At 43.0% G+C, this 72,089-nt stretch overlaps 1 protein-coding gene across 1 annotated transcript; it reads right to left on the bottom strand.

The window, feature by feature from the left end:
- Window positions 1-36,360: 36,360 nt before the first annotated feature.
- On the bottom strand, window positions 36,361-60,606 carry Lpl (lipoprotein lipase). The gene is made up of 10 exons (XM_045131704.1): window positions 60,279-60,606; window positions 52,135-52,295; window positions 50,009-50,188; window positions 48,658-48,769; window positions 47,490-47,723; window positions 45,595-45,837; window positions 44,315-44,435; window positions 42,064-42,246; window positions 40,807-40,908; window positions 36,361-37,746 (listed from the first exon to the last, which is right to left on the bottom strand). Coding segments are annotated over exons 1-10 (1,404 nt in total). The 5' UTR covers window positions 60,346-60,606; the 3' UTR covers window positions 36,361-37,745.
- Between the last annotated feature and the right edge of the window lie 11,483 nt (window positions 60,607-72,089).

Here is a 72,089-nt window from a genome sequence, read left to right as displayed (position 1 = left end):
CGGGGACTGAATATTCACAACACATACACCTGAGTCAAACCATCACACAGTTTCAGGTAATGCAGTCCATGATGTTGGGGATGGCTTGACAGAAGGAGCTGGATCTAGTTGTTCACACTGAATCCACAGTCAGGAGTCACAGTGATGAATGCTGCTGTTCAACTAGATCTTTCCTTTGTTTTTTTTTTTTTTTTCATTCAGTGATCTCAGACCATACAACGCTGTTGTCCATAGTCATAGTGGGTCCTCCCATCTCAATTAACCTAACCTTGAAACTTCCTAAGAGGCATGACCAGAGATTTCTTTCCATGGTGTTTCAAAATCTCATCAAGTTGACAATCAAGGTTCACTAACCCTGTAGTGTAGCTTTTTCAATTTTTAGGTAACTTATTTGAAAAAGTTATAGGTATAATATTTAGCTTCACTTACTTTAAACTGCTTTAATGCTTTAAAGAAATTTTCTGAAATTTAAAATAGCAAATTTTACATGGTATATGTAGATAAAATACACCAGTCCATAATCACCCCCTTCCCTGATGGAAGTAACAAAATCAATATGTGGTCTACATCTTTCCTAGCATTTTAAACAAGTAAGATCTAATATTCCAAGTACTCAATGTGCTGTTGACATTTGATAAATGTCAAAGAGACTATGAACATTTATCACTGAAAATATGATTTGGATTTCAACCTTTTTATAGGGTTGTTTTCTTCTCAAGATATAATCACAAAAATTAAGATATTTTTTAAAGCTGTATGAGAAAAAAGAGATTGCTTTACAAAAATAGAGGCAAACAAGCCTGAACTATCTGTAAAGTATTGGTTAGTGTAGGCAGAGAAACGCTGAAGTGTGTCTCAGTAAGAGTTCTCAGTTTTAAGAACCTTTCAATCTAGCAGAGGGAGAGAGAAGATATAGGAAGGAAAGCCCTTGCTTTAACATATAATTTGTCAAAGTGCAGGTCCAAACACAAAGGGGTTAGTAATAGGAGTGCAGTAAAAAGCGAAATCTCAAGTGAGATTCAAGTGAGAAAAATAAGTCCTAAATGAACAAACAGCCTTATATCTATACCTAGATCATCTATCTGGTATCTGTATCTACAATTAAAAAAATATATTTATTTATTTAAGAGACAGAGGCAGATACAGAGACAATGAGTGCTCCAGGGCTTCCAGCCACTGCAACTGAACTCTAGATGCACGTGCCTCCTTGTGCATTGGGCTTACGTGGGTACTGGGAAACCTAACCTGGGTCCTTAGGCTTTGTAGGCAAGCACCTCAACCACTAAGCCATCTCTCCAGCCCTATATCTACAGTTTTAATAACACATATGCTGTTGTGATTCAGATGTGAACTGTCTTTCATAGGCTCATGTGTTTAAGCACTTGGTCCCCAGTTGGTGGCACTGTTTTGGAAGGTTGCGGAGCCTTGGTGGAGGAAGCGTATCACTCACTGTAGGCAGGCCTTGAGGTTTCATAGCCCAGTTCCACTTCCGTTTCTCCGTCTCTTGTGTCTTGACTATAGATGCAGGGTGAGCAGCCAGCCTTCCCCTCCAACTTCCATGCACAATGATGCCTGTGCTGTGGCGGCATTGTCCTTCCATAAATCACTCCCTGTTTCCAATACTCGATGCACATTAGACCTTCCTAAGAATCGGGGCTTTGGTTTTGAAGTTTTTTCCACTTTTCAAGTAAATATTTTTTACTTTAAAAATTTTTTTTATTTACTATTTCTTTGCAAGTGAGCTGGGCCGAGGGGAGAAATGGGCCACTGCAAATGCACTCTGTGCATCTGGGCTTATGTGGGTCCTGAGGAACTGAATCCAGGCTGTCAGATCTTGAGATCAAGTGTCTTTCACCACTTAGCCATCTCCCGCAGCCCTTTTACACTTTTTTTTTTTTGTATATGTAGTATGGGTGGGGTGTGTGTGTGCTTGTGTGCACGCATGCGTGTGTGGTGCATGCACATGATGGGTAAATGCACTCCCAGACACACGGAGGTCAGAGGACAGTAAGTCAGGTGTCCTTCTTTGATCACTAACGTACAGACTTCCTTGAGGTCGGATCTTTCTCTGAATGCAAACTGCAGTTTTCCCAAGCCCCAGTGATTCTCCAATCTTGGCTCCACACGGGGCTGGTGTCACATATGCACAGGGCCACCCTTGGCTGTCTCCATGGATCCTGGGGAATTGTGCTCAGATGCTCTCAGGCCCTTCTGCTTCAGCAAGGGCTCTTAACCACGGCACCGCCTCTGCAGCTCAACACACACGTACGGATGAGTATACATTATTCTGATTTAATTCGCTAGTTATTGTAAGGGGATTAATTGGTGGCATTAAGGCATATCTATTACTAAAACACAGCTGCCAAGTGATCTTCTCCTTTGCTAATGTTTGTTAAAACTAGAAAGATATTTGTGATCAACTCTGCCCTCCCAGGATAGCATAGCTGGTAGCTCTTCCCACCCACCAAATACAGTCTTTTTCTTCTCTAGGGAGCTGGCAAAAAACAAAAAACTGTGCTTTCCTTTGATTTCTTTTGTTTTAAAAAAATATTTATTTATTTGCAAGTAGACAGATACAGACAGAGGCAGACAAAGTGAAAGTGTATGGGTGTACCAGGGCTTCCAGTTACTACAGATGAACTCCAGATGCATGCACCACTTTGAACATCTGGATTTTTGTGGGTACTGGGGAATCAAACCCTGGGTCATTAGGCTTTGCAGCCAAGTGCCTTAACTGCTGAGCCCTCTCTCCAGACCCGCCTTTAATTTTTTTTTTTTTTGGTGATAAAATAACTAAAGGAGAGAATGATGTAGAGGTGTGAGTTTAGAATCATTTTTCTTCATAGAAAAACACAGCAAACATGCTTTTGCACAGTAGGTTGCAGAAGGCACCAGATCTTTCTCTCCAGGTTGGCATCAGTTCTGAACTATCTGTTTTCCCATTGCTGTCTTTTGTTGGTAAGGTATAAACGTATGATTATGTCTGTGGAGCTTTACTCGGGATTCCTCCTGCTTTTGCTTGTTTGTTTTTAAAGTTTTTATTTATGTACGTGTGAAGTTGGGGGTGGGGGCACGCCAGGGCCCGTGGCCACTGCAATGATCCCCACCCAGCTTTACATGGGTTTCTAGAATTGAACCTGGGCTGTGAAGCATTTGAAAGTGACTTTAACCACTGAGAAATTTCTCCAGCTCCCTCCCTTTCTTTTTGTCTACTGGTTAGTAATACTCTTTTTACCCCATTTTGCAAAAGTAAGAGTCTCTGATATAATCTGTTTATTCCAGTAATATAACTTCTTTATTTTGTCACTTGAAATTGGGCAATAGGGACAAGAGATCATTCCATTTCATCTGTATTTTATTTGCATGCCTCCAACTTGTGGTTTTGTTGAAATGAAAATAAATAAATGAAGCTGGACATGGTGGTGCCTGCCTTTAATCCCAACACTCGAGAGGCAGAGGTAGGAGGATCACTGTGAGTTCGAGGCCACCCTGAGACCACATAGTGAATTTCAGGCTAGCCTGGACTAGAGTGAGACCCTACCTTGAAAAACCAATAAGTAAATGAATAAATAAATTAAGTAGAGAGTGATTGAGGAAGACATCTGATGTTGTCCTGTAGCTTCCACATGCACACATGTGCTTGTGTACCTGGATGCACATGTACGTGCACACACACACACACACACACACACACACACATGAGAAAGTACATTTTTAAAAAGATATATGTGCAGGATGATCTCTAAGCTGATGTTCCAATATTTTCATGGGCTTGATGAATCTGAAGTAACTTTATGACATTTTTATTAATTAAGCAACTGATATTTCCTGATCATCTGTAATCCATCCTCAGGGGCTTTTCCAGAAAGCATCAGTTTTCCCTTTCCCTAAGCTTTAGTGTATAAGAAAGCAGGCATATGTGCAAATGATTTGGAAACAACTTAAGCAGAGCAATCCATATCGGTGCATAATAGGAGCGTGACATCTATCCGTGTTTAGGAAGAGCAGGAGCCTGCTGGGCCTGAAGCCTGGGCAAAGAGATAGGCCTTAGACCAGGCCTCCAGGCTCAGAGACGAGCTGCTTGCTGCAGAAGCCAGGAAAGCAGGGCGTTTAAGGTGAAAGGAGGACGAGAATCTGGAATGGACTCCCTGGCCAGAAAGAGGATTTCATGTTAGATAATAATGTTTAAGCTGTCCAAGTTACTGAGTGAAATTTGCACAATGCTGTTAACACAGAAGGAGATGAGGAAGGAGGAGGAGGAGGAGGAGCAAAATGGGGCAGGGGGGAGAGAGAAGAAGGAGGAGGCGGGAAGAAGGGAGGGAGAGAGGGGGAGCGCTGTGCTCAGGATGGGGATGTTCGATCAGTTGATCAGCTGTGTTCCCACCAACATCCATTCCTCCGTCCAGCAGCAGCAAGGCAGGCCATCACTTCTAGTTCTTCACCCTCTAAGTTCCTCTCAGGAGCTTCTGGAGGCCAGGTAGCATGAAAACCAGTATCTAGATCCACGGCGCCTGTACTCCACTCTGGTTCACCTGGAGGAAGGAAGAAGAGCTCCTGCGTTCGCTGCCGGTTGTTCCTCCTTTCTGCACAACTTGGCAGCTTCTCATTTCAGGAAGCAGAAGAAGGGAAAAGAGTGCATGCTTTTAACCTCTTTTTCTTCACTTTCCACTTGTTGCAACTAGCATGGCCCCTGCCAGGCCTGATGGGCTGCTTCCCAAGACTGGAGACAGAGCAAGAGGGCCGATGGCTTCCAAGAAAATCAAGCTCCGCTCCGAGCAGGCCAGGCCCATCTCCCCGGGGAAGCTCGAACACATTTGGCATGATCATGTATTTATCTTCAGGGAGCTTGAGTGAATAGCATGCTACTAGAGACCGTACACAAGTCAGGGGTTTCTACCAAGCACATGATCTCAATTAGGTGCGTCGCAGCTCTCTCCTCTTCTGTCCTCTGTCTTCCTGTTTCCAGTGATCTATCTATCCCTCCCTCCCTCCTTCCTTCTCTCTCTTCTTTCTGCCTTGCTATAGCCCAGGCTGGAGCTCAGGGCCAGGGTTGTGGGGGCGGGGAGGGAGGCCTAGCAAGGACTTGCATCCTGTTTGGACTTAATCCAAGGGTCAGTGGAGGCCACTAAGCTGTATTCACAGGCCCAACAGTGAGCGATCTTTTCCTACACCCAGTCTTGACGATTCATGAGAGGTGGGCATATTGATGCATGCCTATAATCTCAGCTATGGGAGAAGGATGAGGCAGAAGAATCATGAGTTCAAGGCCAACCTGTCCATTCTCTTCCCTTCATGGTGTTCCACTTTATTCTGCCAAAGCTCTATCTGTCTTCTGCACTGACCCCTGTGTGGCTTGTGTTTCCATAGAGATCACAAAGACCAGGTTGCCAAGGGAATTCCAGAGTAGGATCCCAGCGATGGTTCACATACGTAGAATGTTCTTTCCTTTCTCAATCCCACCTTTGGGCCAGTTACTCCTATCTCTCTCTCAACACTGCTCTTCCCTTGCGTGTCTGCATGGAGTGTGTGCGTTTGTGTACGTGTATGTGCAGCCGCTCATACCCGTGTGTGCACGTGCTTGTGGATACCCTGTCTCTGGCTGCTGGGGTTGCAGGCACCCCACACCCCACCCAGCCTCAGGTCTTCTTGCACAGCAAGTGCATTGCTTCCTGAGACATTCCCCCAGCCCTGCAAGTCTCCCTTTAAATGAACACTGTCACATGCAACTTTCAAGATCTCCAAAGGAGTTTAGCTTTCATTGAAGACCCCCAAAGTCACCTCTAATTCTTGGCACATTATTTAAGATCATAGTTAAGATCATGTTTGTCTCTCCATTATCTCATCGGTTTCCTAAAGAAAAGGATCATGTGTGATCACTCCAATAGTCCTAGTACCTCCCCAGAGCTTGGCAAATAGTGGACTTTCAAGTAACTGCTTGAATAACACTGAATGAGTGAAACCTAATGCTTTCCAAGCAAAAACACAAGTATCTATATTGGGCTAGCTAAACTCTCAATAGGTGCTAATAAAATGTTTTCTTAGCCACACTTTAAATTCCTTACCGCTTAAGAACAGTTTTCCAAAATCAAAACGAGACACAGTAAAGCTGTGTGTGTGTGTTTTTTTTTTTTTTTTTTGTAAAAAGCTGTTGTGACAATGAATTCACAGATTCATGATTTGATTTATTAGCTGTTGTGTGTGCACCTGGGACGTGAATGCTATAGGGTGGCTGTACATGTATAAACTAGAATTCCACGTGACTGGTCACAGTTGCACTGATTCAACTTCAGCATTGCAAAACTTTCCAAGTTCTTTCCCCGTAATTGATGTCTCCTGCTAGAACATTTTGAAATATGTGCTTTTGCAAGAAAAAAAAAAACAAACCAATATTCTTTTAAAAAAGTTTTTCAGATTAAAAAAACATATTGTCCTATATATTACCAGTTGGGTATGGTGGCATATGCCTGTAATCCCAGCACTCAGGCAGTAGAGGCAGGAGAATTGAGAGGTTTAGGCCAGTCTGGGCTAGATAGTAAGACTTCATCTGCAAAAAAACCCAGTCCTAAATGTGTTGCTCAGTGGCAGAGCATTTGTCTAGCACACACAAGACCCTGGGCTGGCTCAGCAGCACCACAAGTGAATGTTACAGTGAGTGATTTCCTCTGAGCCTGGCATAGCCATCTGTATCATGGAACAGATAGTCTTGGCAATAAATTGAATTATGCAAAGCAGTACAGTGTAAACTAAGTCTGTGGTCATAGTCATGGGGCTGGGCTAGCACAAGGTGAGGCAGAGGGTCCCTGGATCTTCACCTGGAACCAGCAGATTTTTCCTCCTGCTCTCTCACTGTGCAAAGTCTTGGTGGATTGCTAGATTCTTAAGGCAGGTATCTTTTTGTTGTTGGGACAAAACACCTGACCAAAAGCAGCTGATGTAATGAAGGAAAGGGTTTGTTTTCAGCTTACAGTCTTGAGAAGTTTCGTCATGACAGAGAAAGCATGGCAGAGAAGACGCTGGGCATCACATCTTGCCACAGCAGCTGTGAGATAGCAGCAAGAGAGCAGCAAGAGTGGGCAAGCTAGTGAACACCCAGTAGAGCTGGACCAATAACCCTCAAGATCCACCCCCGGTGACACACCTCCTCCAGTAAGACTCCACTTCTCAAGGCTCCACCAGCTGGAGAGTGAGCTTAGTTACAAACACATGAGGATGTGGGAGACATTTCACATTCAAACCACCTCAAGTACACAGGATGCGGAAGACTGACGGCATGTGGGACAGCTATCAGGAGGTTGTCACCCACACTGAGGCGGGACCATTCAGTGACGGAGCTGCTTGTGGGTCACTCGTGATCTTGATTATAACAACTCTAAACTGAAGCTTATGGAAGAAACTTACACCTAGTTGAAGAGCCTGAAAGACAGAATGACTGATTAGAACTTCATGATTTATAAAGAGCTGGGATGTTGTAAATCCAAAGCCAAATGATCTTGGTAATCTTTAGTACCTTTAACAAGGATTCATTGTGTCTGACCTATTGTCCTTCCGACTACCAGGTCAAACCTTTGGAATGTGTTCTTAGTACTTTTGTATGGTTTCTGGGCTTTGTTACACACAAAATATGTACACATTCCACACAGAGGACCGGACCTTGACTTTTTCATCTTTGTGTGTCTTAAGTTTGCATTTTAAGTTTTTCCAGCTGAAAAAAGAACCCACAAAAAAGTTTAGAAATTTGTCTAAATATTTAATCACCTCTTGAATTTACCACCCCTTAAATACAAGATATTAGTTATCTCTTTTCTTGGTAAGATCCAGTGACAGTCCTTTTGTAACGCTGAAGCCTGGTGGGGGAGGAGGTTTCTAAGGAAGGACCCATGTTGTCCTTCAGCTGCAACATAGACAGCTTTTACTTTTTTCATTTGCATTACTGACATGGTCAGCAGGAATGCAAAAGTCTGGAGCTTGAAACTGATTCCAGAGAGAAGATACTAAATTTATACTCTCCACATATCAGGGAAGGGTGTTATAAAAACAACAACAACAAAACCCTTTGTCCAGGAATGCAGGGATGGTTCAACATACAGAAATTGATAAATGTAATGTACCATATCAATAAACTTAAACACACGAGCTACATGATCATTTCAATAGATGCAGAGAAGGCCTTTGACAAAATACAACATTACTTCATAGGAATGGAAGGACCATATCTCAACATAATAACAGCTACACATGAAACATTTTAGAGGCTGGAGAGATGGCTTAGCAGTTAAGGTACTTGCTGGCAAAGTTAAAGGACCCAGGCTCAATTCCCCAGTACCCACGTAAAGCCAGATTCCTAAGATGGCAATGCATGGAGTTTGTTTGCAGTAGCTAGAGGTCTTGGCATGCCCATTCTCTCTCTGTATGTCTCTATCTGGCTTTTCCTCTCTTAAATAAATAAATAAAAAATATTTTTCAATTTGTTTTTCAAGTGCTGGGATTAAAGGCGTGCGCCACAGCTGGGCATGATGGTGCACGCCTTTGATCCCAGAACTCAGGAGGCACAGGTAGGAGGATCGCCATGAGTTCGAGGCCACCCTGAGACTACATAGTTAATTCCAGGTCAGGCTGAGCCAGAGCCAGACCCTACCTTAAACAATCAAAAAGAAAAAAAGGAAAAAAGAAAAGAAAAAGTCACGTGCCACAATATCAGGCTATGATATTCTATCTTACTCATCAAAAAATCAAATGACAACAAATGTTGGTGAGGCTGTGGGGAAAGAGGAACTCCATTCACTGCTGGTGGGAAGGAAAGCTGGTAAAACCACTATAAAGAGCAGTGTGGAGTCTCGAAAAGATGAAGATTGATCCACCATCTGGCCCAGCATCTACCCTAAAGACTCCACTCTCCACTTCAGAGATATTTGCTCAACCATGTTTATCACCACTCTAGTCACAGCAGCTAGCAACTGGACTCAACACAGATGATCACACATACCACATCACACACACACACACACACACACACACACACACACACACACACACAAATAAAAGATCTCTGACCAGCATATATACCATGATTTTGTATGTCTTGCAGCTTTAATAAAGCCTCATTTAACAAAAGCATATATAAGAAGCATGTGAAAAGAAATCATAGCAATAAATCTTAAAAGGATTTTCAATATATATCACTTATAGGTATTTTGATTTTATTTTCAGAATTATGCACTAAGATATGTATATCTCAGCAAATGCATTTGTAGCAGACAGCTTAGGTTCACTGAGAGGAACTTCCAGACCAACATTGCTTGCTACAGTAAGTTTACTCTTTCTGCTCCCTCCCTGATGACATGGAGGTATAACACCTGGCTGTCTACTCCTGCCATGACTTCCCCACCTGAAAACTGTCAGAATCTTATCCTTCTGTAAACTGCTTCTGGAGGGTGTTTTTGTCCCAGCATTGAGAATATAACTACTAAAGTCATCTTATCTTTGCCTTTGTGCCCCAAATGATCCAAATGCTATTGTAAAATGGAGTCATTTCAAGGCAAGGAACAACTTAAAAAGCCACTGTTTTATACAATATGAAATATCTTAGAGCAGGGAACAGTCTGATCTGGATAGTTAACCACCAGTTTATCTCCTGGGTGACTGAGCCAACACTGCTATTGGCCAGTCGGGTCCATAAACCATGACCTGAATTTCAAAAAACTTTGCAAAATAGAAATTGGTAAAAAAAAAAAAAAAAACCCACCATGAATTTATTCATAATTTGGCCAAATTGGAAAGAGAGCCTAATTTTTTCTCTCTTCCATGACTGTAGAAGTCTTAAAATTTACAGAAAACTATGAGGCAAAGGTCAGAAAACATAGCTATAGCTGTGAGACAGTGTCCAGGGGTGTAGGGAGTCACTGGACCTCAGGTTACACCCACTGTCTTCATTCTCAGGAGGTTGCCTCCACTCTCTGCACAATGGGACACAGTGACTATCTTTAGCTTTTAGAATATCTCTTGTTTTTCCAGAGCTCCAACCTATTCTCTCTCAGTATAGGATCATGACTACAATTTTTTTTTTTTTGGTGCAGGTACAGGAAAAAAAAATTGTAATAATGTCCTCTCCAAAACAATTCATTAGGAATCAAATATATGTGTATGTGCATATGTCAAGATGTCGCTAGAAACTTAAGAAATGATTATTAAGGTATATTCTCTACATAGTTGCTATAACTGGGTGTCATATAATGTTACCACTCTTCAAGGCTCTGCCAATTCTTTTTGTATTTTCTCCAAAATAAATCTCTTTCATTAATGTGTAGGACTAAACACACACACACACACACACACACACACACACACACACACACACACGTATTGTTAGCTAGTAAAGAAGTAGGTTACCGTATGGCTTATTCATAACATCTCAAATGTTGTTTAACTATCCTACTATCCCATCCTCTCCTCTGTCCACTCCCCTGACCCACTTAGACCATTTGATCCCCAGTATTCTGTCCCTCTACTTATATATCTACTACACCCTCCCTCTCCTTCCTCCCGCCCACCCTCCCTCCCTCCCTCAGTTTATGAGTTTCTTAGTACATATCCTTCATAATACATTAATGTCCTTTCATTTTCACATTTCTGTTTCAGCCTTTACAAGCTTTCCAAAGAGAGACAATCTGTCCTCTTTTATTTTGTGTTTCAGTCAGGTTTGCATTGCTGGTAGAAATCACTTGACCAAGAGCAGATTTGGGGCAAAGGGGGATTATTTTGGTTTACAGACTCAAGAGGAAGCTCCATGACAGCAGGGGGAAATGATGGCATGATCAGAGGATGGACATCACCCCCCTTGCCAACATAAGGTGGGCAATAGTAACAGGAGAGTGTTCCAAACCCTGGCAAGGGGATACTGGCTGTAACACCCATTAGCCTGCCCTCCAGGAGGTATTAATTTCCAAATCTCCATCAGCTGGGAACCTACCATTCAGAACAACTAAGTTTATGGGGGACACCTGAATCAAACCACCACCTTTTGTGTGTGTATGGATGTTCATTTGTGTGTGGGCTCCCATGGGTGTGCAAATGCATGTGCACATGTGTGGAGGCTGGAGATTGTTGTCAAGTATCTTCTTCAGTTGCCCTTCACCTTTTTGAGACTGGGTCTCTCACTGAACCCAGAGCTCACTGATTGGACTAGGCAAGCTACCATGAAGTCCCAGAGATTCTGTTGTTTGGGTTCTCCCGTGCTGATATAACAGACACTCACTGACACATCCACCATCTTACTTGGGTTCTGGGGATCTGAACTCAGGTCATCTTCCTTATACAGCAAGCACTTTACTCACTGAGCTACTTTCCCAGGCCCATTTTTTTTGTTTGTTTTGGTCTTTTTCACTTCTAGATATTATATAGCATTACATAAGGCATTTCATCCCAGGGTGAGAATTGAGAGGCTTTTAGACACCAAGGACACAAAGTATTCAAGGTGAAGTAGGCATCTTAAAAAAGCAGGGCAGGACAAGCTTGCACCCAAGACTCTGTTGGGTTGAGAAGCAGAGGAAGAGTGTAGAGGGCAAGGAGGAAATAGATATGCATCAGGGACACATTACACCCATACCTCAATCTGTACAACTGCCCTCCATGAAGGACAGTTATCCCGACTTTATAAAAATGCTAATTTGTCTATGGCCATGCAAGCACTAAGTGGAAGAGCCAGCATTTCTGTCCATCATTTGTTCCGATGATTGCACATTCAGATCTCTCTCCTTATGCCTGCTCATCTTAGGGCCTGGGTACTCTCAGGAAACTGACAGGAACTAAGAAAGACAGCAGAAATTTCAGAACACTGGCCAGGAGGGGGCATGCATAGCCTCATCCTTCCCCAAATGCCAGCAGCAGGTGCAAAGAGTTGAGAGGCATGCTTGGGATCAAGTGTCAGCACTTTCCTGTAGCAAGTTGGGTGAGGTCAGGCATGGGGTGGGGGGATGGCAAGGCCCATGATTCAAGTAGGCCTGTGCTCTCTGAACCAGATACATGCACTGCTATTCAACCTAGCATGGGCCTAGATGCCTGTGAGAAGTCAATAGATGCTTTTGAAATTAAACTGATTCAGCTCTGGAACTATGCTTCACGTTGTCTCATCCTGGCATCTGTAGATGAGACATTTGTGGCATAGGGAAGACATACTTGCAAGTTAGCTAAGGAGATACACATTTTTAAAAAACCACATGCAATCAAGCTATAATTTAACATAATTATTACATGCATAACGATACGTCAATTATCACCAACATAACCATAAGTAAGAATATATAATTCATTGAGTCTTAGAAAGCTAAACTAATAATGGTGGAGGGATAAGCAAAAGAAGGAAGTACTTCTTGAGTGGAAGTCCCTGTATTCTAGAATATTGTGGGCGATTATTTTTTCAAGTTCAATGTGCTTATCTTCTCTGTCCAGCCCTGCCAAGGTTGTAAAATGCACACCTAACATACATGGCTGCTTTTGATAAGAGATGAAGCTTTAGTGTCCTCGATGGAGGTGACATAAGCTTGTTAAGTTTCAGACATGCAGAGCCAGGGCTGTAAGGAGGCGCATCTGAGAACCATCCTGGGGAGGAGTGTGGAGGAAAAGCTTTCTAGAAAACTAACATGCTGAATCTTATAGCATTTCCTCAACTATGATGAGAGTTTGTGGATGCACCCCAAAGAGATGACTTTATTCTATTTTTGTCCAGTTGGCTGCTAGTTATTAAATCCAGAAAATTGTTACTCAAAAAAGAATTTTCCTGGCACTGCTAGAGGCCAAGTTGTTCTCTAGCATTCTATTATTACACCAGGTGGCTTCTTGTTATTAATCTAGGAATAATTATGACAAACATAATCTCTACCACTTCTTCAGCAAACAGGCCAGACTCTCTTGCAAGGGAATTTAACTGTATTACCTCAAATCCCTGTAACAATTGAATGAGGCAATTAGAGATAAATCTCTTTAAATATCTTAGCTCTTTGAGGTCGCTGGCAGTCTGACAGCAGTGTTCTCTTTATAGTTTTGGACTTGGCTGGTGGACATTCTATCAAGCTGCTCATGTTCACTGTAACCATAAACAGAATCAACACTTCGCTTGACATCATCCATCCTCGACGTACGTCCTGCCTAAAGAAGCCCCAAGGAGTATACTATCCAGGGGCTGGGCCAATTTAATTCAGTGTGTTTATTGAGCTTCTAAAGTGTGTAGATCTGTGTGGGCTAGGTGCTAAAGGGAGTGCAGTATAAATAATAACAAGGTTCTCAACACAGTAGAATTGAGATAGAAAACTTAGCACAACCTAAGTCAGATGGTGATAAATGGTAAGAAAAATCACTTAGATGCACTACATGATATGACTCCCAATATATCATGTCTAACCTGGTTAGAGATACCATATTTGCCAAGAATTTGATTGCTCTTTTTGTATCTTTGAAAATATTTTAAAAAGTATTTAAAATTAAGAGCGTCATAGTTAAACCACAGAAGTCACATCACCAAAATATTATTCCTAACTTACAGGCAAAATAATTTTAGCAGATTAAAAAAAAAAAAAAAACAGAGATGCCAAGGAGAAGCAAATTCTGCTTCTGTTAACTTTCTAACTTGTTGGGGAAAAGAAAGGCAGATCTAGAAAGCCAGAGTTCTTCAGAAGACTTGGGAACTATAGATAGAATCATTATCCTTAGCCTCGAGCCAGGCATAAGTTTGCAGGGCAACATCCGGTCTGTCTTGTTTTGTGAGTATTTTCCTTCTTGGCTTGGATTCCAGTCTACCCCAGCAGAGGCCACTGGCATTCCAGACGGTCTTCACACACAGCTTAGACCCTTCTACCTCCACCTATCCTGAATTCCAAGGAACTCAGCAAGACTAGCTCCATTTGCTTAAGTTTATAAATAGTCTTCTCTTGTTCCACATTTCAAGACAAATTCCCTAGAAGGTCAAGGACTTCTAGTGTGTTGGTCTCTGGGGTTCTCACCTACCCCGTATGACTAGGCCAGCTAGCCTCTGCCTTCCATTGGCAAATCTGATTGGCGTGAATGTGACATTTTCCCAAGATGTCTAGATCAGGCAGTCAGCAGGAGCATTCTTACTTGCTGAGATCTTGCAGACCTCCCTAACTTTGTAGACATCCATGCATTAACACTAGAGATCTCACAGAGAAAGGACCATGCTTAACACTATTCTGGACACTAACAATATGACTGAAGCCCTCATGTCTCAGCAGGACCCCATATTTGAAATATCTGTCACCGATAGATGCATGCGTTTTGGATACTTGGTCCCCAGATGGAGGCAATGTGGGAGAGTTGTAGAACCTTTGGGAGGTGTATTGTTGGGGGTGGGCTTTGGAGTGTTGTACCCCAGCCCTGCTGCTGACATATGAAGATGTGAGCTGATTGTCTGCGCTGACTTTTTTTTTTTTAATTTGAGAGCAACAGACACAGCGAGAAAGACAGATAGAGGGAGAGAGAGAGAATGGGCGCGCCAAGGCTTCCAGCCTCTGCAAACGAACTCCAGACGCGTGCGCCCCCTTGTGCATCTGGCTAACGTGGGACCTGGGGAACCGAGCCTCGAACCGGGGTCCTTAGGCTTCACAGGCAAGTGCTTAACCGCTAAGCCATCTCTCCAGCCCTGCGCTGACGTTTTTATCGCCTACCGTGATGAAACTTCACCTTGAAACTATGAGCCTGAACTGAGCCCTTTCCTCCCAGGAGCTGCTTCTGGTCAGGCACTTTATCCCAGTAATGAGAAGGTAACTACACCACCATGCTTAGGGTACACATTAGGGTATTATGTGTCGGGAGTCTTATTTGCTATAGCTTGCTGTAAGGTTCCGGAGTGATCAAGGCCATGCAAAAAGCACTCAAAGGCAAAGATGAAAGCTTTTATTCTGGAAAAACACGAGCTTCCAGGACTGGCTCAGGAGAGAGAAGCATAGCCAACCTGAGTTTCCAGATAGTGGGCTTCATAGGGCTTTTCAGTTGGGGGAAGGTGAGGAAGGGAAACGAACAAATAGCTAGGGTGTGAGACAAGAACAGTGAGCAGGAGATACGGGGCAGGAAACCATGACCTGGGGGCATTGTTAGGCAAGGAAGGACTAATGGCTGGGCAGTTTCTCGAGGAATGTGGATATGTCTCCGTCATCATCCTGCTGTCCTTGGTGACTCCATTTTGGGAGCCTGTCCTGACCTAACAATTACTACCCTCTTAGTAACCATTTTCTGTTGCTATGGAAAAGCACCTGAGTCTGAGCAATGTATAGGGAAAGAAGTTGCAGGTTTGTCAGCTGTCTTCTAGAATAAGTGCTCATAGTGCTTGCGAATGCCACCTTTCTGCTGTGCCATCCCACGATGCCACAGGTGTATGAGAGGAGCTGCACGTAGGTTAATGGCAAAGCAAACTTTATTGGTGTAATTAGGATTTTTAAATAAAGAGCTCATCCTAGATTACTCAGGGTGGTCCCATTTTAATTACACAAGGGTCTTTATAAGGGGAAGGAGGAAAGTCAGGAGACTCAGACAGTTGAAGAATTGATGCGAGAGAGGGACCTGAAGATCCCCTAACGACTCCACAAGGAATGAAGCCCTATAGACACTTTATTCAAGAATAAATTTAGTGGGTTCAGACTTCTGGCCTCAGAACCGTTCATCAATGGGTTTGTGTTGCTTTAAACCAGTAAATTGGTAGCACTTTGTTATAGCAGCCAGAGGGAAATAGCACACCTGCGGTAAACATTGAGTGTGTCTCTGTGGAGGGCGCAGCTCGGTGGTGGAGCGTTCCACTGTAGTGTCTCTGTTGGGAGCATAGCCAAGGTTTAGAGCAGGTGATTGCATGGTGTCTCTGTAGGCTTGTGTGCTTTCATTTCTCATGGATAAATAAATGTTGTAGTATCAGAAATCCAAGTCCTAGAAATGTGTTTTGTACCATTTTGCATTCCTACCAACACTGTATGAGAATTCTGGTTGCCTACAGTTTTGCCAGAATTTGATAAAAATTAGTCTTGCAGCGGGCTGTTAGGGATTCAGGAAAGTCCTTTAAACCCAAAAACCTAGGTTTGTTTCTACTTTTAGTGAAAAAAATTGAATGAACTTAGACTGAGAAGGATAATTATTAAATTCTTATATTTATTGAGGGAACTACAGATCAAGGAAAGGCACTCACAGTGGCCTGAGAGCCCGTGTGGAGGGCCTGGAAAACCATGGAGAAAAAGAAAGAAAATGAAGTGCAAAGAGCTCCTGCCAAGTGGGGAACTGGAGGGGATAAAGAGCCCCTGTGGAGAGCAAGGAAACTCACCAGCTGCTGGAAGTTCCCAAGTGGTCAGGCAGCTCAGAGAGTGTGCCCTCCCCTCGCAAATGTATTCATAGCCATGAAGTGGTGGTCCCTACCTTCTGAGGGACAGCTGGATGGTTAGGGTTAGGGGCTGTCTCAGGAAGAGGCTAGCCCTGACAGCAAGTTCTGGGGGCTGAACTTGACCAACCACAATGTTTAAATCCTAGGAAAGACCTCCCTCCTAGGAGGGGTCCAGGTTGTTTGTGGAAAATCAGGTCCAGGGACCCAGAGATCAGAAGTCAGATCATCCTTTGATCTCTACCAAGTGCAGACCATTCTGCCTTTTCACTTTCAGGTGTCACCCTAACTGCTTGAAAGAGTGACCTGACTGCCTCATAGTCTTTTTTAATAATATGAAGATATTTAGCATTTTTTACGTGCTTCTCAATGAGATTTTAGATGTGAGGTTTCTAAATATTTTGCTCAATTTTAGTTTCCCATCCGTCCACGTAATTAAGAGTCTACTTTCCGTTTCTATAGATTTTCCTATTCTGAACTCTCATGTGTATGTAAGTAAATGATATCAGTGAGTGTGTGTGTCAAACTTTTTGCATTTAGCCTAAGATTTCTAGTTTCATTGATGTAGCATTAGTGACAGGTTTCAGGGCATTATTGTAGTTATGGTGGAGAGCTACTATCCCATTGGGTGGGGATGCCATATTTTGCTATTCCACTTGTAGAATAAAGGGCATTTGAGTTTTTTCACCTTCTTTGTACCATGAGTAAGGATGTAGTGAATGTCTGCATACATGACTCTGTGGATATTTGTTTTCATTTACTCCATTATGCCCAGAACGGGGTCTCTGGATCAGATGGTAAGTCTATGCTAAATTGCTTGAACCACTAACTGCGTTGATGTCTTCAAAAGTGGCTGTAACATTTTATTTCCCCATCAGCACTGTGTGAGGATTTCACTATCATTATATGATTGTTCAGTCTCTGACTTTATGACCGTAGCCTCCAACTGAGAAGTGCTGCCTCCCATGCTTTTGTTTGCTTTTCCCTGATGACTAATGATGTCAAGTATTTTTATCACATGTATAATGGAAATTAGGAGATCTTCCTTCTAGAACTGTGCATCCATGTCCTTTGACCATTTTTTGTTTTTATTTATTTTATTTTGTTAAATTTTTATTGACAACTTCTGTACATATACAAAATATACTATGATCATAATTTCCTCCCACTGTCCTCCTTTCTCCCCCTCTGGAATTCCTTCTCCTTTCCAACTTGTCTGTCTTCTGTTTTGATGTCATCATTTTCCTCCCTCAGGTCTTGCGTAGGTAGCATCAGCCCCAGTGATGTCGTGAATACCACGGCCACTATGTGTCCAAAAGACAGAGTGGTAAGCACTCTCCCCCTTCCTTTGGCTCTTACATTCTTTCCGCCACCTCCTCCTCAGTGGTCCCTGAGCCTTGGAGCGTGTGATGGAGATGTCTCACTTAGAGCTGAACACTCCACGGTCACTTCTTCACAACGCTTTGGTGAGTTTTGAGTCTTCCCGGTGGTTATCACCACTGGAAGAGAAGCTTCTCTAACCAAAAGTGAGGGGGTGGCATTAATAAATGGGCATAAACGTAAGTATTTAGAGCTTTGCCCATTTTAAAATATGACTGTTAGTCTTTTATTACTATTGAGACACAATTCAATTATCAGATAAATAACTTGCATATATATCTCCTGTTCTTTGAGTTTTATTTCTACTATTCTGAAAGTCTCTAACACAGAAAAGGTTTTAATTTTAATGAAGTCCAGTTCACCTATTTTTTTTTGTTGCGCCTTTACTTTGCATCTGAGAATCTTTTGTTAAAACTAAACTCATGAAGATTTACCCCTATGTTGTTTTTTCCTTCTGAGAGTCTTATTTCAAGTTAGTTATTTTATGTGTGGTGTGGTATGTGCACATGTGGTGTATGTACATGTGCATGTGTAGATGTGGTGCCCTGTGGGCTAGCCTGAGGCAGCTGGAGGAGAGCATCAGGTGTCCATCTCCATCATTCACCCTCCTGTTTTTCCTCGCAGCTGACTCTCTTCCTGAGTCTGGAGTTTGCCATTTGTGACCCCGAGCGGTTCTCCACTCTCTGCTCTCCAGAGGGCTGGGATTACAGATGTGTAAGACCATGCCCAGCTGTTTATGTAGGTCCTGAGGATTGGAACTCCAGTAGGCTCAGGCTCCTTTAGGCCACTGTGCTTATGCATAAGTCCACTTAACTGCCGAGCCGTCTCTCCAGCCCTCAAGTTACTTTTTATATGGTGTAAGATGAGAGCTGTTCTTCATTCTTCTGCATGTGGCTATCCAGTCACTCTAACTTCAGCAGTTTAAACTATTAGTTGCTAGACAGGTATTGCTTAGGGACAACTGCCTCTGCCTATAAGGGAGCAGAGGAGCTATTGAAACTTTAAATGACTCTTCCTTCGAAGTTTTCACTAATTATTTATTTAGTTGTAAGCAGAGGAGACAGAAAGAGAGAAAATGGGCACACCAGGGTCTCTAGCTGCTGGAAACAAATTCCAGATGCCTGTGCCCCTTTGTGTATCTAGCTTTACATGGGTACTGGGGAATCAAACCCAGATCACTAGGCTTTGCAGGAAAGTAAATACCTTAACAGTTGAGCAATCTCTCCAGCCCACAAAGTTTTTTTGCAAGCAAAGGGTTTGCTTCGGCTTATAATCTTGACAGTAAGTTTCATCACGGCAGGGAAAGCACAGTAGAGAAGTGGCTGTGCCTCACATCTTGTCCCAGCAGCTGGAAGGGAGAAGGAAGAGTGAGCGAGGCAGTGAAATCCCACTTGCACTAGACTAATAAACTTCAAGGTCTGCCCACAGTGACAGCCCCTCTTCTGACAAGGTTCCCTGAGGATTGAATTCAAGCCTTAATCACACATGGGCTATGGGGGACATTTTACACTCTAACTATCACATATAATAAGGGTCCAAATTCATTCTTTTGCATGTGGCTGTCCAATCATTTCCTATATATGAGCTGAAAAGACTGTTTCTTTTTTAGTTAATAGATTTTTTTTAATGGATTCCTTAGCATTTTCTACGTAGAATATTGTGTCATGTATGGATATAGATAGATTTGCTTCTTCTACCCTTCCAGATGTCTTTCATATCTTCTTTCATTCTGGCTTTTTTTTGTTTGTTTGTTTGTTTTTCAAGGTAGGGTCTCACTCTAGTCCAGGCTGACCTGGAATTCATTATGTAGTCTCAGGCTGGCCTCAAACTCACAGCCATCCTCCTACCTTGGCCTCCCAAGTGCTGGGATAAAAGGTGTGCGCCACCATGTCCAGTTACATCTTCTTTCATTTAGAATGACTGCTCTCACTAGGACTTCTAATTAAATGTTGAATAGAAAAGGTAGAAATAGAAATCTTTCCCCAATTTTTAGGGGAAATATATAGGCTTGTTTTATCTTGTTGAGGACATATTCCTACTTTTTCTAATTATTTAAAAAAACTTAACATGAATGTACAATAATTTCTTCATCATTAATTTGTTGGTAGCTATGAAACAAAGGACATACGTGCAGTTCACAGATTTTTATTACAAACAGGACTGTAATGACTAACAGTAAGTTTCAATAAGCAAGAATACTAGAAAAAGTATGCATTTGTTATTTTTTAAACTCTTTTTATTTATTAGAAGCAGAGAGAGAGGGAGGAGGAGAGAGGAAGAGGATGGTTGTGCCAGGCTGCTGCAAACGAACTCCAGATGCATGTGCCACCTTGTGCATCTGACTTATGTGGGACCTGCAGAATCTGGGTCCTTAGGCTTCACCGGCAAGCGCCTTAACTACCCTGCATTTGTAATTTTGATAGATATTACCAATTGACTTTCATAGGGATTATACCAATACACATTCCTACCAGAAAAATGAGTGTTCTTATTTCTCTTTTGAGTTACTAACTGTTTAATGATGAGATTGTCCTCATATGAATTAGTAAAAATGACATTTAGGTGTATTGAATTCTACCTCATATTATAAGTGATAATGATTTTATATTATAAGGGGCATTTTATATTTGCTTTTCAGGTCCCACCTTTGTGTGTGTGTGCGTGTGTGTGTGTGTGTGTGTCTTTCTTATTAATTATTAGGAACTTGTTTTTCACATATAATCTTCGGATTAACACTGTTTTGATTTGTGTAAAGCTGTATTTCAGCTTATCCTTAATGGTCACATTCTTCCCATTAGGATTGTGTATGTGTTATGCATATGTATGTATCCATACTTTTGTGTATGTCGTTGGGGTGCGTGTGCATGTGGAGACTAGAGGTGGGTGTCAGACGTCTTCCTTAGTCTCTCTCCGTGTCATTTTTTTCATCGTATTTTTGAGATAGACTCTCTCACCGAGCTTGGCACTCACCTGTTAGACTGCACTAGCCAGTAAGAAGTCCTCAGGGATCAGTTCTTCTCTGTCTTCCCAGCGCTGCTATCACAGGTGTGTGGCACCACGCCCGGCTTTCACATGAGTGACAATGATTTGAACTCAGGTTCTTGTGTAGTGAGCACTTTACCTACAGAACCTCCCAAGCCTCTCATGAATATTTCCGATGGGATTCCTAAGAACACAACTCATGAGAAAATGCAGGAAACATTAGTTTGATCAGTACCTTTGACAACTCATATCGTGGAAAGATGTCCAAAAGTGGTGCACTTAATTAAGATACTCTGTTGGTTCCTGCCGATTTCTCTCACAGAAATCATACCACACAATTGGAATGTTTTCTCTTTTGCTGGTGTGGATAAAAGGTTCCATTCTCACTCTCTCACGTCATGTCCTGTAGTTTCAATGAAGCAGGAATGACAAGAACCAGGGGATTTCATTTGTTGTGTTTGGAATTAAAACTCACCCCTGGACTTGGGATCACCTTTAAATAATAGTAGTTCATGCATCTCAGCTAGAATTCTCTGTGCATTGGAGGCAACATCCACCACTGACATCTTAGCTATGTGACATGTGGTAGCTTAGGGTCCCGTGTTATAATCGAGATTCACCTCTATCCTGGAGACTTCTAAGAGCTTAATATGTAATTTTTAACTCTTATTTGGACATCAAAGTGCTGAATGCACAGAACTCCCCAGCACTTCACACAACTTTAACCACGACTCTCATTATCTCCACTGTATGACAGTGTCTCACATGATGTTGACACACAGTGGTAAAAGAAAGTTATTTCTCCTTTGAAATAAATATTAAGCTATTAAAATGATACGGCACCATGACATAAACATCTTCCTTCCTTCTTTCTAACTTCTGCTTTTCCATTGCTTTATGTTTTCTCTAACCCCAGTTCAGCTCACCCCACTCTTTCTTAGTGGCTTCTTTGAAAAGAGGGTCAACATCTCAGTTCCTTTTTTGTCACCTGTTCTTAGAACATACAGGAAAAAAAAAAACCTCTTCCTAATGCTAAGAATATTCATATTTGTTACAATCTTAAGCATTTCACACTAATGGATGGAGTAATATATTTTTAGAACATCCTACATGTCCTGTTGCCAAGAAGCAAGAGTACACAGGTCAATTCAATTACACCCACTACTTGCAGAAGCTGACAGAAGTAAGAAAGAGTGAAGTGCAAATTTCATTTATTTATACTATGAGTCAAAGATTTAAAACAATGCTTATCATGATGATCACCACTCATTTATTTATTTAACAAAGAAGCACATTTATTCTTCTACTCTGAGTTTTTTAAGAAGATGGAAATATAACCATTGTTGTCAAGGGAACTTGGTGCTCATCTGAAAAGGTGAGACAGTGACAGACAATTCTAGAAGATAATGGTGGTGGCAACACAGGGCTGAAATAATAGCAGCATTATTTTTCTAGGGGCATGAATCACCAAACAATGCCACACTGGGTAGATTAATTACCCAAAGGCATTTCTTACTGATTCCATAATGCATGGGAAGCTTCATGCTATGCCAGCTCCTATGTTTCCATATGTCTGTGGAAAATTTTCCAAGATCCTGGCACCTTACAAAATTGCCCGCCCATAGTAGCAGGTACCAGCAAACATTTGGCAATTTGAATTAATCCTATGCTTTTCTTCCTTTGTAACATCACTTATCAAAACCCACCACCAATGTGTTGCTTATAAACTAAAGACCCCAAGATTTGCTTACCTCCTCCCCAGTCCGTTGAACGCTCCTAATAGAAAGAAGTGTTAACATGTCTGAGGTGAGCCAGGCGTGGTGATGCACACCTTTAATCCCAGCACTCGGGAGGCAGAGGTAGGAGGATCACAGTGTGTTCCAGGCCACCTTGAGACTCCATAGTGAATTCCAGGTCAACCTGAGCTAGAGTGAGACCCTACCTTGAAAAAAAAAAAAAAAAAGTCTGAGGTAATATGCTAGTTGGTCTGATCTTACACATTACATAAATGTATTGAAATGTCACAGGGTTTCCTATACAAATGTTCAGTTACTACATGTTAATTAAAAAATAATCCTAAAAGTATGGTGTTATTCATTAGTTACCAGTGGTCAGTCGGTGGAGTGACAGTGACAGCTTGAGCAGACTGAGAACAGAGAGGGACAGTAGAATCAGTGTTTAGAGAGGACAGAGGCTATAAAGCAGCATACAGCAGTCAATTGGCAATTGGAAACAGCTATGGAACAAGGGGGGTTGTTGCATTTTTGAGGGAGTACTATAGCTGTTAGTTTGATGGTAGGATGATCCAGTAAGGAAGGCAAAACTCGAAGGGCAGGAGAGAATGGGGACAAACCTAACAGTGATGTCTTTGACTAGAAAAAGAAGAGACTCTGCCGCCCCTTCCATCTGTGTGAGAATTGGCCTTGTACAGGAATGGGGAAAGTTGCTCTGGAAGAGTGATAACGTCATACAGACTTAGAATCAGGGAGCCTGGGAGAGCGAAGAGTGACACACGCTGTCACTTCACTGCTATCTCTGTATTCTCCTCAGATAAGAAGCTAGGCCTTTACCTGGCTTTGAGAAGGGAGTCCTAGAGAATGCGGTGACTTGAATTCGTCAGTACTTGTCCCTGATAAGTTCTGCTCAGAGAGAAAGGATCAAAACCCTCTTTTGATAATGGAGTTTGGGCTTCGATATCCAAGCAGTATTAGGATGAAAGCGAGGCTATGGCAGGAAGGAAGATGACTACATCAGTGCAACAGAGGCCCCGGGGCAGCCGCGGGACTGCTGGGGTCGAAACACTCACTGACTGCAGCAGGAAACTGGAAAGTGGTAGTCAAAGAAAACAGAACTGGAAGTTGAGGTTAAGTGTAAGCAATGGCATGATGGAGGACATGACTGAAGTGTTTTGTGTAAAAGTAGACAAGGGGCTGTGGGGGGGTGACCTAGTGGTTAAGGCATTTGCCTGCAAAGCCAAAGGACCCAGGTTCAATTCCTCAGGACCTATGTTAGCCAGATGCACAAGCAGATGCATGCATCTGGAGTTCATTTGTAAGGGCTAGACGTCTTGATGTGCCCATTCTCACACACTCTCTCTCTCTGACTCTAATAAATAAATAAAAATACAATTATTAATTCTCTAAAAAAATTGTTATCCTGTTTATCTGGTGTTAACTTTGCTCTCCATCGGAGAATTTGCTTCTCTTTTTCAGATAGATGCAGATCCTAAGGAGAGAACCACCCCATCATACCTCAAAAGGGCTCCAACTGAAACTAAGAATAAGTGGGGAAACAAGCAAGAGTGCTGTTTTCGTGGTGAACCTGGTACCAGCACAGGGTGAAGGAGATCGACACAGAGAACACTCAACTCCTACCAAGCCAGAGATCCAGAGACCCAGAGGCTCCCAAGACCTCATCACTGAAGCAGACCTAAAATGAACCTAACGTGGCTCAGGGAAATTTGTGGAAGACGGGGCAGAAAGAATGTTAAAGCTACACATTGGGTCATGATACACAGAGACATTGCCTCCTACCCATAACTGATGGCTAAGCCCACAAGGCACGACCCACATTCCCCAACGAGGAGGGTCCCTGTGGAAGTATGTGTCGGTTAAGGAAGGACTCAAAATAGAGTGAGAGTAGAGAATATGCCTATTTAACAGACAACTTGGGACCTAGCTTCTCTGCTGAGAAGTACGGGATGCAAATGTGGTGCTCTCTCTCTAAGACAATTTATCCTGTGAAAGCTGCCACAGACCTGCAAGGTACTTTCTCAGGAACGAATAGAGCTTTTGAGATTCCTCTTCTGTGAAGAACACTTTGGGCTCCCCAAAATAGGGGCAACTCTGCAGGAAAGAAATGAATCTTTACCCATGCATAAATTTTATAAGGCTCTTTAAAATATTTCATTTATCTTATTTTATTTGCAAGCAGAGAAAGAAAGAGAGAGAGAGAATGAATGGAGCGCCAGGGCTCCTAGCCTTGGAAAACGAACTCCAGATGCACGTGCTGCTTTGTGCTTCTGTCTTAGATGGGTACTGGGGAGTCAAACCTAGGTTGTCAGGCTTTGCAGGCAAGCACCTTAACCACTGAGCAATCTCTCCAGCTCTCCTCTAAGGCTTTTTAAAATTCGGGTTTTTTTTTTTTTTATATAGCTTACTGAGGCATAACTAACACACAGGAAACTACAAAGTGTGGTTTGACTACAAAATGAGCCCCTAGACTCCTGTGTTTGAACACAGGTCTTAAACATGCGGTGCTATTTGGGAAGACTGTGGAACTTTTAGGAGATGAGCCTTGTTGGGAGTGGGCCTTAAGGTTTTGTGGTACAGCCCCACTTCCTGTTTGTTTTCTGCTTCCTGACTGGGAATACAATGTGACCAGCTTGGTTCCTGTTCCTATGGCTGTGTCTTCCCTGCCATGAAACTTTCCCTCAAAGCTTTAAGCTGAATTAAACCTTTTTCCTTCTGTAAGTTACTTCTGGTCAGGTATTTGTTCACAGCAATGATAAAGTAAGTAAATGATATATTATCTAACTTAGCAATTTAGCAAGTCATGTGATAGTGTCCATCAGCACAATCAACATTATGAACATATTCACAACACAGATATTTTCTTGAGCCCCTCAGTGTTCAGGCAATCATTGATCATCCTTCTGTCACTATAAATTAATTTGCAATTACTAGAATTTTAAATACATGCTGTAATATAGTATGGTTAGTCTGATTTACTTTATATAGAGTAAATATTTGAGGTTGGTCAACATTGTTGAGTATTACTAGTCCCTTAACTGCTAACTAGTACGATATGGCATCTGTTTACACACTCCCTTGTTGAGAGATATGTGTGTTATTTCTGGTTTATAACTATCACAAATAGAGCTGCTAGGAACATTCATGTATGACCTTATATGGCCTCTGTTCTTATTTCTCTTTGCTACATAGGACTGGGTATCTTGGATTGTGTGATATGTGTTATGTTTAACTTTTTAAAGAACTGCTGAATGTTTTCCAAAACGAGTGTCATTTTGCAACACTATCATCAGCATGTGAGAGTTCTAGTGACCCAGTGTTATTATTAAGGTATTTAATGACTCAAGCTTTTTTTGGGGGATGGTTTGTAATACAGTTAATATGGTTGATATGTCTGGATTTAAATATGGCATCTTGCTACTTGTTATCTATTTGACCCATCTGGTAATTATTCCCCTTTTCTGTGTCTTCTTGAATAAGCTATTTTTATTACTTCATTTTATCTTCCTTATTTTTGTTACTTTATCTGCTACTTTTGATAGATTTTTGGTTATCAAGTTGACCACATTTGTTGTGATGTAATATGTTGTCATTTATGGCCCAAGGAATCTGTAATTACAGCATCCTTCCATTTTTCTCTCCCGGCCTCTGCCTCACTGTGAACATCTGCTTTTTGAACTTCTACATAAGGCACATTCCAGCACCCCACTTTCTCCTTCCCTTCTCCTTTCCAACTTCAACTTATCATTTGCTGCACAGTCACTGGGAAGTGCTCAAAGTATAAAGTCTTCACAGTGTAAAGCTTTGGGCGGTAATGTAAAGCTTGGTCATTGCACTATTTTTCATGTGTGTGTTTGTGTGGTGTGGGCTCATGTATGCATGTTCATATGTACCTAGGCACACATATCTGTGGAAGACAAAGATCAACACAGGGTGTCTCCCTCAGTCACTTTCATCTTAAGTTCTAAGACAAGATTTCACATGGAATCTAAAGCTTACCAGATCTGCTCAACGAACTAGCCAGAGAGCTCCAGGGTCCCTCCTGTGGGGCCGCCACACATGGCTTTTACATGGATGCTGTCTAGAAATGTGACCAATCAAATCTTCCCCTCATAATCAAAAAATCAGAAATCTAATTGATTATTGTATGTTTTTATCCCCTATGTTTTATTGAATTCCTTTATTAGACCTTGCAGTTTTGGGTAGAGATTTTAAATCTAGAGCTTACTATTTGATAAGATTATGTTCTCTGTCAAACCAAGGCGATTTAAAGTCTATGCACACACATGACACACTATACGTACACAGAGCATACCACAAACCACACATCCTATGCATACACATGCCAACAAACAAAAGAAGTTATTAAAAATATTTGTATTAAACAATACATATTTAAAAAGTAGAAAATTATGGATGGAGAGATGGCTTAGCAGTTAAGGTGCTTGCCTGCAAAGCCTAAGGACCTAGTTCAATTCTCCAGTACCCTCATAAACAAGATGCACAAGGGGGTGCATGTATTTAGAATTTACAGTGGCTAGAGGCCCTAGCATGTCCATTCTCTCTTGCCCTCTCATGCCTCTTTCTATCTCTCTCTCTCATAAATAAAATATTGTTGAAAAGAAAAAAAGTAGAAATTTAAGCCATTAAAATTTGTTTTGCAATAAATATTTAACTGTAAGGCAAGCAATATTTGCTTACCTAACATACTTTTATTTCATTGTAGTTAAATCAAATATACTGTCTAGTAAATAAGGCTTCTGTTACATGCATACATTTCAATGCAATTTTGAATGTACTGTAGATAGTTCAAAGTATCAGAATTTGAATAGGTACAAATGTTCTCTCATACTTTATCTGTGAAAAAGCCTTTGAAAATCATTTAAAGGATTGGCAATCACTCCATAGCTGCATCCTGTGGGCCTCTCTGTAGAATCTTCTTGATGCTAATGATGCAAGGAAGCCTTCAACCCAGCGTTTGTGAGAAGCTGTTGCAGCCACAATGGCCTTATCACAGGAATGGGGATGGTAGGGCGGGAGTGACGAGGCTGTTTCTTTGTACAATGGTTAACCCATATACCTATTTCTGCTGCTACCCTTGGCTCACCTTGCCCAGATCCACACCCACAAGATGACCTGATTCTGAATGCTTGTACTTAAGCTCTGATAGCCATTTCCTGAAGGTCAAACTCGGTGTTAGCAAAACTCTCGGCAACAATGAGTCATGCGTCAGCAAATGCTTGGACTGCGAGTCGGGCCCCATTCTGTAAACTGGGATTATGTTTAGTCTGGGTTTCCACCACTTCTGTTGCCATCCTGATGCACCGGCACCATACCACACAGCCTCCTGGAAACACGGAGTCATCACGAGTAGCATTTCCAACAGAAGCACAATCATCAGGTTCTCCCTCAACCCGAGTGCCTGCCGCTTTCAGCCTTCGACCCATCTTCTGAGACTGTGGGCGGTCGCATTTCTCCATACCACAGAGCTGAATGTCTCTTTCACCAATGCATACTCGTGGATGAGTCCTGAACAGTGAGGACTTGGGTCATCACAAGACCTTCTTTGTGCTTCCCCCCTTAGCTCTGTGTGGAGGTGCTATGTGTTCTCATGCAAGAGTTGATTCCTGGGCTGAAGAGATGGCTTAATGGTTAAGCGCTTGCCTGTGAAGCCTAAGGACCCTGAGGTTCGATTCCCCAGGACCCACGTTAGCAAGATGCACAAGGGGGTGCACGCGTCTGGAGTGCGTTTGCAGTGGCTGGAGGCCCTGGTGCGCCCATTCTCTCTCTCTGTCTATCTGCCTCTTTCTCTCTCTGTCTGTCTCTCTCAAATAAATAAACAAAATTAACAAAAAAAAAAATTAAAAAGAAACTAGTTGAGTCACAACAGAACTTCTTTTTCAGTTCTACCATTTCAAATGATTTACTCATGCATGTACCCACACACGCATGCATGTGGAGGTCAGTGGCCAGACTAGAGGTATCTGGGATCATCTGGGATCTTCTTCCACTGTCTTGAAGACATGGCACCTTGCCATTGCAAGCAGATGACAGCAGAGCTTACTCGAGACCTTTGGAGGATAGTGGCTCAACTTTCTGTTGTGGTAGATGCATTGGAAGCACGCAGCCATGGGCCACTTTGCATCCAGCTTTACAAGCATGCTGTAGAGGACTGAACTCGGATCCCGAGGCTTGCAAGCAAGCACTTTTAACTGCTTAGCCATCTTTCCAGCCCTAGCTCTATGATTTCTTAACTGTACCTTCAATGGGGTTTTTTTTTCAAATATTACATTTCTCTCTGTCATAAAAAAGTTCATTTCTGTGTTTTCATCTTCTAATTACATATTATACATGAGTAGGCAAGCATCAGAAGACATTCTCTTTTTCTTTTTCTAAACAAGAATGTTCTTTACTGGTAGTATAAAATATTAAAATCTCAACAGTCTTCAGCCATTTACCAACACACTCTTCATTATATTCACTTGACTAGTTAGTAATGTCTAACTATATTACATTTCCTGTCAACCCCAAGTGCTCAATTCAGACAAAAAAAAAAAAAAGTGCTTGGAGCACTGAATGGGAAGAGAAGAAGGCAAAGAAAGGACTTTGTATACTTCAGAAGCCATGAAAGGGGTGGTTGGGCAGTGTTAGAGAACTAAATTCCTGAACACCATTAAAGCTCAGAGGAGTTTCACAATTATTACAAAAAAAAAAAAACAAAAACATTAAATTAGAACTAAGGAATCAGAGGAACAAGCATTCTGGTATATTCTGCAAGTAATCCGAGTCTCTAGACTTGCAGATAAAGTGAGTGAAGACAAAGTGAGATGGACGGAGAGAGAAGTGGGAATGAGAAATAGAGAGGACAGAAGAGAAAATACAAAGAAGTGTAGGGGGTGGGGGTGGGGGAGTTTGTGCCTAGATGGTGAACGTCTGGAACTCATGAATTCGTGAATGAAAACCCACAGGCACCAGCCTGGGAGACACATTACAAGGAGAGAAAGCCTGGGATTTTGCACCTTCCAGGAGACAATAAGCCCTAGCGCTGTGCAGTGAGGTGCACCCAATACTAATTCGTCTGTTAAGACACTGGCCCCCTTCTCAGCGACCGGTTCTCATCTACACTGAGGACTTTATGGGAGCCTGTGGGAGGGTGGCCCAGCCCGCCAGCCGGGTGACTGGCTACAAGCATCAAGCATCGAGGAGAGGCTGTGAGCCAAATGAGTCTAGAGAAAACAAAACGGCAGTCAAGGGAAGAGGTTTTCATTATTCTCCACAGATTTTTAGTGGGTTCCCAAACCTAAGCCCCTCTCTCCCTGATATACTGCTGTGGTTAAACACTGTGCAATCAAACAGGCTGGCCTTGATCAAAGTCCCAAGTTTTTCCCGAGCCTTTGCTGCCTGTCATCAGGAGCACAGAGGCAGCGTGAAGGTTTTGCTTCTGCGAAGGGGCCGGGAAGCACAGCCAGGCATCTTAGGAAACGAGACATCAAGTTGACTTACTTAAATAGCCACTCCGAATCCCTTGGGCTAAAACTCGTAACCTCCAGACTCATTAGGCAAAACAGGAGCCCGTTACTCACAGGTTCTGAGTCTGAGAAGAGCTGCTTTGATAATTCCGGTCAAGTTTTGATTTTGATCTCTAGCTCCTGTGCCTAAGACCACTCTGACCCCCAGGGTAAAGCTTCACACCATGGGAGACATTTCAGGGTGCTAAGTTCTAAGGTGTCGCAGTCCAGCCCCTAGGAGGCAGTTGTCAATTGAGAAGCCTCCTCATTCGGTTCTTCTTCCCGTCTTTCCTCATCTTCCCCGCTGCCTTCATCCCTGTTCCTGTCTTGCTCTTCTCAATCCGGTTTTCTTTTCTTTCTTTTTTTTGTCTTTGTCCTTCATCTTTTGCTCTGAGACTTCCTTCTTGCCCTTCCACTCCTGCCTGTATACTTCTAGAGCTTCTTTCAGAGGGGCAATGAACTGCTGGGACCCCCTCTCTCCTCTGTGGCAGTGAGTGTCTTGTGACAGGATGAAGAAGCCAGGTATGGTGGGAGATGACGCTCCAGGCCTCCTTGGAGAAGTTGACTCATTCCTGGAGCTCACTGCCTCCCTGATGATCCTGGTGGTGACAGCGTCAGGAAGATTTAGGTCCTCTGGCCTCTCGGCCATTGCCTTAGGTGGGCCCGAGGTTCCTCTGCCTGCCTGTTTCTTTTTGAAAAATATTTATTTATTTATTTATTTATTTATTTATTTATTTATTTATTTATTTGAGAGAGAGAGAGTATGGACTCACACCAGGACCTCTTACCACTTCAAACAAACTCCAGGTTGCATCTGCCACTTTGTGCCTCTGTCTATCTGGCTTTATGTGTGTGTTGGGTAAATCAAACCCAAGCCTGCAAGACTTTGCAAGCATGTGCCTTTAACCATGAAGCCATCTCCCCAGCCCGAGTTCTTTTTCTTGGGGTAAGTATGCCATTCTCCACAGTAGGATGCAGGCTCTCTGGCTGAGCCTGTATCACTCTTCATCTCCTTGGTCTTCATCTCCTTGGTCTCAACCATGAAGAAGCAGACAGTTTCATCTTTTATAAAGATCCAGATGGAGGGGCTGGAGAGATGGCTTAGCGGTTAAGCGCTTGCCTGTGAAGCCTAAGGACCCCGGTTCGAGGCTCGGTTCCCCAGGTCCCACGTTAGCCAGATGCACAAGAGGGCGCACGCATCTGGAGTTCGTTTGCAGAGGCTGGAAGCCCTGGTGCGCCCATTCTCTCTCTCTCTCTCTATCTGCCTCTTTGTCTCTCTGTCACTTTCAAATAAATGAAAAATAAACAAAAAAAATTAAAAAAAAAGATGCAGATGGAGTCCAGTGCAGCTATGAGGATGTTGGCAAGTTCACCGTGAACTTAACTATGTAAGAGCTCTTCTGGTCAGTATCTCCAAGTGTTTCCCTGCCTGTCTTCTGCTTCCTTTGACTTCTTCCAAAAAGCCAAATGCTGTTGTTCCTTTGAAGGCACACAGCTGGGATGGAGGAAGAAGGTTGTGCTGTTAAGTGCTGATAAAAAGCCTTTCCAAAGATGACTCTTTGGATGACACTAGAAATACTTTTATCTGTAATTATATCTGTGGAGGGCAGCTTTTCATTCAAAGGCTTATTATAATATAGTTTTAGACTAAGATGATTGAGAAAAATCCCTTGGAAGATTCCTCCGCCCTGTGGAAACCCTAATATGGGGAAACATTACAAGGCCAAATTCCAGCATCCCTGGCCTGGAGGAGTTAGTGTTTGAAACCAGCTGCATGAAGTTGGAGAGTGACCATGAGGATAACCACACACATCCTTCATCTCTTACACCCACTTGGCAGGCCTGAATGCGTATCCCGTGGGCAGAAGACTCAGGGGACTGTGGAGAGTGCTGATAAATACAACTCACTGAGTGATGTAGTTGTGTTATAACTCGAAACTCCACCAATCTTCACCTAATAAACAAAACAGATGCCTCGTAAACAACATTAGTGACTTGTTTTGTTACAGAGTTTGTAAGATCATGCTTATTTGAGCTTAAGGTTAAAAGGCAGGAGGCTTGGCGTGTAGCTCAGCCGTAAACTGTGTGCTTAGCATGTGCAAGGTTTTGGGTTTAATCCCCAGTACCAAGTGGAGAAAAAATTGAAAGGCTGTGCGTGGTGGTGCATACTTGCATCCAAACATGGAGGCAGAGGAAGGAGGAGCATGAGTTTGAAGACAACCTGATCTACACAGTGAGACCTTGTTTCCAAACATCAAGGACTAGGGTTTTGGCTCCACGATAGATTCCTTGCCTGGTAAGCACATGGCCCTGGGTATGATCAGCAGCACTGGGGTGTAAGGGGAAGGGAATGAAAAAAGAGAAACAGGGCTGGAGGGATGGCTCAGTGGTTAAAGTGTTTGTCTGCAAAGCCAAAGGACCCAGGTTCAATTTCCCAGGACTCACATTAGCCAGATGCACAAAAGGGTGCATGCGTTTGGAGTTCGTTTGCAATAGCTAGAGGCTCTGATTAAGTCCATTCTCTCTCTACCCCCCTCCTTCTTTCTTTGTCAAATAAATAAATAAATAATCAAAATAAATAAAAAAGAGAAACAATACCTGGCTATAGCACTTTAAGGGAAGAAGGTATAGCTGTGAGATCACACTAAAAATAAGGTGCTCTGCTTCCCAGGAAGGAGACCCATGGTCAAGGAATTGGTGCAGGAGTCAGACATCTGTCCTACGCTTGGCAGTGGGCACATATGGCAGCTTGTTGCGTGCCTTAGATGACAGCTTGTGGGGTTATAGACATGTGTCCCATGAAAGAAACCCACTTGCCAGTTCAGTAAGTTGTCCTGTTTCTGACTTTTTAGTGACAACCTCTAAATATAGACAATATACCATGGTCATAATCCCTTCCCACTATCCTCTGTTTTCCCCTTTCCCTAACCCCCCTCTATTGAATCCTTTCTTTCCAACTAGTCTCTCTTCTACTTTGAAAACATTTCCCCCCCTAATTATTCAGGTCTAGTATAGGTAGCATCACAGAAGAGAGGAGACTGGTGCCAATCCATTTTGTCTTAGTAAAGGATCAAGCACACGTCTGTGAATGGTGAACTTAATCTGCTGCAGACTCCTGAGTAGACTCAATACAATGTGTTGGGGAGGCAAGATGAATTATTAATTGCAAGTGTTGCAGTTACTCTGTCATTTGGGGGATTGAAAAAATGGATCAGAAGCCACTTATGGGTAGAAAGGATTTATTTCAGGGAAAGCTTCATCATGGTGGAGAAGGCTGCCTTACTGCATGATACGAATGCAGCAGAGAGAGAGAGCAGCAAGTGTGAGCTGCCTCTGAATACACAGTAGGCTAGACTCTCCAGCCCCAAGCTCCACCCCCAGGGCTCCACCTCCCAAAGCCTCTATCAGCTGGGTGGGGACTAAGTAGAGGCACTTTGGCTATGTGGGGGGGCATTATATTCAAACCATCACAGTAAGGACCACTGTGACTTTTGAGTGTGTTATTAATTAGCTGAACGATCAGGCAGGTAATTTAAAGTCATTGTATCAGCCAAAAAAAAAAAAGAAAGTGTCATGTTAAATGGTTTCTGATATGACTGTCTGTACAGTGGGAAAGAAGGCTGATCTAAGAAAAGTCCTGAGACAAACTGCCCTTTAGAACTGGAATTTTATTCAGAGGATTATTAGCATCATGCCACAGGCATCAACATGGGATCCTGAAGCCACAGGGAGAGATAAAGAGAGGGTTTGGATGTAAGCATCAGAGGGAGGTGTCCCTTTTTAAAAGGTGCTGGTGGAAAGGGGTGTGTCTGTATGAGAGAAGTCATGGAGGCAGCGAACCAGAGAAGGAGTGATAAAGAAAGCCTTAAGGGGGAGGCTCTTCTCTTCCAGCATGTAGCAGGGGTGGGGGCTGAGAAGGCACTAGGGAAGAGAGTTAACTTTCTTCAGCCTGGGCAGCATTGGTCTTCTCAAACTTACCATTTTTGGGTACTGGGGAATTGGCTTAGCAGTTATGGCATTTGCCTGTGAAGCCAAAGGACCAGGGTTCAATTCCTCAAGACCCACATAAGCCAGATGTGCAAGGGGGCACATGTGTCTGGAGTTCATAAGCAGTAGCTAGAGGCCCTGGCGTGCCCATTCTCTCTCTCTCACATTCTCTACCTGTCTCTCTCTCATGAATAAATAAATGAAATATATTTTTAAAAATTACCATTTCTAAAAAAATATTTTTGATGGTATTCTGCACACTGCCAATGAGATTCAAAGGACAATTGACTTGTGTAATTACCTTCCTACACTAAGAAATGCTTTGCAAATGGACCTGCAGTCCTGGATGAGCTAAGGGAAAACATTTTCGAGTAGACTAAAATTATGACTGCATTCACTTACAACAAATTACCCTCTGCTGCGACCCTGGGGTAGGCAATCCCACAATTAGAGGATGGTGGACAATTCTGTAGAGCTTCCTCACCTAGGAGCAAGAGAAGAACTGTCCTCCAAGACCTCCAAGGGTCCTTTGAGAGCTCATGTTTTACCTCCTGGCTGTGTTTTGGTTACAGAATCCACATGTATAAATTTTTGAGAGCTGTATCAGAGTACTATTTACATACCATAATTTACCTATTGCATATCAAAGTGAACAACCCAATGTGTGTGTGTGTGTGTTTTTAGAAAATCTATAAAGTAGTGCAAACATTATGACTCTGTGGTTTCCACCATCTTCCCCGTCCTCCAAAGCCCTCAGGCCCACCTGTAATTTATTATTCCTTTAACTCCCAGCCTCAGGCAACCACTGACCTATTTTCTGTGTAAGCTTGTCTTTGCTGACAGTTTCACATGAATGGGCCCATACGGTGCACGGTCTTTTGTATTTGGCTTCGTTCCCACTGTGAAGAGTTTCATGAAGCACCTCTTCTTGTGCCACATTGGTAGTTATTTTTATAAACACAAATATTTATATTTGGTGGGGACCAAATCCAGAGCCATGTGTGTGTTAGGCAGGTGACATCCCAAGCCCAGTAGTTTTTCTTTTGCTTCTAAAAGTATGGTAATGTATACATGTCCTGCATTTTATCTCTCCAACTGTTGGACATTCGAGCTGTCCCTTGTGGGACTACTACGAAATACGCTGCAGTATGCACTCATATGTGGACCTTTGTGGACCTCTGCTTCATTTCTCTTGGGTTCCCAATTAGTAGTAGAAGGGCCAGGTAGTATGGATTAGGCTGTGTGCTCAAACTGACAGATTTGTTTTCCTGAATGGCTCTACCACTTCACATTTCTACCAGCAAGGCATGCAGGCTCCCGCTTCTCCACATCCTCAACATCTGGAGTTGTCTTTTGGATTGTTATCAACAGGTGGTGATGGGCAATGCAAAGTACAAATGAGTGGGACCCAACCCTAACAGATAGTAAAAGTGTCACTTAGTGACTCCTAAAACACTTGTTTTCCAAAGCCATTATTTTTTTTCCTGTACTATACTCAGAAGCAATCCAAGCTTGGTTGTAATATATACTCTAACCTATTATTTTTAACTATCAAGGCAACCTAAGATCAAATACTAAAAACTGCCCCAACTCACCCCAGATAGTTCATTTTGTTGCATAAATGCCATTTGTTTTGTAGCTGACAATCGGGCCTCTGAAATAGAGGACACTATTTCCTCAGAAATGATCAAAGATATTTTGTATCACTCCAACACTTTTGTTGTGAAAAAGCATACTATAGACAAGAAATCTTTTCAAGAAAATGTTCTGCATCATTTTCCTCTAAAACTTAAAGGATGGCTGAAACTTTGCAGAGCCATACAAATAAACACATTAAAAGGTACACTGAGGTGCTTGAAAGCTATATTACTTATAATATTATTATTGTACCAAATATAGTAGCAGTGACTCAGACAAAATTTGCTGAGTGAATCTTCCCTAAGGATAAATTTAATTTCCCTAAAGGGCTAAAATGATACCAAAGATGATTTTGTGTTTTAATAAAATTTTGTCAATTTTATTAAAAGCAAATTCCATTTCTTCACATAAACTTTTTTCCCTTTGTTGGAAAGTCCACTTCAATGCATTGTTTTGTAAGAGTAAGTTGGCTCAGTGAGACAATCACTGATCAAGACACACACACAGTTAGCACCGCACATCTATAAATGCAGGAGCTCGCCACAGCTTTCACATGTACAAGCTCTTACATATCCACATATATATTTACAGCTAATAAATAAAGTTTAAAGCCAAGGCATCCTTGATTATATATATAGCAAAACCTTTAGAAGCCGGAGTTCCCAGTGCCAGGCACTGATTTGCTGAATCTTTTATGACCACTTGATCCAAACCCGAATGCACAGGATGAATGAATTAGCAATAACAGGGATGCCAGTGACAAATTACACATCATTTTATTGTTAGAATTAATTCCAAGCTTGATGGAGTCAGTCACATTTGTCCTATATAATATAGGCACAATCAGCTTTGTCTAACATTCTGAGACATTTGAAATTATTTCTCTTCCAACATGTTCCAACACACCCTTTGATGGTTTCCCTTCCAAATGATATTGCATTGGCTAGTCTACCTGTGGGCACCAAGTGTTCAGGTACCTACATGCCTGCTGAGTTTGGATTCCCAGCAAGAGCCTCTGAGATATTTGACTTCCTTACCATCTTATATTAATAAGTACAAAAAGCATTCTGAAAATATGAGATCTAGTTTATAAATAATTGTCCACTCACTCTTGATTAGTTGTTAAAAAATAAAACAACAGTGACCACCCTCATGGGACTTTCTGTGGCTATGGCGATTGAGGACTCTCTTCCTTGCACACAATAGTTTATTGGAACTGCTTATGCATACATCCCAGTCGTGTCTCCACCTTTTTACACGGTAAAAATGGCCCTTATCCAAAATGTGTCCTTTGCACGATGCAAACTTTGAACTTGAATGCATCCAAACCAGAAATGAAAGATGCTTTGAAGTATGAAAGAGATATGGCTGAGAGTAGAAAACTGAATAGTAAATATTGGACATTGAATGAATTCAGGTTGATGAATGCAATTAGAAAAATCTGGTAATAACATTATGGAACTAGGCAGGCACGGTGGCTCACATCTATAGTCCCAGCAACTGGGAGGTTGAGGCTGGGCATCGTCATGAGTTTCAGGCCAGTCAGAGCTGTAGGGGGAGGATAATTTTCTCAAGGAAATAAAAGTAAAATTATGGTACCATTTTCTTCCTACGTCGCTCAAATTCCTTGTCAGCTAAGAATTACAACCTCATTTGCAACGCATATCCAGGGAATAATGTTAAAATTCAATGATTAAGACAAAGAAAAAAAAAAAAGAGGGAGAAATTAGCAATAAAAAATGCAGTCTGTTAAGAAAAACTTCGAGAATGCTTCAGTCTGAAAACTAAAGAATTCTCATTAAAATAAAGGGGTCTAACTAATTTAAGACTATGTATGGTCCAACGTGCCATGTCAAGGAGCCTTATTTTACTGGGTTCACAAGCAATCCTTTCTTAAAAAACAAGACAGCGCAGTGCTTTGCCTAACTGCTGTCCTGGCTGCGCTGGAAGACTCCTCACATGGTATAAGCCATGTGAAGTACTTGACACTGTCTCCTAATTTAACTCAAAAACGACAGAGCTGGGATAATACTCAGGAACGTCCACTTTTAGACACCCGGACACTGGGATTGTTATTCGTTCACGCCAATCTTCGTAGAACTCAGTGCTGTCCTTCTCTGTGTAATTTGTCCAGTGTCTGTGGAGAAACAGGACAAGCAAGGCACCTGGTTATCTGCTTCGTCTTTTACAAGCCCTTTCCCTCCCCACCACTGCTGTGATCGTGATCAAGAGGGTTCGGCTGGAAACTCAGGACAAAGGTGAGAACAAGCCAGGGAGATGTGGATGATGGATCAGAGAGAAGACTGATTCCCCGAGGTAATAAACTCACAAACGTCAGTGGGGCCAGGTCTCCACAGGGAAACTGAGTCACATGATTTCAAAGGTTCCAAGAATTTCCCACTTTAAAAAGTTACCAAATGCAAAGCCCGTTTCACTCTTTTCGTGTGATAGGAGACTTCTGGAGAGTGAGTGGAAGATGCTACACTGGGACTTTTGGTTGATTTTGGTCAGACACCCAGAAGATTATTAGTCTGATTCGTGATGACCTCTGGAAGTTCAAGGGCATTTTAAAAAATAGCTTCCTGAGCTGGGTGTGGTGGTGCACGCCTTTAATCCCAGCACTCTGGAGGCAGATGTAGGAGGACTGCTGTGAGTTCGAGGCCACCCTGAGACTGCATAGTGAATTCCAGGTCAGCCTGGGCTACAGCGAGACCTTACTTCAAAAAACCAAAAAAAAAAAAAAAAAAAAAAAAAAAAAACTTCCTGCAAACCTGTTGTTTAGTAATCCTGTAATCCACAGGGGCCTTATTCTTAGGCCTCCTCAGACAGGTTCTTGTAAACTGTGATTAGCAGAGCTTCCCAAGCAGCTGGGGAAATCCTCTGCGTACTTAGGTTTATGCTCCTGTTCACGCTGCTCCACTTTTGGAGTAGAGAAGCTTCCCTTTACAGATAGTGTGACTACCTGGGAGAGTCAAAAACTCATTACAGTGTGAAGAAGAAGTGACAGCTATGTGCCTAGTACTGAAGGAGACATCTCTATGACATCCTCTAAGGGTGGGGATCATTGTGAAAGAGAATGTAAGAGTCAAAGGACGTGGGGAGTGTTCTGGAATGCGGTCTTCCAGATACTGAGTGGCCATTACATTCCTGACCTCCCAGTGGCTGATGCTATCTATAGCAGGCCTACATAATAGGAGGACAAAAAAAAAAGACTTCCAGCCTAGAGAGCGTGCTGGCACACACCGCCTTTAATCCCAGCACTCAGGAGGCAGAGGTAGGAGGATCACTGTGAGTTCAAGGCCACCCTGGGACTACATAGTGAATTCCAGGTCAGCCTGAGCTAGAGTGAGACCCTACCTCAAGAAAATAAAAAATAAAGACACCCAAACAGAAGAGGAATCAGTTGGAAAGAAGCAGGGGTTCAGTAGAGGGAGAATAAGGAAAAGGGGCCAAAGAAGCTGGAAGAAGGGGATTATAATCAGGGCACCTTGTGTGTACATATGGAGGTTGTCAATAAAAGGTCTGGTTTTTTAAAAAAAAACCTGGAGTTATTTATTTAGGTGACTTTGCTTTTATATTTACATAGCCACTTAACACTGCAGATGGCATGGGGAGGAGTTAGCTATATGTAATATGTATTTGTGTGCATATATAAAATTTCACGTTGGAGTCTTTCTAAGAATCAAGGCAATTGTGAAATTGCCTCAGTGCCATGACAAGCAAAAAGCAAAGCATTTAATGACTTAGCAGACATTTCTCCACTTAGTAACTTTTCTGGTTTAATACCAGTAACTAATTTCCATTTCAGGTTTGTCTTGAGTGTTCTGACATTAATGTTTTGGATCCAGATGGACTCTTTTTATTCATTTAATTTTTAATTCTATCTTTTATAAGACATGAAAAATATACATGACATACTGTGAAAGGATAAAAATCAAAATGTTAATCAAATGTCATTGCCCTTGAGTGATTAGGTTTTAGTGGTTTTGTTTTCTTTGTCTGTTTTCCTAATAAATTTATAAACTATATTGAATATGAAAATGTATTAATTATATTAAAGATTTAAAATAAAGATGTTCCATATAGTATTTTTAATATACTCTTCCTGGAGAGGCAATTTTTATTCTGTACCTTTATCTGTAAATATAACCTAGAAAAGAGAATGGGCCAAAAGCAATTGCTTTTTCTAATCACAGGTGATGCAGTGATTAGCTTTAATCACTGACTTTTTGTGCCACTGGCTTGTGTGACATGATCTAACGCTCACTTTCATATGTATAATCCACAGCACTTGGCATCTGGCAGGGGAGCAAGGGGAGGAATGAAAGCGGCATACCCTGAGATTCAGGAGAGGAGATGGGAAGGTCACATGCTTGGTCTCCACTTAGCACTGACGTTCTGGAAAGATTCTGCTGCCAGCTGCCATGTGGCTTAGCCTTAAAGGTCAGGTAGCAATGAGCCAGCAGTTGTTTTGTGATAGAAAGGAGAATAGTCTCCCATACTATCATTAGATTTACCCCTCATCTGTGAGGTTGTCGGGTGGGTTCTTGGGTCTGTCCTTTGGGTCCTATGTCCTAGAGTCTGTGACAGTAGGAGAGTCAGACTATGCGGCCGCAGCTGATAAGAGACATTTCTGTTCTTGGCTACAGCCCAGCAAAAGCTGCAGCCATGGCTGCAACGTTACATGCTTTGCAGACAGCAGCCATGCAGCTGTCAGGGTTGCAATACTGAGAAAAGGAAGATTTGGAGGCAATTCTAGAAACAACAACAACAACAAAAAGTAAATCCTAAATTTTGTAACTGGGACAAGGATCTGGACGAGGAGAAAGAAAAATGTATGCTAGAGGGGCTGGAGAGATGGCTCAGCGGTTAAGCACTTGCCTGTGAAGCCTGAGGACCCTGGTTCAAAGCTCGATTCCCCAGGACCCATGTTAGCCAGATGCACAAGGGGGCGCATGCATCTGGAGTTCCTTTGCGGTGGCTGGAGGCCCTGGTATGCCCATTCTCTCTCTCTCTGCCTCTTTCTCTCTGTCTGTCTCTCTCAAATAAGTAAATAAAAGTAAACAAAAAATTATTTTTAAAAAGTATGATAGGAAGCAAATAGACCCCTGAGACATGTCAGCAGAGGGCTAAGAGAAATGCTCATGCCCGGCTGCCTCCAGAGGCTGCTCCGAGAGGCCTGGTCCTAGATGCTCACCAGCCAGACTTCTTCAGAGACTTGTCGTGGCATTTCACAAACACTGCGGAGGTTTTGCCCTTCTGCAGATGAGACACCTTCTCCCTGGCACAGAAGATCACCCTGTGGAAGGAAACAGATGTGAGCGTGCCACGTGGAATAAGAACAGCTGTCCAAAAATGAGTTTTTGGTCAACGCTTTTTAAATCCCGACGATCATGCTCGTTAATTAGGGTGATACAGCTGCCAGTTAACTGCTGCACCCAGAACGGGGCCTGGCCTGGCATCAGCACAAGAGCGATGCTTACGGATAGCTCAGACAAGCTTTAAAGTCACCAGCTTTTCCCCGAACGATGACACAAAGTCAACCACTCAGTATTGGTGTTAGGGAATTAAGGAATCAGCATTCATCTTATCCTTCTGTGGAAGCAAAGACTACATAGCTTTCCCACCCATAGCATCTTTTTTCTTCCGTATACATGTAAATGACAAAAGAAATATTTTCTCAATTCTACCCTAGAGAGTTGTTTTTTAATCAACAGTCATAGCAGACTAGAGTTTGCACAACTCCCTGAACATTTGTGTCAAGTTTCAAATCTTATGGGGTTTTATATGCAATTCATTCTGTAGACCCAGGTGGGGTAGGGCTGAGGCTCCAGGATGGAATCATCTGAGAAGCTCACACTTTCAGAGGAGACTGGTTTTGGTTTGCACATGTCAAAGATCTGTGAGGTTCATTCCAGCCATATTTTGTGTTTGCAAGAAATTGGGTTAAGTGGCTACTTAAGATTGCTGGCTTCTAGCCCCAGCTCTCATTCCAAATATCTATGACCGGTTCATGGATTATATATTTCCTACTTGAAATCCAAGAAACACTACAAGTCGGGCATTCCCAATCCAAAACTCTGGAGTACCAAATGGTCCAAAATCTAAGTATTTTTTTGAGTACTAACATAGAAAATTTCTACCAAGTGGAATATTCCACTTGACCTGATATGACAGGCTGTAGTCAAAATACAGGCGCACTGTGTAAACTGCCCTCCAGGCTATGTACATGGTGACTGGGAAACATACATGCATTGAAACATATCTTATTTTATATGCTTACAAATGTTCTAGTGTCTGAAAGAATCCCAAGCTTAAGGAGTACTCCTAAACTATTCCTCCTTTAATTAACTAGGTACTATAAGACTAGAGAAAAGGCTTATAAAGAAGCCTCCTGAAATGCTATCCCCAGGAAATGAGTGTGTGCTGGATGGGGAAAATTCAGTGCAATTACTTTTTCTGAGTCTCTCCAGCCTTCACTCGGATCTTCTCAATGATGAAGCCGGGGCTGCTCCACCAATCTGACCAGCTGAAGTAGGAGTCGCTCATCCATTTGAGTTTCATCATTAGCAGCTCTCCGATGTCCACCTCCGTGTAAATCAGGAAGGAGTATGTCTTGTTTGTGGAAACCTCAGGCCTAAATAAAAACCCCACAAATTTGGTTACTTCTGAAAATTAGCTTTTTCTCCTCCCCCTAAGATATAAATAGCATTATTGTTTGGGTGATATTTTTTAAAAAATGTAGAAAATGTCCAACAAAATGCTCAAGAGGAATGTCAATGGTATTTAGCATATTATAAGATATCTATGTCCCTTTAGTGTATTCCAGATTTCGTGCTAATAGTATAAACCCGGTATAAATCTTAAGAGAAAAAAGTCTATTAACCAATTATTTACAAACACTTTCACCTTCATACATTCCTTCTAAACTGTACTGATATGTGAACATGTCTATATAATTACAAAGCAGGCATATATAGTCTGCCACTTCTTTCCTCTCCCCTCCAGTATCTGATACCTTTGTCATATTTTACCTCTTTTTCAAAAAATTATATTATTTCAAGGCTAGGCTGATTTTATTGACTTGATAAGCCACAATTCACTTAATTTTGACTCAGTGATAACACTTCATTTCTTATTCATGCTACTGTATCTTCCAACATAGTAAATGGGCTATACTTAAACATTTTAAATCTTCTCATTGACTATTTCTTTAGAATATAGTTTTAGAAGAAACCATTCCATTTCTTATCATTATAGCTATGTATAATTATTTTCTCACCACTTTCCATATATGGAAGGTTCTAGAAATGAATGATATACCCAGTATGCATGTGAGTACAGCTTCACCACCTCATAAGCACTGGGTTTCTAGAGGTTATGTTAATTTAGGAATATTTAAAGGTTATCAAGAAAGGTTTCTTAGTTAAAAAAAATTCTATTTGTGAACAAGAGAATGGGGGAGAGAGATTCAACATGCCAGGGCTTCTTGCTGTTGCAAATAAACTCCAGACACATGCACCACATTTTACATTTGGTTTTATGTGGGTACTGAGGAATCGAACCAGGGTCCACTATGCCCATTAGGCTTTGCAAGCAAGTGCCTTTAACTGCTGAGCCATCTCTCCAGCCCAATTTTCTACTTCTGTGATCAAGAGTAAGAGGTACTGCTTTATCATGGGTTTCTTTACTACTTATATTTCCTATGCTGATTATATTGAGATCAGTAAAGTGGCTGTCACCACTATCCATTTTTAATATCAAACTACTTATTTATTCATCAGTTAATTTTTTGCATGTGTGGTGTGTGTGTGTGTGTGTGTGTGTGTGTGTGTGTGCAGCTGCAATGCACTTGGCTGTTTAGAGGAGCATGTCAGGTGCCTTTCACTATTGCTCATGCACGCATTTCCTTGAGACAGTCACTCTGAAGGCACAGCTGCCATTTGCATGAACCCCATGACCTTCTGACCTCTAGTCCCCACAAACTGATGATACAGGTGCACAGCCATGCCCAAATGTTTGTGTGAGACCTGGAGAACTGAACTGAGGCAGTATCAGGCCCTCTCAGGCCCTCATGCTCTGACCCACTGGTCCATCTTCCCAGGCTCTATTCACTCGTTTTTGTGGTGTGGGACCAAATCCAGGTCCTCACAAATGCCAGGCAAACACTCCATCTCTGAGCCACAACCCTGTCCTTTAATATAAAAAAAAAACCTTTTATTTTTATTTATTTCTTCATTAGAGACAGAGAGAGGGAGAGAGAGAGAATGGGTGCACCAGGGCCTCTAGCCACTGCAAATGAACTCCAGACACATGTACCACCACATGTTTCTGGCTTACATGGGACCTAGAGAATTGAACCTGGGTCCTTAGGCTTCCCAGGCACGTGCCTTAACTGCTAAGCCATCTCTCCAGCCCTAATATCAAATTTTTGAGGGAATTCAAAGACTTGGGTTTGTTTCTTTTTATAAAAGAAACAAGCAGACCTAAAATGATTTTTAAAAAGAAAAAATGGTTAGTAAGTATAAAACGGGCAATTGGAAAACGTTATCACCTCATTTGACATAGACTAAAGACCTCTGTTTTTACATTATAATTTCTTAAACTAGTGACTTCTTTTGTTTAGTGTGACACTGTCACACCCAGGCCTCTGGCAGCCAGCGGTGCTCAGGCCACAGGCAGGGGTTGCATCCTGGACTACTCACAGGGTGAAGGGGATGTTCTCGCTCTCAGCCACGGTGCCGTACAGAGAGATCTCGAAGGCCTGGTTGATCTGCGTGTGACGCTCAGTCCCAGAAAAGTGGACCTTTACTTGGTAATGGAAGACTGCAAGGAGGAAATGGAAACAAAGGCTGATCAGTATTCAGGGAAACTTCACAGCCCCCAGACAATCAGGCAATTCAGACCCACAGAGCATATCTTCTTGCCACCCAACGGGAAGTAGCCACATATTGCACCATTGGTATGGCCTGGAAACATTTCCTGTTGGCCGTGATGCATACCTTGGGATTACAGACCTCAAGTTCTATTTCTTTTCAGAAAGATGCAGTTAGAGTGGAGGGGGAAAATCCCATGTATCTGAATTGCCAAGTAGTCCCACCCGGAAGCCAGCCATCTTTGATGGACTAGCCGGGAGATCAAATCAAAAGTCAGATGTACCCATGAGTCTCTCTCTCCCATAACTGCCACCTACTTTGGCCACCTTGTCCCTCTGCCAGTGTACCGAGCATTCTTGGGGCCTGCTAATGCGTCACTGTGTGAGGTCATGTTTCTTCTCGTTTCATGGGTAAGCCTGCCCTGCCTGCTCCCAGTGTCAGCCACTCGGGTTCACTCCTCATTCCCTTGCCATCTGGCTCAGGGAGACACGAAGCAGCTTCACAATGCAGCCGCTCCCTCCGAGCAATCAGTGAGGCCCTCACTATGCACATAGTTCTTGCCTTCATGTAAGCAAACTTTGGAAGCGGCAAACTTTCCACAAATGGCCAAAGAATCACTATTTCAGGCTCTTTGGGTGATGAGATGCTTGTCTCAAGGACACAGTTTTCCTTGGTGGCACGAAGGTATTGTTAGACAAATACAGAGATGAATTGCGTGGCTTTGTTTCATTTTATTTACAAAAGCAAGTAGGTGGCTGGATATGGCCAAGGGGCTATAGTTTATGATGGGGAGATAATTTCAAATGAGCTCTGAGCTCTATACCGATAGCTAATGGTTACAGTTACAAAGTTACAAGAAAGGGTAAAAAGCGAGACTAAAGATACAGGGGTTGAGCCCCAGGGTATTTCTGGTGATGGGAATCAGGAGGACAGATGAAGTGGACAGCGCAAGTCTCTCTGTATCAACAGAAGCACAGGCAAGAATGCAGGGCTTAGTGATATCACTTCACTAACTCTGTCCCACTGGACAGAAGTGGCTCATGCAATGCGGTGGGCATGATGAGCATGGCACCTTACAGTTGCCTTCCCTTTCACAGCCTCCAGCTCACCTTTGTAAGGCATCTGAGAGCGGGTCTTCAAGTACATCTTGCTGCTCCTTTTAGCCCTGACCTTGTTGATCTCATAGCCCACATTGTTGCAACGGTTCTTTCTGCAACTCAGGCAGAGTCCTTTCTCAAAGGCCTCCTTGGAATTGCACCTGTAAGCCTTACTCGGGTTTTCTTCATTCAGCAGGGAGTCAATGAAGAGATGGATGGAGCGCTCATGGGAGCACTTCACCAGCTGGTCCACATCTGGGGAAAAAGAAACACAACAGGGGGGCTGGAGAGATGGCTTAGCGGTTAAGCGCTTGCCTGTGAAGCCTAAGGACCCTGGTTCGAGGCTCGATTTCCCCAGGACCTGCGTAAGCCAGATGCACAGGGTGGTCCACACATCTGGAGTTCATTTGCAGTGGCTGGAGGCCCTAGGCACCCATTCTCTCTCTCTCTCTCTCTTTGCCTCTTTCTCTGTCTGTCTGTTGCTCTTAAATAAATAAATAAATAAATAAAAAGAAACACCATAGGAGGTTTCATATCTGCACAAAACAGGTAGACGTGGTGACAGAATACAGCAAATTGCTTTAGGAAGTATTTAGGGAACAGCTGCTCATCTGCTACCAAGACTGGCAAAATTACAAGTTGACAAGGGACATTGACTCTTGTGATGCCTTAACTTTATGAATGTTTATTTTGTGTGTGTGTGTAGGTATGTGTATATGAGTGTGGTGTGTGTGTGCACATGTGCATGCATGATACATGTGTGGAGGTCATAAAACAGCCCGAGTGTGGGCCTCTGCCCTCCACCTTATTTGAGCCAGAGTCTCTCTTACTGTTTGCCATTGCTGGAGACAGACTGGCCCATGAGCTTCGGTCTGACTCCACTCCCACTTCCACGAGTGCATTGGGATTACAGACACGTGCGGAGCTCTAAGAGTTCTGAGGATCTCAGAACCAGGACTCAGGTTTACACAGCCAATGCAAACCACTGAGCCACGGCCCCAGCCCATAAATATGCTTATGTCACTCAAGGTAAAAGCTGATGTCCTCTAGCTTGTCATACCCTCTTTTAGTGAAAATGTTTCACTCAACACTTCTCAAAACCACCATAAATGGCATAATTGCTAATTTCATTTTATGTATATATTATAAGTAATGGAATGTTGGGTTCCTACTAATGTTTTTATCATCCGTGAATCAAAAGAATAATCAGCAATGTCATAAGAATGGATTTATCCTCATAAGCTTTTACGACACTGGAAAACAGTGATGTTATGCTTCAAGTACCATAGTCAATTCAAAAGTACTATACAAAGGTACTATCCCAATGTCCACGAAAATATGCAAAGGGACCTTAAAATAAATCAGAAATTGACCACATGCTAACATAATTACTAAAGCAAGTACTAAGCTAATATTACATTAATTTTTACTCTAAGAAATCACGAGAAATTTACAGATGGGAATGGTAGTTTATAATTTGCTCCTGACTTACACATTTCATTAAAAAGTTAATGACAAGATAAATTTTGACAAATATTTCCTGCACTTTGAACAAAGTTCAGTATTACTAGATGGTCTTTGTAGCTTCATTCAAATAATGACACCACTAGCCAGATAATGTCTATGAAGTTATTATGGAGGCCAGAAGAGTTTTCCTGTCTAAATCTTGCCTTTGTTTTCTATTGTTATTGCTGAGTATTATACTGTGAGTAACCCGCAATATAATAATAAACAAGACATAAAAAAATCTGGCTGGCCCCCAAATGATCATGCTGAACAAATGAAATCTTCAGAAACAATGGCTAAATGAGTAGATTAAAGCCACACTCTATGGAGAGAGTGAGAAGGACACAAGGCTCAATGAGACTTAAATATCAAAATTTGAGCAACTTCTAATTAATACTTACCTCCAAGCCCTCTCTCTGCAATCACACGGATGGCTTCCCCAATGTTACATCCTGGCTGGAAAGTGCCTCCGTTGGGATAAATGTCAACGTGCCCTACTGGTTTCTGGATCCCAATACTCCGGCCGGGAGACCCTCTGGTGAAGGTGTGCAGGACGTCTACGAAGTCCGCGTCATCCGGGGAGAGGCGGCTGGGGGCTTCGGCATACTCAAAGTTAGGCCCGGCCGGATCCAGGCCTTCGGGGAAAGGAAAAGGACCCAAGGGTTTTAAATCTGCATTACTTTCAGTCCCCATTAGTATCATGTTAATTTTTTGGCTTATTTGAATTTAATTGGCAGCCACTTAAAATGAACTCCTTATGTGTAGGAACTGGATATTTTTCTTTCTTTCTTTTTTTTTTTTCAAGGTGGGGTTTCCCTAGTTCAGATTGACCTGGAAGTCGGAACTGGATTATTTCTATGGTGAAGAAAGCCCTAAAAGTAGGACTCTTTTAGCATGATAGTTTTGTTGTTGTTTTTTTTTTTCTCTCTCTCTCCCTCTATCCCTGTCCATGACCTCATGTTCCTAAACTGGCCTCAAACACACAGTATTCCTAAGGACAAACTTGAACTCCTGACCCTCCCACCTCCACATCCCAAGTACTGGGGTTATAGACGTGTACCATCACATGCAACTTGAGTCTTTTTGAAATTGGCCATTCTACAGAAATTTGCACTCTGGATGGCTTGATGTTCGTTACAGATTATTACTGGATCTAGGGAGACCTTGAAGGGCTCTTTCCCTCTCTGTCTATGCCAAGCTATCCATAGCTTCTTTCAAATAACCTCTGCAGCTGGTCCCTTTTCGTTTCCCCGGTACTAACGTGAGAGAGAATATAGCATGTGAACACATCACTCGCACAGCCAGAGCAGAGTGAGGAGAGACCCTTTTCAGAGGAGCGTGTGGGCATCTGGGATTCACTCTGCTCTATGCCTGTGCCATGCCAGTGCCCACAAAGCCCAGGAGGGCAAACATCTGTACTTCACCTCTCTTCTGAAAGAGAGAGCAGGGGTGAGATGATCAGTACATGTCCCCAATGCCACACACATGGTACTGGCAGGCATGACTGATTCTCTTTCCGAATGCTACTGACCTCAGCTCTTACGATTAGTGGACAGAAATGCTTCTTACCAGTAATTCTGTTCACCTTCTTATTGGTCAGACTTCCTGCCACACCAGCAGCATGGGCTCCCAGGCTGTACCCTAAAAGATGGACATTGTCCAGAGGGTAGTTAAATTCCTCCTGGGAAAGAACAAAGGGGGGAAAATCATTTAGTTTAGTTTTTCTTTTTTTGTAAAAGATCAAAACTAGAAGTAATAAAATCATTATATTCTTTGCAAAATATGGACCCTATTGTGAATTGATTTTACCTTTGTGTTACCCGTAAGAGAAACAAACATCTTCCATATTTTTGAGATTTTTCTTCTGTGTGTGTATGTGTGAATGACATGTGTGTATATGTGCTTGCATGTGAGTGGACTCACATGCTTGTGCGGGTGCAGGTACATGTGTGTGTATCTGGGGGTGTGCAGACAAAAGGCTAACCTTGGGGATCATCCTTGGGTACTCTATCCAGCTCTTTTCTTTTCCTTTCTTTCTTTCTTTCTTTTTGGAAGGTGGATAAAACCTACAGGTAATCCCAAACACTGACCCTCAGCTATCTCATGCCCTATACACCTTCCAACCCATTGTCACCCTGGCTCTCCCTCTTTGATTCCTTGTCCCAGAAGGCTGACCATATGCATCTCAACTACCTGGGTCCTTCATCCACACTAAGAACTAAATCTTATTAATTTTTGGCTTAAGGAGACTGGTATTCTATCAGGAGACAAAGTATCCACGTGCCAGACAACTGGTGGGGAAGGAGTTGGCTGAACACTCATCTTCCTTCCGTCCTGAAATAATAGGCTTTTGTTTGTTCTGCCCATTTACTATTGGCCTCAGTAGATCTAGTCACTAAAAATATCAAGGGGGCTGGAGGGATGGCTTAGTGGTTAAGGCACTTGCCTACAAAGCCAAAGGACCATGGTTCAATTCTCCAGGATCCACGTAAGCCAGATGCATGAGGTGGTGCCCGTGTCTGGAGTGTGCATTGGTCAGAGACTCTGGCATACCCATTCTCTCCTTCCTTCCCTCTCTCTCTTAAATAAATAAATAAAAATAAAATATCTTTTAAAATATCAAAGGACAAAGCAGGATGGGGCTACTTACTGGCTTTATAGTCTTGTCATTCTTATCATAATGTTTCTTTGGGTTAGAATGGGGGTAGGGGCAAGGGGAAAGAGGACAGCAACACATGATGTATGCATAAGAAACATCTTAATAATAATAAAACATTTTAATAAGGAATGCCCTCCTGAAAACTTCACATGCCCCATCAAATATCTAGATCTAAGTGAAAAAGCAGAAAGACCAGCCATTCATCTAGCTCTAGCCAAGAGCTCTGCGCTCAACCCAGAAAGCTCCATCTCCTGGTCATACCTCCATCCAGTTGATAAATCTGGCCACATCTTTTCCCACCAGCTTGGTGTAGCCTGCAGATACTGGATAATGCTGCTGGGCCCGGTATAGCCAGTCCACCACGATGACGTTGGAATCAGGTTCCCTCTTGTACAAGGCAGCCACAAGTTTGGGCACCCAACTTTCATACATTCCCGTCACCTGAAAAGGATGACATGAGTGTCCTTAAAAGACTCAATGACAACTTGATATAAATATGAACACCCAAAACACCTACGTTATATGAGAAATGTGAACTTGCAAGGAAGCCCATTGGCTCCTACAGAAGACTTGAACCTTAAGGGAGGCTCAGGTGTGTGCCTGATCCTTCCTTCTTCTGAGGCAAATTTGAATGGGCCACCAGAAAGGTGTGTTGAGCTCAGGAATAGAAGATAAGGGTATAGTATAATTTCAATTTTAAAAGTATGTTTTCTAAATTCAGCAAAATTTCAATAACCTATTATTAAGAAGAAACAGAGTCAATGAATTAAAGTTTTATGACAGAATTATAGACTTAAAAAAAGAATATTAGTTTAATTACTTTTAATTCAGCTACACAGTGTTTCCTAGCATTTACTTCTGGTGGTACAGGATTATAATTTTAGCCATTCTGGAAGCTGAAGCAGAAGGTAAGTTATAGAGCAAGTTCAAGGTCAACCGGGGCAACTTAGTGAAGCTGTTTTTCAAACCAAAAGTAAAAAGAAAGGTGGAGATATTGCATGTTGGTTGAGAGCTTGCCTAATATGGGCAAAGCCCCAAGTTCAACTCACTGAACTGCAATAACAGAAAAGGGAAAATATTGGTTTAAGGGATGTAATTGCATTTCTTTTCTTTTTTAAATATATTTTATTTGTTTATTTGAGAGATTGAGAAAGAGGAAGAGAGAGAATGGGTGTGCCAGGGCTTCCAGCCACTGCAAATGAACTCCAGATGCATGCGCCCCCTTGTGCATCTGGCTTATGTGGGTGCTGGAGAGTCAAACCGGCATCCTTTGGCTTTGCAGGCAAATGCCTTAACTGCGAAGCCATCCCTCCAACCCCGTATTTATTTTCTGATAAAAGATCATTTTTCATGTTTAAGGAAGCTTTTAATAGGAGACTTGCAAAAACCAGATTAAATTCAATGCAATTCCAACAGAAAAATAGAAGGCTTGGATTCTAAGGTCAGTGAACTCCATCTGGAGCTTTGATCTGGTGTGTGGGTTCTTTCAAATTATGGTTTTATTTTTTTTACTCATTTAGTAGATAAAAATTACCAAAACATGTGCCTAGTACTAAATGAACTGAACAATTGTTCATTAAGCTTTTATTGGTGCTGAGAAAGGCCAGCCCAAGACTCCAGAGATAAGAATTTCAGTTCCATGTCTTTTACTGTCTCTTTTATTTCTGCAAACTACTTTAACTTTCCCAGGACATCTATAAAACAAACAGGCTGGTCTCAGAACATCTCAAAGCCCCCCGTCCCCAGCTCATGTGTATCTACTGGGGACCATTCTGGTTCCAATCTACTTGGAATGCTAAAGTGTCAGCCTACAGCTATTTTAAGCATGGAAAGAAAGAAAACAAACGGGGGGCTCAAAAGTGATGCCAACCCTTTAGGAATACATTTAAATCTCCGCTGAACCCATCTCAATGGGGCTCCTTCAAATACAGGTGCACAGGAGATCTTTGAGGGATACAGTTGAACACCTGCTGCTCCAACCCCACCCTTGTCTCCCCCTTTCCTTTAAGGAATGAATGATTAATTCACTCATGAAGGATCAATGGACCCTGGTTGCATCAGGACCACGCCACACTTCCACTGACTCGTGGTAATACATTTTGCTCTAGAGTCGAATAAAGCTTCCTTTTCCCACTTCCCAAGATGGCTGGCTCAAGGGCACCAGGCAGGCACTGTGTTGAAATGAAGGCTGGCACCGTCTGGGGGATGTAGTCATGAACCTGGGTCTTCAGATTCCACCCCAAGCCACAATGATCTTTCTCAAGTTTAAACCAAGCTGTCAGAGAACAGACAAGACATGTGTACAAGACAAGACATGTGTTCCCCAACTACTAGGGACCCAGGGACAGTCAAGCCCAGCCCAGGCCTTCTCCTGCAGCCACTCTTACCGTCCAGCCATGGATCACCACGAAGGTTTTGCTGCTGTGGTTGAAGTGGCAGTTAGCCACAGACTCTGTGACTCCAGGGATGAGGTGGCAAGTGTCCTCGGCTGTGTCTTCGGGGGTTCTTAGGGCAAATTTGCTTTCAATGTCCATAAAATCTTTTCTTCCTATGAGAAATGAAAATGAATTTGAGGTTAATCGAGGGCTGCTTGGTCTTATCTGTAGGAATGGTGTGTCTTGGCGTCACAAGAAACCACTGCTATTTTGGCTTTTCAAATGTCTTTTCAAAAATGAATGTGGATTGCAAGAGAATGACTTATGGCTGTAACCATGAGTTAAGCAACACTGTGACTCCCAGACTCTCTTGGAGCTGCCTTCGATGTAGGGGTTACACCCATGTGCATCTAAGTCCACATAAGTGGATATTCCTTAGTTAATTTGATGTTATCTCAAGACAGAACTTGGCCTAGGTGAAAAAGAGAGTGAAACTAGAACTGGGTCTCCATGTTCAAGTTCAAAACATTCTTCTAGAGAAATATTGTCCTATGACTCCTGTGTTATATAGTTCACATCACATTTTGTGCTATTTCACTTTCTTTACATCTCTGATTACATATTTTAAAAATTCCCAGGCTGGAGAGATGGCTTAGCAGTTAAGCACTTGCCTGTGAAGCCTAAGGACCCCGGTTTGAGGCTCGATTCCCCAGGACCCACATTAGCTAGATGCATAAGGGGGCACACGCATCTGGAGTTCGTTTGTAGTGGCTGGAGACCCTGGTGTACCCATTCTCTCTCTCTGTCTCTGTCTCTCTGCCTTTTTCTGTTGCTCTCAGAATTTTTAAAAACTCCCTATAATTACACAATTAAGTTTGTTTGAGGGAAGGGTATTTCTTGTCCATAGTAGAATTTTTTTAAAAAAGTATATTAGCAGAAGAAAACTTGGGAGCCTGAGGAAGCTCATGGCTGAACAGGGTTTGAGAAATTATGATTGTTTAATGTCCATACTTTGCTCAGGTAGATCTTTTCTTACTGATGTCCTTAAAATCTTCCACAGAACTTAAAAACTACTGCAAAGCTGGCTATAGAAGGGGCCCATTTTGATTCCTTGTAGACCCAAACTGGACAAAGACAGGAAGAGAATTTAGCTATCAGAACCATGGACATGATTCTAGACGCAAACAATCCTTCATGATTACTTGTAGGCTATAATACAGATCATAGTGCACCCTTGAAGTAAAGCATATTTCCAGCATAATTAGATCCTTCACAAACAGAACACAGAGGCCCTATATCAGGGAAAAGTATTTAGTTCCTATCTATTCACTGTAAAAAAAAAAAAAAGTGTCATATATTTTAAATTCTGCATTGAAAACTTTCAGGAAATAATTAAATGAGGTTACTTACTAAATATATTATTAATATCTTAAATGAAATGTGTTCCTTTTATGCAACTCAAAATTTGAAATCCAGAATTTCTAAAATGCCACTGAAGAAGTCAGGCCAAGAATAGAAATAAGGATGCCACAGTAACAGTGAGAGCATAGACATTTGAATCTGGTCATAATTATCTAAGGACTGGTCAACATTTCCCTTTTAAAGGGGTATTTTCCAAAATTCCTTACACTACATTGTGGTAAGTTGCTAAATGTTTTATGATAAGCAATTTTTGTATAAGAGAGATTTCTTAATGAAAATATTTACTAGAAAGAAGTGAGTTTTTAACAGTTACTAAGCACTCTAAAATCCTTATTCAAATAAAAATATTGGCTTAACTCCTGATCTTTAAAGCTCTTTTCAGTTCTGTTTACTAAACTCACTGAATCCATCCATCCACCAAAAATACGCTCTGCTTCTCCTCTAAAATAGCTCTGCTTCTTCCTTGCCAGCTAGAAAATGGTGCTAACTTCACTTGTTCAAGAGAAAGAATATTGATTACATGTTTTTAGTTTAGCTCTGCTTTCAGTGCCCAAGAAGTTCCTTTATTTTTAGGAAGTGTTATTAAAAATGTAAAACTGAATTAATTTCACTTGCTCCCACCTCTCTCCACCGCAAGTAGGTCATCCCTCCTCTCTAACAATCTGATGTTAGTATTTATTTATGGGTCTTGCCTGCAAAGCCCTTAGGACCCAGGTTTGATTCTCCAGGTCCTACATAAGCCAGATGCACAAGGTGGTACATGCATCTGGAGTTCGTTTGCAGTGGTTGAGGCCCTGGCACTCCCCCCCTCTCCCTCTCTCTCTCTCTCCCTCTCCTTTTCTCTTTGTCTCAAATAAAAATAAATTTTAAAAAAAGAGAAATATTGAGAACAGAGGCAGTCTGAACAACTTGGCAGATGCATCTGGCTTTGGCTTTCCTTCTATTTATTTGTCCCTGTCCTATTCCAGACAATTGCTTTGGACAACTCCACAGACACCACTCACTGGTAATCTCTCTTTTCCCTAGAATTGTGCAACTTGGAGGCCCTGGCGTTGCTGCTGGTTTTGAAACGACCAGGGGCATTCTCTGAAATCACGGAGGCCGGCCTTGGGCAGTTCCATGAAACAACCGGTCTATTCAGCGCAGAGATCCTGCGTCCGATTGCTCAGGGCTCACTGACAGCTCCCACTTCCTATGTGCTTCCACTGGACCCACCTCTGAGAGAAAAGCAACAGGAAGCAATTCCCATGCGCTCATGCAAACTTACATGTGGACACTTTCATTTCACTTTTTCAAGAGTTTTTGACAAAATTTTAAATTTATTTGTAAGCAGGGGGGAAAAAAAGGAAGAGAGAGAGAATGAGCTTGCTAGTGCAGCTGCAAACGAACTGCAGACACGCGCGCTCCTTTCTGCGTCTGGCTTTACTGAGACACTGAGGAATGGAACCCAGGCTGTCAGGCTTTGAAAGCCGGTGCTTTTAGCTGTTGAGCCATCTCTCCAACCCTCATTTCACTTTTAAAAGACAAGATTATTTATTTAAAGTTTTTACAGAAAAATAGCACCACTCTGTGTGCTAAGTGATGGCTTCAATACAATGTCAGGTATGAAGTCACAGATCTTACTGCTACTTAGTGAATCCTCCCTTCTCTTTGGTGTGCTCGTAGCAATCTTCACAGTGCCTGGATGTGCCGCTCTCCAGGAGGCTGTCTCAGTGTCCTAACTACCAGTGGACTTTCATTGCTGACATACCAGCTGACTCCGCCTGGAGACAGGCAGTAAATGGACGGCGGGGGTGGGCTAGCAGTGGGCTTCATCATCAATGTAAATGCCCTGGGATTGCTACTGGGTGACAGATAAGCTGATCTGAGGTGACTGTTTTACTAAGGAAACTGTTGTTTTCCACACATGGAAATGCTATTAGTGACTCCACATTTATGCAACTACACTGACTTTGGCAGGTCCCTTAGAAATTAAGGCACTTGGTGGGGGGGAGGTGCTGAGATAAAAGGATTGTTGTGAATTCCAGACCAGCCTGGGGCTCCAAAGTGAGTTCTAGGCACCTGTAGGCCAGAGTAAGGACTCTGCCTCAAAATAGAAAAGAAAAAGAGGGAGGTGGGAAAGCAGGGAGAAAGGAAACCTACCTGGAGAAGGAAAGGAAGGAGGGGGGGGGGGGAGGACCTGAGGTATATCTGTTCAAAATTCTAAATTCTAAATTTGACTTAGAACATTAATTCTGCCCTGAAGACCAGGGCCACTCAAACATGTCCTAACTACGCATCAAGGGGAGATTTTTGGGTAACCAGGCCATTTCCAAATGAATACATTTCCTTTACTATGTAAGTTTATTTCCTAAATTTCTAAATAAATAGCTCAAAATGTAGGGTATAAGAAAGAGAAGACATTAATCTTAGCATGGATAATTACCACAAAGATGAGATTAGGCTGAAGCAAAACATCTTAGAGAAACAGCATTTCACAGAGGGACCATATTGTTGCCTGAAAAGGGGATGGCTGAGCTTCCCGGGGGTCACGGTGGTCCTGGGGGCAGGCGAGAACCAGCAAGGGGCGTGCCATGCTGGTCAAGACAGGGGTGGAAGAGCTCAACCCTAACACAGTTGACTTGGAAATGCCTCTCTCTCCCTCCCCAACAGCATTCTATCCATCCACCTGCTGCTCACTCACTCTCTCAGTCCGATGCTCGTACTTACTGATGCAGTATAGAATGTACGATGCCAACAGAATAGAAGAAAGAAAACAATTTCAGTTACCAAATCGATCTGTATGGCGAGGGAAGACAAGTCAATATTGACATGATCGGTCTCTTAACGATGTTTGAATGAAGGCATTGTTCTAGAATTATCTAACAATCAAATTAGTTGTATAGAAACATGATTTATTAATTAAATGATAAAAAGAAATCTTGCATTTACTACCTAAATTTTATGTTGAATTTGATCTAAAATTAGAATGACACCTCCACAGTACCAGAAAGATGAGTTACAAATTAGGTTCAGGATTGTGTGTTACAATCACCCAGTTGGATTCAACCTTCTAAGATGAACAAATATAGCCATTGTTGCTCCAAGGGACCTTGTGGGCCAAGGACTGATACATTTCAGTGGAGGGACTTCAGGTGGGCTCATTTAAATCAAAATTTTGTGTGTGTGCATGTATTTTCATGTGAATACAGAGCATGTGTGTTGTGTACATGTGGAAGCCACAGGACAACCTCTCCTGCTACTTCTCAGTAATACCATTTGCCTATATTTATTATTATTATTGTTGGTTTCTTGAGGTAGGATCTCACTCTAACTCAGGCTGACCTGGAATTCACTATATAGTCTCAGGGTGGCCTCGAACTCATGGCGATCCTCCTACCTCTGCCTCCCAAGTGCTAGATTTAAAGGCGTGCGCCACCACGCTGGCTTATTATTTACTTTTAAGAAGGGTCTCTTAATGACCTGGAACTCACCAGTTAGGATAGACTGGCTGGCCAGAGAGCCCCAGGGAGCCTGTATCTACGCCTCCAGTGCTTGGATTTTAGGCACATGTCACCACTCCCAGCTTACGTCACATGGTTTCTTGAGCATCAAACTCAGGCTGTTGAGGTGAGGACTTTACCCATTGAGCTGTCTCCCCAACATAAAGCTATTTTAATTGGAATATAAAACTCTCACAGAGGTAATTATTTTCTCCTTGTTGACAGAGATGGCAAGTGGAAATGCCCAATGGCCTTGAATTAACACAATGAAAGTGGCTATTTTACCAACATTCTAGTTGCAAGAGAACAGAATGGAAAGAGCAGAAAGAACAAGCTTGTTCCAGTAGAACTTTAAATACATTTATCTTCTAACATAACCCCTCCCTCCCTTCCTTCCTTCCTTCCTTCCTTCCTTCCTTCCTTCCTTCCTTCCTTCCTTCCTTCCTTCCTTCCTTTTTTCCTTCCTAACAGATAGTTGTTTCCTCAAGAAAGGACTAACATTTAAGGAATACCCAAAGGGTAACACTCCACACAAAGACACTGTCAAAATGGCCATGAAACCGTCATGTGAGGTCACTCCTTCCCCACATGGACAAACATCGTTCATGGTAAAAATCCAAACTGTCAGGTTCTGAGTAAACTGCAATCTTAGTATTTTATTCCTTCAGCCATGATCTGCGCCTTCAACTTTTGCAAAGAAAGAATGTAATAAGCCTGTTGTGACAAAGATCTCCTCTCAGGTTTAAAAAAAAAAAAAGTGGTATTGATGGAGCTGGGAAGATGGCTCAGTAGTTAAAGGCACTGCTTGCAAAGCCTGCCAGCCAGGATTGCAGTCAGTCCTCAGCCACACACATAAAGCCGCACACACAAAGGCGATACAAGCATCTGGTGTTCATTTGTGATGGCAAGAGACCCTGGTACAAGCGTTCATGGGTACACACACCCGTGCAAATAAATTTTTTTTAAGTCTCAAAATAGGACATTATGAATAAATTCAAATATTATCTCCTTCCAAGCTGAAAAGTAATGGCACCCATGTGATGTGTGGAATACTTTCCCTGAACCATGTGACCCAAAGTCATCATCAGCCACCATTCTCTTGGCCAGAACATCTCCCCAGTTACGACAACGCAGCCTGGGCGGTAACAACGTGAAAGCAGGTTGTGACCAGGGAAAAGTATGGCATGTTTCAAGCTAGCTTCTTGAACAATCTGACGTGGAAGAGAGAGTGCGTTCCATAGGTCCCTGTCTCCATAACAGGGCAGCGATGGGGAGCTGAGCTAAACTTACACTGCTGGAGAGAGAGCAAGTGAGCATTTTCTATGGAAAGCCTCCCCCTCCCTTCCTCCCACCTTCCAGTGCCGCTATTAACCAGCCACTCCCTTGTCAAGCTCGGCTCCAGTGACATCTGCTGCTTTATCTCATCACCCAGCTTGCGTGACTCCCATGCTCGCCTAGAAATGCCAGCTGGGAGAGGCTGCAAGGGCTCCAGGAAGTCACCTAAGGCTGACTTCGCCTCATGCTCTTCCCAGCGGTGAGGGGTAGAGAATGCACAGGAGTTAAGTAAACTCCAGAGCCCAGAGGAGAGCTGAGGGTCACTCCAAGTGGCCTTACAAGCCTGGGTGAATTCAACTAGAAGCACCAGGTGGTCAGTGAAGGAAGAGACATACGATGAAGGACGAGGAGAAAGCAGACAGGACCGGAGGGCATCATTCAAATCTCTTAGAAATAACCCTTCCTAGTGCATTTTATATCCAGGAAAAGCAGGTGCTGGCTGGCTCCATTCAATCTAGATAGTAAGTTAAGTTCCTTAGGGCACATTGACTCTTGCCAACCTCTGGGTTTAAGGCAGCCAATCCCAGAGTGTCACTGACTAGCTGATGTTTTCAGGGTAATGAAACCCAACAAAAACTTTCAATGTATTACACGCAATCCTGCGTGGGTTTCACAGTACTCCTAGCGTTGTGTTTTCTGGGATAGGAATTTGGAGTTGGCCCCTACCGTTTTCCTTGAGCACGGTCGCACAGGATGGGGAGCGCATACTGCCGTGAGACTGAGGAATGTCTGGTCTTCGTATTAACCTAGCATACTTGTCTTTGCGTCCACGACTGCTCTGGTGGAATCGCTTTTACATTTTAACATAAACGTTTACAACGGCATGCAGAAACCTAAGGAGCTCTGAGCTGTGACGACAAAGGCTGGGACGCGCCACCCCACGGCACATCCAGGAGACACCACCCTCGAGGCAATTTCACCCGCCCAGGAGAGAAGGAAACGTCTCCTTTTAGGACTGACTTCAGTCACTTCTGAATCAAGGTTCACGTTACACCGCCTCGCAGTGGTTCAGCAAAGGATCTCTCGGCCCTACAAAAATTCACATCTGGCTTTCTCACACCCGCCCCTCCACCCCGAGAGCGAGCAGGCGGTGACCGCGGAGGCGCCCGCGACCTCCGAGCGCCTCCCGAGAACTCCACGTGCTCACAGCCGGGCGAGCCTCCGCTGGGAGGTGGGCAGCAACGGTGGTCCAAAGAAAGAGCTGGCATCCCCACGAGCCAGAGGCCGCAGACTGCTGAGCTGTTTTCAGAAGTCAGCCGTGCTCTTGGGCTTTCTGGATGCTCAGGAAAGCGGAGCGCGAGCGTGGGCAGGGCCGCTGGGGCGCTCGCCCCGCGCACCGACGCGCGCAGGACGCCGTGTCCCCTCCCCGCTCCACGCGGGCCCCCGGGGCGCTCGCGCTGCCCAGGTAGGGGCTAGGACAAGAGCGCCAGGGCCGGGGGCAGCCAGGGTGGCGACAGAGCCTCCGATCCAAGCCGGCGAGCTTCCCCAGAAGGGGGTCACTGCCTGCCCACGCGGAGCGGTTAGGGTCACCTTGGCCCGCGTGCCTTCCATTCAGCCCCTCCACCATGGGGAGGTGACAATGGGTCAGCACTGCAGCGCAGCCCCCAGCCTCCCTCATCCCAAGGGTCACCCTCCCCACCGCCACCACCACCACCACCACCCTTCCCTGCAGAGCTGGGCGGCTCGGGCTGCCCGGACCTAAGGGACAGCGCGGGAACCCGGGAGCCGAAAGCGGGAACTAAGAGCCGGGCCACACGGCAAGGTCGCCAGGCAGAGTCCCTCCCCATCCTGCGGGACGCACTCGGGAGACGGTGCCCGGGACCCGTGCGCTTTGCAGCCCCTTTCCAACTTCCACTCGCCTCTCCTCGGACCCCGGCCGCGCCGGCAGGTGGAGCGGACTTTGCAGGCAGAACGTACCTTGCGCCGCGGCCAGGCTCTGGAGCCACGCGCCCAGGGCCAGCAGGAGCAGGGCTCGGCTCTCCATCGCGGCGCGCGCCTTTCTGCTGCTGCGCGGTGGGAGCCGGGGGCGGGAGAGGGACGGAGCGCGGTGGGGCGCAGGGCAGGTCACCCTTTAGAAGAGAGGGCAGAAGCGGCAGCTTTCCTCCGGAGGAGGAGGAGGAAGAGAAGGAGGAGGAGGAGGGATTGAGCCTGACACGGGTTTCCACTCCACCGCTGCTTAAGTGGCTGGAAATATGCAAATAAACCTCATCACCTATTGGCTATAAAATCATAAGTTGGGGGCGGGGAGGGCCCTAAATTCACTTCCAAATATTTGAGCAAACTGTAGTGAGGCTCAACCCTGCCAGCCAGAAGAAGGGGAAAGGGCAGAAAGGAAATGTGGCTTCTGCTTTGGGCTCCTGTGTGCCTGCCCTGAGGGGACTACGCCCCAGAGACTCCCCCTCTCCCCGCCCCAGGCACCAAGTAGAGATTCACATTGATTTGTGTTACCCACCCAACAATGCACATCTCGTCCAAGGAGTGGGCGTTTTGCTGTTAAGCTACATTTGCTCAACACTTTAATCCACCCCTCTTTTGATGGCTCCTTGTTTGTGAACTTGCAGTTAACACCCCCCCCCCGCCAAAGGTCGATGTAGGGCTCCCCCGGACACATCCTAATCTACAGCGTTTGCCTGCACAGCCCGATGCTTTAACAAGGAGCAATAGGAGCTCTCTTCTGTGGTAGAGAAAGGCCCATTTGCTGTAACCAGTTTCCAACTTGCCTCATGCAGAACATTATACTTCAGCCTTGGATTCGCCAAGAAATGCAAGAGTCAGATCTTGACTTCAGAGGCTGGACACGGAGGCCAATGTTTTTTTTTTTTTTTAACTGCACTGTGTTCTAAGTGAAATAAGACATTCCGAAAGGTACACATTGTATGGTACCAAATCTATAGAGATGGAAAGTAGATAAACGGCTGCCCGGGGCTAAGGAAGACGAGAGAGGTTTGGGGAGGGTAGTGGAAATGTTCGACGTTACCCTAGGATGACCGTTGCTCAATTCTAAATACACTAACATGGAACTGTGCACTATATACGTAAGCATTAAGCTGTTTTTAAAAGTGGATTGACTCATGCATGTAAAATTTTAAAAAAAACACCATATTGAATGCTATACCTGTCTCCCCCCAAACAGAATACTTGCAAATACCTTTTTTTTTTTAATGAGATGGAGTTGTGTTAGCTAGGAAGGATGATAAACTCTGTATTCCCCGCCTGACTGCTGACAGACTAACTTATAACCAATCATAAACTCCAGCTGACTGTCTGGTGGTCTGAATATCTTTCATATGCCCCTCCCTTCCTAACTCAAGCTCACACACAAACACGCACACACACATTTGTAGGTCAAAAGGGTTAAAAGCTATAGAATGTAATCAAAGCTCCCTTCTTAATGTTTTCTCAAAAAGATAACATAAAATGTGATGCTGCTGAAACAATTGCTATTCTATGGAATAATTTTATCTTTAAGTTGATGAATTAATGCCACACCATGGCATCTTGCATTGCAGTTCTTAACATAAAGTCCACACTTACATGGCCCACATTTATCTACACTATAAAACATAGAGATAATTCTGAAGGCTGCCAAGAACAAAACTGCACACAACCACTTTGGAGGTAGCAGAACAGACACCAGGGTGGGTAATCACGACCGGGCTGCCCTAGAAGCGTTGTATGTTTTAAATATGCCCACGCGCTCGCGGTGTGAAAGACGTGTGAACAGAAGTGCAGGGATGGCACTGTTTTATGTGAAATGCTCGCCTAGCCCATTTGCACACGTAAGTGCCATTTGCTACCTCACCAGCCTCCACCCCAGCATGTGTCTTTCAGAGATTTGCAAGATTTTAGGCTATGGCTGAAGAGAAGCCTTATGGTGATAATGCATTGTCAGAATGATGTCTCAGGTTAACAGATACACAAAGCCATCAAGAGTGCGGTACAGTTTGTTGCGGTCAAATGTGAGCCCGGCTAGGGGCTGGCCTGGGCTGTTATTTTCTGCAGTCCATTCCAACAGATGAGATTTCCAGGAAGGACTAACTCAGAGCAGACAGACTGGCTCCTCTCCAGGGCACAAGTGGTGGGCAGGTGGGTGTGACAGTCATGCTGTCTCCTAATTGGCTGTGCTGGGCTCAGTCAGGTGCCTGAGTTCTCCCCACTGGCGCTCACATGAGCTCCAGGTCAGGACTACAAGTGCACTAGACAAGCGTCCCATGCCCAAACCTTGACAAGGTTATTTGCCTATATATAGCTGGAGGCTTGGCTTTTTCCAAAATTGATGTTTCCTTTGTAACAGACTGCAAAGGCTTTAAGTGAAAAGAGGCTATGCATTTTTAAATGTTTAACAAAACAGTATCTTTAGGGGAGAACACTTGTTGTCTGCTGTAGTTGATTTTTAAAAACTTTTTATTGACAATTTCCATACATATAGACAGTACAACATGATCACAATCCTCTCCCACCACCCGCCGTTTTCCGCCTCCAGAACTCCCTTCTCCACTGAATCCCTTCTTCTTGGTATCTGTTAGAGTTTAAAAGGCAGGTTAAAAAGTCAAATGTGAGGACCTAATGGAATGACTGAAATTCCAGCTATCAGGACATTTCCTCTGTCCATTTATTTGTCTATTTATCTGTCATCATGTTGACTGATAGCCATTTGTACCCAGTTGGCTTTTTACATTCTCTCATACACTGAATCATTTCAATGGTTCCCAGAATTGAATAACATTCCCTTTCTACAGATAAGCGATGAACCCCTCCCCCAAATATTAAAGTAACCACTAATCACAAGATTTTTCTTTTCTTTTTGGTAACACCAGGAGAAAAAGAAAATATATTTGCTGTGTTAACTTTGTGCGTGTGTGTGTGAATGTGTGCATACTTGTCCTCACCTTCCACCTTGTTTGAGCTAAGGCAGTTCTCAGTTGCAAACACCAGACTGACTGGCCTGAGGGATTCTGGATTCTTCTCACTCCACCTGCCCTTGCTGTAGGCACCCGGGGATTACAGACAGGAGCAGTATTTGCGTCCGGCATTACGTGTGTTCCAGGGATCCAAACCGGCGGTTAGGCTTGTCCAGAAAGACCTTTTAACCACCAGCTCTCCCCCCACCCTGGCCCATGCTGGGCTAAATTTCAATGTTTTCATTGCAAACTAGAAAAGGGTGGGAAGCAGATGTTCTGTTGTACATGCAGGTTTTATTTTGTGCTAATTTCCCGCTAAACTGAAATTTGATGAAATGTTTAATTGGGCTCCAAAAAGCATCAGTGCTGGGTGGAGCTGGTCTTTTGTTGTAAAACTTATACTTAGAGCTGGGGAGATGGCTCAGTGGTTAAAGGAGCTTACAGCAAAGCCTGCTTGCTGGCCACTGCCCAGGTTGGATTCTCCAGAACCCACGTAAATCCAGATGCACAAAGCAGCTGCATGATCACATCTGGAGTTCATTTGCAAGACAAGGAGCTCTGACATGCCTATACCTTCTCTATCTCTGTCTCTCTCTCTCTTGCAAGTAAATTTTAAAGAAATGTTTTAGGGCTGGAGAGATAGCTTAGCAGTTAAGGTGCTTATGTCCTGCAAAGCCAAAGGGCCCACTGTTCAATTCCCCAGGACCCACACAAGCCAGATGCGCAAGGTGGTGCATGCATCTGGAGATTGTTTACAGTGGCAGGAAGCCCTGGCATGTTCATCCTCTCATTCTCTCTCTCTCTCTCTCTCTCTCTCTCTCTCTCTCTCTCTCTCTCTCTCTCTCTCTCTCTTTCACTTTGGCTCTGGCTCTATCTCTGTCTCTCCCTCTTTCTCTCTCAAATAAATAAAATATTTTTTAAAACATTAAAAAATAAAAATAGCTTTTAATGAAGGAAACAATGTGGGTAACCCAAATGAAAATTTACAAATACAAAAATCATAAATATAAAAAGGATCTTAAAGCCTATTGATTTTTCAAGTCAAGAAAATAAAGCAAGACATTATTAAAATTGTCATAAGAAATTTTCTGCCACCACTCTCCTGCACCCCAGCATTCCCTTGAAGACCAAGAGGAACAAAAGAGATTTACACTGTGCCAATGGACCTCATGGTGGCGAGGGGAGCAGGGGGCATGGCGGCCAGCAGTCAGGAGTCTGCTGCCGAGGACAGAGCTCTCCGCCTGGGCAGCCAGTGAGGAGAGGTGCTGGGTTAAATTTCTTTAATTCATTGCTAGATAGTGCTACACCAAGAATGCCAAACAGCTTATTTCAAGAGTATTACACTCAGAACACAGCTCCTTTGGCAAAGATGGGTGTTATGGTCTCGAAAATGATAAAAGTACAAATAAATATTATATTCACTCAATTTTCTAGAAATCTATTTTCCCACTGGAATTGTGTTAACGCTTGTTTGCTTGGGGGATGGAGACGGTTATAGAGTGTGGAGAGAATTGCTTCTTAGATACATTTTAAGCAGTTGTGTTTTCTTTTTTTAAACTATTTTGTTTATTTATGGGGGGGGAGAGAGAGTGGATGGGTGTGTCAGGGCCTCTAGCCACTGCAAACAGACTCCAGATGCGTGTGCCACCTTGTGCATCTGGCTCTACATGGGTACTGGGGAATAAAAAGCCAGCAACAAAAAAATATATAAATAAATTATACATACATAGGATAGAAATGAGCGTCAGTATTAATATTTGTCTCACTCAAGCTAAGAAAAGATTGAGGGGGGGGGTTGAAGAAGGGCCTCACCTGGCTGACCTGGAATTCACTATGTGGTCTCAGGGTGGCCTCAACTCATGGTGATCCTCCTACTTCTGCATCCTGAGTGTTGGGATCAAAGGCTTGCACCACTGCACCCGGCTTAACAGATGACTTTTCCAAAGAGAATAAAACCCCACAAATGCCAACACTTTACAATGGTACCATTGAAGCAAAGCTTCACAGTGGGGGAAAGGACCGAGCATGTCAGACAGATGCCGTCACAGAGGGGATGCACACCCTTCCCAGGAAACAGCTCATAAAAGGGAGAAGAAAAAAAAAAGGTCTCACAAATCACACTGAGTTAAAAACTCATGTTTATTTAAAAGTAGGTTTCCTCCTTTTCCAAAAATAAAAAACAAAAAATAAACAGGCCTGGTAGGAGACAAGGACAGCTTTCTACAAGACCTCGTTAAGGACCTGAACACAAGAAATCATGAATGCATTTTTGCTGAGAACCCTAGTCCAAAATAACTTTAAACCCAAGAGCAGAAGCGGTCTTGGGATGAGCTGCGCTCACAGACGCTCAGGACGTGTGTGAGGCGCGCCCTGCTGACCGGTCCGTGACACTGCTGCCTTTCAAAGAGCCGTCTTAGGAAGCTTGAAACCCCTTAGATTTGATTTGTTATTAAGCTTTACTATTTTTAATTTCTAAGTTAGTGTTCAAACTAATGTGTGCCATGATGGCATTTAAAATATCTTATTTATTTATTTGAGAGAAAGAGGCAAAGAGAGAGAGAGAGAGAGAGAGAGAGAGAGAGAGAGAGAGAGAGAGAGAGAGAGAGAATGGATGGCCCAGGACCTCTAGCCACTGCAAAGGAACAGCAGACACACGCACCACCTTGGGCATCTGGATTACATGGATCCTGGGGAATCACACCCGGGCTTAGCCTTTGCAGGCAATTGCCTTAACCACTGAGCTATCGCCCCAGCCCCATGATGGCATTTTCATACACGTGTCATTCATTATATTTTGTTCTAACTGGTCCCCTCCCCCACCACTCTGCTCCTCCTCCCCCTCCCCTTCTTGCTAGGCTCCCCAGTAGATTTTTCACATATATTCCATTACCTTCCCTTTCCTCTCCCTTAAGATTCCTTCATTGCCTCTCATGGTCCCGGTTCCAGGTTCATGTGTGTCACAGGAATTTACATCAAGGGTCCACACATCAGACGAAACATGAGGTATTTGTCTTTCTACATATGGCTTATTTCATTTAGCAAAATGATTTCCCGTTCCAGTTCTCCATCCATTTGCCTGCAAATGTTGTGTCTTTTTAATAGCTGAATTCATGTATACTTTACTAACTTATTTACTTACAAGGTTTACAGAAAATAAAAGAAAGCTGAATTTGTAGAGTCACGTGTGTCTTCTTGTTAAAGGAGGAATGTCCTCAATCTAGAAAAGCCAAGATGATCAGGTTTAAATGGCAGCCTTGATAAAAAGTTTCTTCCCAGACTGGAGAGATGGCTCAGAGGTTAAGGTACTTGCCTCATGAAGTGCTTTAAACCTTTTCAAAGCAATAAGTGAATAAACAAATAAGTGAAGATCAATTCTAGCACCTTTAAATATCTACAACAACCCCAGTCATTTAGTTCTAAAGGCTCTTACAGTGCACATAGCCACTATGCATACCGTATTTCTTCAACACTCTCCAACAGTGAGGACCGTGGACTAGCTCACGTGCGTGGCCCAGCCCCGCATGAGCTCAGGATGTTACAGCCGTGCCCTGTGTCCACCACACTGCAAATCCAATGATCTGAAAGGGTCTCTTTCAAACCCCCACAACTGCCAGCTTCATGTACTCAGTGGCAAAAGGAATCTGTTACAGTTTTTGACTGCATTATTTGTTTGAAGTAAGGCTCTTTTTGGTCCCCTAGGAATGAAGGCAGGTCATCACTGAACGTGAGATCTGAATTTCCAAAGTCATTTCCCTGTATTCTCACAGGCTGCATGGCGCTCTGCTAACACCTTTCATCACTGAGCATCTGTATTTGATGGCACACCGACTCTCTTGGGCACCCCAGCAATGAGCAAAGCTGTTAGTGACGCAGCTAACAATGAAAAGCATGGATGAGCCCGTTACAGTGTGAAGACTCTCCAGGAAGTGTCTCTGGACTTACTGGCTGGTTCTAGGTACCGGTGGATACCACTCTAAACTATTCTTCCACCTCCAGAGGCAGGCGGCAAGGATGACTGCATTCGACCGGTCTTCTCAAAGACTTTTGGTCTTCCACTGGCTGAAGTCAGTTCAAGTCAGGCCACTGGTCTAGTCATCGCCATGGCACAGCCATCCCAGTCCACGCCCCCTGACCACTAAGCTCTCATATTGACATCTGAACTGTTTCTGTTCCCTTTGTTAGATCATAAGTAATGTGCAGGGAGAGAACTTCCCTCAGCACCTAACAGCGCTGGGAAACGGTGAGATTCCCTGGCAATGGGTGAACCGGTGGCGATGAGTGGACGATGACCGGGTGGAAGGTGGAGGCCAACCTCATCGGGTTAGAAACATTGCTGACATCCACTCTTTCCCTTCTGCTTTGTAATTAATTTTCTCGTGGGCAAAGTGGAACACTGGGGCTGAGGATGCAGCTCAGTTAATACCTAGAATGGTGGAAACCTTACGTTTGATCTTTAACACCACATAAACCAAGTGTGGTAGCATATGCCTATCAATCCCAGCTTTCAAGAGGATCCGAAGTTCAAGATCTTGTGAGCGTGGTGGTACACACCATTAATCCCAGCACTCGGGAGGCAGAGGTAAGAAGATCTCCATGAGTTTGAGGCCACCCTGAGACTACATAGTTAATTCCAGGTCAGCCTGGACCAGAGAGAGAGCTTACCATGAAAAACCCAAAAAACAAAAAGAAGTTCAAGATCTCCTTGGCCACACCGTGAGTTTAAGGCTAGCCTGAGCTAGACTGAGACCCTCTCTCACAAAAAGAAAGTAATAAGATATATATTTAAATTGAAATACAAGTATTGCCGTGAGCTTGAGATCAGCCTGGGCTACACAGTCAGCCTGAGCTAGAAATCTTGGTTCAAAAAAAAAAAAAAAAAACATAAGGCCGGGCGTGGTGGCGCATGCCTTTAATCCCAATCCCAGCACTCAGGAGGCAGAGGTAGGAGGATCACCATGAGTTCGAGGCCAGCCTGAGACTTCATAGTGAATTCCAGGTCAGCCTGGGCCAGAGCGAGACCCTACCTCAAAACAAAACAAAACAAAACAAAAAACAAAAACATAATATAACTGCAAGAACAACAACAAAACGGAACATGTACTGGGCCTGAGGAGAGGGTTCAGCAGTTAATGGGGCTCATCTGCAACGCTTGCCAGCCTGAGTTCCATTCCCAGAACCCGTGTGAAGCCAGCTGCCCAGCGACACATGCATCTGAAGTTTGCTTGCAGGCATGAGAGACCCTGGCATGCCCATTCTCTCCTTCTTGCTTGCTCACTCTCTGTTTCTCTGTGTCTCTCAATAATAATAATAATAATAATAATAATAATTAAAATAAATAAATAAAAATTATAAAAACACCTATTGACCCAAACAAACAAACAAAAAAATAAATAAATAAAATTACCAACAGTACAAAAATGTGTAGAACCAAACAAAAATCTTCTCTGGCATCAGACTTACAATCTTCATTTTCTTTTACAGAAGCAAATTTGTATCCTTCCATAAAACCCATGCAAAGTCATGCATAAGTATGTACACAAATGTGTGCATGCACATGAATGTTCATCTAGATATATAAATTACTTTTTATAATAATATCAGAATACCAGAAGCACTATTCTGAAATTTATGTTTTTGCTTAACAGTATGCCTTAGCAATAAGCTCACTACACAAGACTCCTATTTTCTTTTCTCAGCCACATGAGATTTCCTCACAGGACTGTATCATCATTTATTTAACTAGACATTTATGAATAGTTCTTCAGGTCTTTTGATAATACAAACTATGCCAGAATGGGCAAAGACAAATTCATTATATTCATTGCATCAAAATATGAGTATTGGGCTGGAGAGATGGCTTAGCAGTTAAGGTACTTCGTTGTAAAGCCAAAGGGCCCAGGTTTGATTCCCCAGGACCCACATAAATCAGATGCACAGGTGGCATATGCATCTGAAGTTTGTTTGCAGTGGCTAGAGGTCCTGGGTCTTCCATTCTCTCTGTCTCTATGTCTCTCTCCCTCTCTCTCAAATTAATAAATAAAAATATTTTAATGAATTTTAATACATTTTTTTTAAAAAAACATTTACTTATTTATTTACATGAGAGATAGAGAAAGAGACAGAGAGAGGCAAATAGAAAGAATGGGCATGACAGGGCCTCTAGCCACTGCAAATGAACTCCAAATGCATGCACCTCCTTATTCATCTGGCTTATATGGGTCCTGGGGAATTGAACCTGGGTCCTTTGGCTTTACAGGTAAACGCCTTAACTGCTAAGCCATCTCTCCAGCCTTATTTAATATTTTAATAAGTAAAGTAATTTAATTTAATAAGTAAAGCCACTTATTCTTCCATGACACTACACAGATTCACATTCCTACCTGCAGTATAGGAGACTAGATGATTGCCAACATTCTGGTCATTCCTGGGTATTTCTGAACTACTTAATATTTGTGAGTATAAAATGGTTCCTTGCTTCAGTTTGCATTTGATACAGCGACAACAGCAATACTAGCCAGCCCTCATATATCACTTACTGTGTGCCAGGTATCATTCCAAGAGCCAACTTAATTATCCAAAGCATTACTCATTGTGATGGTTAAGTTTGTGTCAACTTGATCTGATTAGGAATCCACAGACATTCTTCATAAGTGGGTCTCTGAGGTTGCCTCACTGAAGGATTAACTAAAGGAAGAATCCTTTCCCCAGGGTGAGCCCTTCCTCCAGAGTGGGCGCCCCCTCTCGGAGAGGAGGCTTTATCAAAAGAAGCTCTGGGAAGAAAGGTGTTCTCCTCCCCTCCCACCTGGCTCCGGTGCTGCTTTCCAGCATGGACTGAAGAGCAGCGTGGACCAAAGACCAGCCAGGACTGAAGAGCAGCATCTCTCCAGGATGTCTCCAGGCCTTCAGTGCAGATGGGGATGGCTGAGGCATCCAGCCTCGTGGACTGAGCAGCTACCGGGTTCCTTGACTGTCAGGCCTATAATCTGCTGTTGTTGGACTGTTGTAAACTAATCCAATAAATTCCCTTTTAGTACAATTCATTCTATCAATTCTGTTCCTCTAGAGAACCCTGACTAATAAACACATTAAGAAATTATTTACATATACAATCCAACTACCTAAAGTAGGGATTCTCTGGCCATCCAGTTTAGCCACATTTAGCAAGTTCCAAGTCAATAAAAGTCCCTACTCAAAAAAAAAAAAAAAGAAAAAAGATACACAGCACCTGAGTAACAACACGCATGTACACATATGTGCATTGTGCATGCATACTCAGATGCACATATACACAAACACCAAAAAATTAAACAAAAATAAAACATATAGTTATGAAGCTGGGTGCAGTGGTACGCATTTGTAATTGCAGTCCCTCATGGGATCGATATTATTTGGAAAGCTGGGCATAGTGGCACATGCTTTTAATCTCAGCACTCAGGAGGCAGAGGTAGGCAAATCACTGTGAGTTCGAGGCCACCCTGAGACTACATGGTGAATCCCTGGTCAGCCTGAGCTAGAATGAAACCATACCTTGAAAACCAAACAAACAACAAAAAAGCAAAAAAAATGAGAAAAAAGGGAAAAAAAAGAAAAGAATATTAGTCTTAAAGCTTAGCAAGATTTTGTTTCAAAAATAAAAAATAACAGCAATAAAGTGCCCCATTAAATGGCTTTTAGATTTTCCACAGAGCTCTGCCGTCTTCCTCTGTCCTGAAACCTCTTAGTGACCTCCAAAGAAGCTCTATGTCCGTGAGTGTTGAGCCACGGACCCTGGTGTTCCCTGCCCTGCAGTGGTGCCCGGGTGTGTATGTGGGGTCATACGCTCTGTTGGGTGTTTTGTTGGGTTGGTTCTGTTTTTCAAGGTAGGGTCTCACTCTAGCTCAGGCTGACCTGGCATTCACCATGTAGTCTCAGGGTAGCCTCGAACTCATGGCGATCCTCCTAGCTCTGCCTCCCGAGTGCTGGGATTAAAGGCGTGCACCACCACGCCCGGCCCTCTATGGGTTTTGTAGCTGGTTTCATTTTCAAGGCTCACTGGTATTAAAACATGTACCAGTATTTCATTCCAATTAAATAAGAGTCCGTTATTGTCTGGATGAGTTGCATTTTATTTATTCATTTATCAGTTGATGGACATCTGAGTCATTTCAAGTCTTTGGCTATTGGAATTATTTAGCTATCCATGTACACGTTTGGGGGTGTGCAATTCACTTGTATGTGTAGAGGAGTGGGATTGTTTGGTCACACTGTAACTAACTTTATGTTTGTGCTTGTGAGGAGCTGCCAGATGTAAATGCCATTGTGGAATGTCCTTCTGAGAGTCTGTCATTACTCCTTAGTGTTGAAGAGCAGTGTTAATCTCTTGATGACTACAGTTCTAATGTAATGTCCACTGCGCAGCACTGTAGCCTCCAAAAGTTGAGAACAAAGTCTCATTCAGTCTCTCTCTCTTTTTTTTTTAACCATTACAGAGGTGGTATCCAAATCAGGTAGTCAGAGTTAGGTAACTGAATTGGTGAATTATTGAATAAAGAAGCAACATTTCAGCCGGGCGTGTGGCACATGCCTTTAATTCCAGCCCTTGGGAGACAAGGGTTAGGGGACACCATGAGTCTGAGGTCAGCCTGGGACTGCAGAATGAGTTCCAGATCAGCCTGGGCTAAAGTGAGACCTTATCTCAGGAAAAAAAAAAAAAAAGAAGTAAAGTTTGAAAAATGAGAATCGGCATATCACAAGGTAATTAATTTATCTTAAAATTATTCTTACAGTGTCAGTCTTACTCATAAGTGGACCCTGCAAGCTTTGTGACTGGACCGTGAGGACAAATGTA

The sequence above is a fragment of the Jaculus jaculus genome, chromosome 12 (assembly GCF_020740685.1).
Source record: "Jaculus jaculus isolate mJacJac1 chromosome 12, mJacJac1.mat.Y.cur, whole genome shotgun sequence".
NCBI lineage: Eukaryota > Metazoa > Chordata > Mammalia > Rodentia > Dipodidae > Jaculus > Jaculus jaculus.
This window is presented reverse-complemented; position numbering and strand designations above follow the sequence as displayed.

Bases quoted from the DNA above. Each gene is read 5' to 3' on its own strand.
- Lpl (XM_045131704.1), bottom strand. From the start codon at position 60,345: ATGGAGAGCCGAGCCCTGCTCCTGCTGGCCCTGGGCGCGTGGCTCCAG. The intron at 48,770-50,008 runs GTATGACCAGGA...GTTCTTTCCCAG, and splicing joins GATTTATCAACTGGATGGAG to GAGGAATTTAACTACCCTCT. The intron at 45,838-47,489 runs GTAAGTATTAAT...CTTTTTCCCCAG, and splicing joins TGCAGAGAGAGGGCTTGGAG to ATGTGGACCAGCTGGTGAAG.